Source organism: Thalassophryne amazonica, chromosome 1 (assembly GCF_902500255.1).
Source record: "Thalassophryne amazonica chromosome 1, fThaAma1.1, whole genome shotgun sequence".
NCBI classification, from domain to species: Eukaryota; Metazoa; Chordata; class Actinopteri; order Batrachoidiformes; family Batrachoididae; genus Thalassophryne; species Thalassophryne amazonica.
The window spans coordinates 90,414,828-90,486,916 of NC_047103.1; the positions used below are offsets into that span (position 1 = coordinate 90,414,828).

Here is a 72,089-nt window from a genome sequence, read left to right on the forward strand (position 1 = left end):
AAGAGATTTTTTCATGGAAAGCCACGCGGAGGCTTCGTGCTTCACGACGGATTCGCTGATGGAGCGAGACAAAGAACACCTCTGTTTTGGAGTGTCAGAGGACAAGTTGGGACATGCCCAGCTCTCCACAATTTCTCTTATACTCACTGGACTGGTAAGCCACTGAAAGCCGAGATAGGCATGTCCCAACTTCATCAGCGAATCCGTCGTGATGCGCGAAGCCTCCGCGCGGCTTTCCATGACAAAATCTCTTGTTAAAAGTGAAATCTGCTGGAAAATGGCTGATGTCCAGCTCATGTGATAACCAGAGAAATTGCACATGATGGTCCCGGATCCACACAGCCATCCGTTTAGAAATGAAATGGTCGTTTCAGCCTGTCGATCGCGGCTCGGAGCACGGCGCGCCGTGCGCCATTGTGGGCCATTCTTAAAGTGGTAGTAACACTCCTTAATCTCTGTGAAGCCCTAAAATTTTCACAGAAAGCCATGTGAATTTTCCGAATGGTTTCCAGCTGCCTGTCTCTAACAGTTTCTGAAAAAATTCTGATGGAACAAAGCCCAAATCATTCCGCCATTTCCTCGCAATGAAAAAAATGACGAGAGGGGTGGACCAGTGCTCACTCAAAGGCTGCCCACAGGCGAATGATGCAACCGACAGGCGTGAAAAAACTCACGCATGCACACGAAGGTTCAAGCTTGGCTGACTTAAAAACATATGGATCGAATCCATACATTTTTTGCATAAAATAAAAAGGTCGGATACTTTTCTCACAGACCTCGTATTTTGCGCCACACATTTTCAATGGGCGACAGGTCTGGACTGCAGACAGGCCAGTCTAGTACCCGCACTCTTACTATGAAGCCACGCTGTTGTAACACGTGCAGAATTTGGCTTGGCATTGTCTTGCTGTAATAAGCAGGGACGTCCCTGAAAAAGAAGTTGCTTGGATGGCAGCATGTGTTGCTCCAAAACCTGGATGTACCTTTCGGCATTGATGGTGCCATCACAGATGTGTAAGTTGCCCATGCCATGGGCACTAACACACCCCCATGCCATCACAGATACTGGCTTTTGAACTTTGCGTTGGTAACAATCTGGATGGTCTGTTCCCTCTTTTGTCCGGAGGACATGATGTCCATGATTTCCAAAAGCAATTTGAAATGTGGACTCATCAGACCACAGCACACTTTTCCACTTTGCGTCTGTCCATTTCAAATGAGCTCGGTCCCAGAGAAGGCAGTGGCGTTTATGGATGTTTTTGATGTATGGCTTTTGCTTTGCATGGTAGATTTTTAACTTGCACTTGTAGAGGTAGCAACAAATTATGTTAACTGACAATGGCTTTCTGAAGTGTTCCTGAGCCCACGCGGTAAGATCCTTTACACATTGGTGTCAGTTTTTAATGCAGTGCCACCTGAGGGATTGAAGGTCACAGGCATTCAATGTTGGTTTTCGGCCTTGCCGAAAGTTCTGCAGAGTCTCTGAATCTTATGATTATATACTCAACAAAAATATAAATGCAACACTTTTGGTTTTGCTCCCATTTTGTATGAGATGAACTCAAAGATCTAAAACTTTTTCCACATACACAATATCACCATTTCCCTCAAATATTGTTCACAAACCAGTCTAAATCTGTGATAGTGAGCACTTCTCCTTTGCTGAGATAATCCATCCCACCTCACAGGTGTGCCATATCAAGATGCTGATTAGACACCATGATTAGTGCACAGGTGTGCCTTAGACTGTCCACAATAAAAGGCCACTCTGAAAGGTGCAGTTTTGTTTTACTGGGGGGGGGGGGGATACCAGTCAGTATCTGGTGTGACCACCATTTGCCTCATGCAGTGCAACACATCTCCTTCGCATAAAGTTAATCAGGTTGTCAATTGTGGCCTGTGGCATGTTGGTCCACTCCTCTTCAATGGCTGTGCGAAGTTACGACGATGAACTGGAGTCAGGTCGAGACCCCGATAAGGACGGCGAGCATGCAGATGAGCTTCCCTGAGATGGTTTCTGACAGTTTGTGCAGAAATTCTTTGGTTATGCAAACCGATTGTTTCAGCAGCTGTCCGAGTGGCTGGTCTCAGATGATCTTGGAGGTGAACATGCTGGATGTGGAGGTCCTGGGCTGGTGTGGTTACACGTGGTCTGCGGTTGTGAGGCTGGTTGGATGTACTGCCAAATTCTCTGAAACGCCTTTGGAGACGGCTTATGGTAGAGAAATGAACAGACTGGTTTGTGAACAATATTTGAGGGAAATGGTGATATTGTGTATGTGGAAAAAGATTTCGATCTTTAAGTTCATTTCATACAAAATGGGAGCAAAACCAAAAGTGTTGCGTTTATATTTTTGTTGAGTATATTATGGACTGTAGCTGATGGAATCCCTAAATTCCTTGCAATTGAACATTGAGAAACATTGTTGTTAAACTGTTGGACTATTTTTTCATGCACTTGTTCACAAAGTGGTGATCCTCACCCCCATCTTTGCTTGTGAATGGCTGAGCCTTTTGGGGATGCTCCTTTTATACACAATCATGACACTCACCTGTTTCCAATTAACCTGTTCACCTGTGGAATGTTTCATACAGATGTTCTTTGAGCATTCATCAACTTTCCCAGTCTTTTGTCGCCCCTGTCCCAGCTTTTTTGAAATGTGTTGCAGGCATCCATTTCAAAATGAGCAAATATTTGCACAAAAACAAAAAAGTTTATCAGTTTGAACATTAAATATATGGTATTTCTGATGTATTCAATTGAATATAGGTTGAAGAGGATTTGCAAATCATTGTATTCTGTTTTTATTTACAACCCCAATTCCAATAAAGTTGGGACGTTGTGTAAAATGTAAATAAATAATAATAGGCATTCTCTTGCTGAAGCAAGACAATGCCAATCCACATTCTGCACATGTTACTACAGCGTGGCTTTGTAGTAAAAGAGTGCGGGTACGAGACTGGCCTGTGTGCAGTCCAGACCTATCACCCATTGAAAATGTGTGGCACATTATGAAGAGTAAAATACGACAACCGAGACCCCGGACTGTTGAACAACTGAAGTCATACAGACATACCTACAAAGCTTCAACAATTAATGTCCTCAGTTCCCAAATGCTTATTGAGTGTTGTTAGAAGGAAAGGTGATGTAACATAGTGGTAAACATACCACTGTCCCAGCTTTTTTGAAATGTGTTGCAAGCGTCCATTTCAAAATCAGCAAATATTTGCACAAAAACAATAAAGTTTATCAGGTTGAACATTAAATATCTTGTCTTTGTGGTCTATTCAATTGAATATAGGTTGATTCTGTTTTTATTTACATTCTACACAATGTTCCAACTTCATTGGAATTGGAATTGTACATTTCACACAACGTCCCAACTTCAATGGAATTGGGGTTGTAGTTGCATCAATTAAAGATTACTGAGATTATTCCCATTCAGATGGACTAATGTAATGTTTATTTTGACCAAATAGCATGGGATCCAGCAGTGTGATATAAAGGACAGATATGGGAGTGACTACACAATAAATATTTTGGAATAAGGCTGTAACATAACAATGTGGAAAAAGTGAAGCACTGAATACTTTCTGGATGCACTGTACAGTCAGAGCTATGGCTACTCATATTACATCTATTCTATTCTCATCGGACAGGCCACTGTCCACTGGACGGGCCACTGGACAGATACCACATGATCTTTTGTTGAAGTTAGAACTGTTACAGTAACTAAATACAGTTCAGTGCAAACGTATTTGGCCACTTTGTATTTCAGGCAGTTTAATTTGTTTATGCCATTTTAAACACAAAACATACAAAAAAAAAAAAAAAAAAAAAAAAAAAAAATTTGCCCTTAAACTCAAAGTCAGTGTAAATCTCTACAACTTGATATAAATTAATTAAAAATATAAAAGCCAAGATGATGAGTGCATAAATAATGGAACACTTAGTATAATACCTGTAAATAATCTGTTATATTGCCAGTTTCACACAAGTCAGGAGATGAATACATGAACATTTACAAGTCACTGAAAATGTCTTGGACTTTATTTACATCAATTACGAAGAAATACAAACAGTATGGCACTCTATGGTAAATCTGTGTGGAGTGAACAGTTCTCAAAAACTGAGTGACGGTGCAAGAAGGAGAACAGTAACAAAAGCCAGCAAGACACCCAGAAGTTACAGGCTTCTGTGGCTGTGATCAGAGAATTTGTGCACAGTGTATGTTTTGCATTTTGTATCACCAGTTATACAGCTTCATGATGAAGTACAGAGGAGTACTGAAAGTTCAACTACAGTTTGCCAAAAGGTACATCTGAGATACAAGTCTAGATTTGATATTTTGGTGAAAGAAAATCCTCTTGGTGCGCAATCTAGCATGCCAGTAAGTAAACTCACTGGAGACTGCACGTGAACTGTTGCAAGTTAGTACACAAAGAAAACTGAAAGGGTCAAAACTTCTAGCACACGCATTCATTTTGTGAACTAGTCATAAACATTGCACAACTTATCCGAACACACTGTGTCACTGCATGTCAATGCATCTCACTGCCACAGCACAGCACATCTGAACGATTATGACAAGCTCTTACATCTATAATATAAACATAATTTTACAAATACATTATCAAACTCATAAGAAGGAATGTAAATGCAACAGTTTTACCAATCCATTACAATATATGTATTATAAATAATTACCTTTCAGACGATTCCAAATGCGTTCTTCACCGCACGATGTGCACAAGAGAAGCTGCAGCTGGTAACCAGGGAAAGATTACGCTAGGTGTTTGAATATATATACATATACATACAGTGCATCCGGAAAGGATTCACAGCGCTTCATTTTTCAACATTTTGTGTCATGATTCAAAGGAGCTGGCACAGCAGGAGGCACAAGGCAGACTCACGGACAGATGATGGAATTAGAAGGCTTTATCGCTGGTTCAGGCAGTAGGTACGGTACATAGAATGGCAGTCAGTGAGGAAAAAGTACAGACAGGAGATCAGCAAAAACATCATTAAAAAACAGGCGGGATTCAAGAGCACAGCAAACACAGTGACATAGGCGGAGACAAAAACGAGGTCCAGAAAACAGGCAACGTCGAGCACGGAGAGGAAACAAGAAACTATGATGAGAGAGCTGGAACAGAGATAACAAACATCAACGAGCTCGCACTGAGGAGTATAAAACACAAATAATCCAACCAACAGCTGGAGTGATAAACGTGGCAAATAAAACCTGTGACAAAAGCAATCAAGAACAAAAATCAAAGACTGGATCAAAGACTAAGCTAAACAAGAATGGCACTAAACATGTGGCTGATGTGTGAGGAACAGAAACAACAAGCTGTGACAAAAGCAAAATAAAGAGATGATCAAAAACGCAGACAAAAAGAAATCAATGGAAGAAAGTGACAGAAAAGCATAATCCAGACCCAAGCAGGCAAATCCTGACATTCTGTTTCACCTTATTCCAAAATGGATGAAATTATTTTTTCCTAAAAATTCTACAACATAATACCCACAATGACAATGTGATTTTTTTTTTTTTTTTTTTAAGATTTTTTTCACAGCCTTTGCCATGAAGCTCAAAATTGAGCTCAGGTGCATCCTGTTTCCACTGATCATCCTTGAGATGTTTCTACAGCTTAATTGGAGTCCACCTGAGGTAAATTCAGTTGATTGGACATGATTTGGAAAGACACACACCTGTCTACATATAAGGTCCCAGAGTTGACAGTGAATGTCAGAACACAAACCAAGCATGATCTCAAAAGAATTGTCTGTTAGACCTCCAAGACAGGATTGTCTCGAGGCAAAAATCTGGGGAAGAGTACAGAACCATATCTGCTGCTTTGAAGGTCCAAAGAGCATAGGTCTCCATGTGTTGTGTGCTGCTTGGATCCTGCCAGTTCTGCCGCCTCTCTCTCTCTCTGTTTCCAGGTGGCATGACACTGAGCTGATCACCGCACCAGCAGATCATCAACCCCAGCAGTATATAACCATCAGTTCAACTCCTCCAGTCTTGTCAGAAACTCAGCTTTGCTTCAGGGTATCTGACCCCGCTGTAGTTTTCTCAGAGTTTTTGTAGCATCTCTATGCATTCTAGTCGGTGGGTTGCGCTTCCACGCCAACCCACCTTCTGTTAGTTGTTTTGGACACTTTTGTCAAGCTGTTTGGGGTGTATTCTGCCAAAGACTTGCCTGTGTTCTCTTCCTTCCAGCAATTCAACCTCATCAGCTCAGTGGACGGCCACCTGGCTCCGGTTCATCACTCCATACTTCCACTCTGGTTCTGGTTCAGACAGACTGCGGCTTCCTGTTTCCACTGGAGTACAGGCTGGGTCTCTGCTCCCCAGGCCCCCTTACTAATTTCTAAATTTCTGTTGCACATTTCTGCAGTTTCCCTGTGCAAGATTTTGTACAATAAATCCTTATTATTCATTTAGTTCTGTTTTTCTGCTTCCCACATTTTGGGTCCAAACAAGTCCAAACTGTAACACCATCATCCATGAATGGAAGAAGTTCAGATCCACCAGGACCCTAAGTAGAGCTGGCCGCCCGTCCAAACTGAGCGATCGGGGGAGAAGGGGCTGTAAACCCATGCACCTGCTACGATGGAGACCACAAAGGGCTGTGATTTGTCACTATTCCTGTTTCTCTCCTTCCTCTCCCATCATATTTTAAAGGTTTTTGCAGTTCGCACACCGATTACATTTCAATCATGCATCAAATAAGTTTGGCAGCAAAGCCCACAAACATGGAGGTGACATGTTTAGCCGCATGTTCTCCCTGAATTGCTGGCTGTCTGAGTGGTGTCCAAAAAATGAGGTGGGCTTCATAGATAATTGGCAAAGCTTCTGGGGAAAACCTGGTCTTGTTAGGAGAGACGGCATCCATCCCACTTTGGATGGAGCAGCTCTCATTTCTAGAAATCTGGCCAATTTTCTTAAATCCTCCAAACCGTGACTATCCAGGGTTGGGACCAGGAAGCAGAGTTGTAGTCTTACACACCTCTCTGCAGCTTCTCTCCCCCTGCCATCCCCTCACTACCCCATCCCCGTAGAGACGGTGCCTGCTCCCAGACTACCAATAACCAGCAAAAATCTATTTAAGCATAAAAATTCAAAAAGAAAAAATAATATAGCACCTTCAACTGCACCACAGACTAAAACAGTTAAATGTGGTCTATTAAACATTAGGTCTCTCTCTTCTAAGTCCCTGTTGGTAAATGATATAATAATTGATCAACATATTGATTTATTCTGCCTTACAGAAACCTGGTTACAGCAGGATGAATATGTTAGTTTAAATGAGTCAACACCCCCGAGTCACACTAACTGTCAGAACGCTCGTAGCACGGGCCGGGGCGGAGGATTAGCAGCAATCTTCCATTCCAGCTTATTAATTAATCAAAAACCCAGACAGAGCTTTAATTCATTTGAAAGCTTGACTCTTAGTCTTGTCCATCCAAATTGGAAGTCCCAAAAACCAGTTTTATTTGTTATTATCTATCGTCCACCTGGTCGTTACTGTGAGTTTCTCTGTGAATTTTCAGACCTTTTGTCTGACTTAGTGCTTAGCTCAGATAAGATAATTATAGTGGGCGATTTTAACATCCACACAGATGCTGAGAATGAAAGCGCTGTAACTAGGTTTAAGGATATGATTCCTTCTTTATGTTCTCTAATGCCATATACCAACACAGTGCAGAGTAGCTACCTAAACTCTGTAAGTGAGATAGAGTATCTCGTCAATAGTTTTACATCCTCATTGAAGACAACTTTGGATGCTGTAGCTCCTCTGAAAAAGAGAGCTTTAAATCAGAAGTGCCTGACTCCGTGGTATAACTCACAAACTCGTAGCTTAAAGCAGATAACCCGTAAGTTGGAGAAGAAATGGCGTCTCACTAATTTAGAAGATCTTCACTTAGCCTGGAAAAAGAGTCTGTTGCTCTATAAAAAAGCCCTCCGTAAAGCTAGGACATCTTTCTACTCATCACTAATTGAAGAAAATAAGAACAACCCCAGGTTTCTTTTCAGCACTGTAGCCAGGCTGACAAAGAGTCAGAGCTCTATTGAGCTGAGTATTCCATTAACTTTAACTAGTAATGACTTCATGACTTTCTTTGCTAACAAAATTTTAACTATTAGAGAACAAATTACTCATAACCATCCCAAAGACGTATCGTTATCTTTGGCTGCTTTCAGTGATGTCGGTATTTGGTTAGACTCATTCTCTCCGATTGTTCTGTCTGAGTTATTTTCATTAGTTACTTCATCCAAACCATCAACATGTTTATTAGACCCCATTCCTACCAGGCTGCTCAAGGAAGCCCTACCATTATTTAATGCTTCGATCTTAAATATGATCAATCTATCTTTGTTAGTTGGCTATGTACCACAGGCTTTTAAGGTGGCAGTAATTAAACCATTACTTAAAAAGCCATCACTTGACCCAGCTATCTTAGCTAATTATAGGCCAATCTCCAACCTTCCTTTTCTCTCAAAAATTCTTGAAAGGGTAGTTGTAAAACAGCTAACTGATCATCTGCAGAGGAATGGTCTATTTGAAGAGTTTCAGTCAGGTTTTACAATTCATCATAGTACAGAAACAGCATTAGTGAAGGTTACAAATGATCTTCTTATGGCCTCGGACAGTGGACTCATCTCTGTGCTTGTTCTGTTAGACCTCAGTGCTGCTTTTGATACTGTTGACCATAAAATTTTATTACAGAGATTAGAGCATGCCATAGGTATTAAAGGCACTGCGCTGCGGTGGTTTGAATCATATTTGTCTAATAGATTACAATTTGTTCATGTACATGGGGAATCTTCTTCACAGACTAGGGTTAATTATGGAGTTCCACAAGGTTCTGTGCTAGGACCAATTTTATTCACTTTATACATGCTTCCCTTAGGTAGTATTATTAGACGGTATTGCTTAAATTTTCATTGTTACGTAGATGATACCCAGCTTTATCTATCCATGAAGCCAGAGGACACACACCAATTAGCTAAACTGCAGGATTGTCTTACAGACATAAAGACATGGATGACCTCTAATTTCCTGCTTTTAAACTCAGATAAAACTGAAGTTATTGTACTTGGCCCCACAAATCTTAGAAACATGGTGTCTAACCAGATCCTTACTCTGGATGGCATTGCCCTGGCCTCTAGTAATACTGTGAGAAATCTTGGAGTCATTTTTGATCAGGATATGTCATTCAAAGCGCATATTAAACAAATATGTAGGACTGCTTTTTTGCATTTACGCAATATCTCTAAAATTAGAAAGGTCTTGTCTCAGAGTGATGCTGAAAAACTAATTCATGCATTTATTTCCTCTAGGCTGGACTATTGTAATTCATTATTATCAGGTTGTCCTAAAAGTTCCCTAAAAAGCCTTCAGTTAATTCAAAATGCTGCAGCTAGAGTACTGACGGGGACTAGAAGGAGAGAGCATATCTCACCCATATTGGCCTCTCTTCATTGACTTCCTGTTAATTCTAGAATAGAATTTAAAATTCTTCTTCTTACTTATAAGGTTTTGAATAATCAGGTCCCATCTTATCTTAGGGACCTCGTAGTACCATATCACCCCATTAGAGCGCTTCGCTCTCAGACTGCAGGCTTACTTGTAGTTCCTAGGGTTTGTAAGAGTAGAATGGGAGGCAGAGCCTTCAGCTTTCAGGCTCCTCTCCTGTGGAACCAGCTCCCAATTCAGATCAGGGAGACAGACACCCTCTCTACTTTTAAGATTAGGCTTAAAACTTTCCTTTTGCTAAAGCTTATAGTTAGGGCTGGATCGGGTGACCCTGAACCATCCCTTAGTTATGCTGCTATAGACGTAGACTGCTGGGGGGTTCCCATGATGCACTGTTTCTTTCTCTTTTTGCTCTGTATGCACCACTCTGCATTTAATCATTAGTGATCGATCTCTGCTCCCCTCCACAGCATGTCTTTTTCCTGGTTCTCTCCCTCAGCCCCAACCAGTCCCAGCAGAAGACTGCCCCTCCCTGAGCCTGGTTCTGCTGGAGGTTTCTTCCTGTTAAAAGGGAGTTTTTCCTTCCCACTGTAGCCAAGTGCTTGCTCACAGGGGGTCGTTTTGACCGTTGGGGTTTTACATAATTATTGTATGGCCTTGCCTTACAATATAAAGCGCCTTGGGGCAACTGTTTGTTGTGATTTGGCGCTATATAAAAAAAAAATTGATTGATTGAAAAAGACGCTCAAAACACATAACTGGTACTCATGGTGCTTGTGCATGCTAAAAACAAATGATTCACAGCAGAAAACACAAAGGAAGCACTTCATAAGAGGAAAGCAATGACAGATTGCTGGAAAAGTGTTTCCCTCTGCTGTGCATCAATGATGTTTAGCACACACGAGCACAATGACGACCAGTTATGTGCACCCCTGTTTATGACTGTATAAAGAAGTGGAGCTCATTGAGGGAAAATTGGTTCAGAAAAAGGCCACTGTTCCTTCTCTAAATTGCATTAAGATGCCCACCAACACAGTGTTGGTGGGCATTCGCACAACAGTGCAAATGTGGTCAAACTGCACATGAAGTGCGCATGAAGCAGGAATCGTATGCAAAACGTGTAAAATCGTAGCTGCCTCCAACGCCCTACACATGTTTTTACAACTATTTGCGCACACCGTGGCTGAAAGACAGAGTGTGCGCTGTGAGAGCTCATCGAACCCTCTCAGAGCAGGTGTCAGCCAAATTCCAGCTGACATACACAAACATCTAACACCGCTCGTTTGGCACTTAGAAAATGTGTGGACATTTGCACTATTAGCATGAAAACAGTCACTGGACAATCAGTGTTGAGCTGGATTTGACATTTGTCTAAGTGCCCCATGAGTGTGAAGTTGCAAAAAGCCACACACATGTGGTGCATGTGTCTTGCATGTGTGTCGCTCCCCTCTCCCCCCCAACACATCTGCCGTGTCGGGGGGGGGGGGGCACACCTGCATAAAATGCTTATATGTATGTACAGCCTGTTCTGATGACACAAAGCACGGGGAGGGGCCTATCAGCCTGTCACTGACAAGTGGATGGCAGCTCGGTGCACATATTAAACACAGAATCCACCGCCAGGACAGTTATATAAATAATTACGACAATAGCTACATATGCAATTACATAACAAATAATGAAAATGAATGACCACATAACACAGAGAGTGACACGTTGGTCTGGGCGCTGAACAAATAGGGGGCATGTCCGCTCAGAGCCACGGCTGTAAAGATCTCTGCTCCTGGATGTCTCCAGCTTGAGAACATGTTCCGTGTTTGGAAGGACAAGAACTTACAACATTCCTTCATCAGGTGCGTGTCTTTGCCTGCTGTCCTCACGTGGAAATATATAAAACATCTTTCGCTTTCGCGCCAGGCTGCAGCAGAGCCCTGCACCACACAGCGCACCTCCTCCATGTCCTTGTTGATTTCAGGCATTTTTCTGCACTGATTACAGGCCAGCGATGGTAGCGCAGTGGTAACGTTTCTGTCTGGTAATCAGAGCTTACAGGTTGGAATCCCGTGAGTGACTGTTTTTTTTTTATATTTAACCAGGGTTATTTAACCGCAGGGTTCTCTATCGCGTCCCCTTTTATGTATTATTTATATCAACCCAGTTGTTGTTGTTCATTCGGCTGTTCCCGGTTTTGTTCGGGGTCGCCACAGCGGATACAGCCAGATCCACATTGGTAACTGGCACAAGTTTTATGCTGGATGCCCCTCCTGATGCAACTCCAGTTTTACTTGGAGAAACACACAGCTGCTGGTGTCCCAAAGAGGACTCCCATCCAAGTACTAACCAGATCCTGCTCTGCTTAACTTCTGAGATCTGACGGGATCAGGCTTACACAGAGCAGACCGGCTGCTACATTTATATCAACCCAGTGATATTCACTAATTATACAGCTGGTTTTTATTTTATTGTTCTCCACATCAGCAGCGTGATGTGGTGCAGCTGCTTGCACTGTGTTCCTGCTCAAAAGACACTGTCGCATGCACGAACCATCACACTGGGATCGTGCACGCCTGCCTGTCAATGCGATGTTTTCGTGGTTCGCTTGTATGAACTGTTTTGCCATAAGTCGCCCTGAGTTGTACATATTCCTACTATGTGTGAAGGGGCCCTTAAGAAGGTCATGTGCACGTCAATGTCATCACATGGCCACGGAGTTACAGAGTTGCAGAAGTATAACTCAGGCTTCATAAGGTACCACCCTGCAGCAAACTTAGAAAAGAGTAAATCAACCAAATGCACATAACACCCGGTGCTTGATTAAGGCAGGCATTTATTTTTTCAGACAAATTCAAGGTCAGGTGCTTATTCAAGGAAATACATAAGCCTAATTGGTGCTGGGGATTCCCTGTAGATCAGTTGGTGCCTCCTGCCTGTAACTAATCAGTAACATCTATATATAAAACATATTTTCTCCATTTTTTACATGTAGCAGACTTTGTGGCAGTGGTGGTGGCCAAGTGGCTAGTGCACTTGGTTTCAGCGCAGAAGGTTCCCAGTTCAAACCCCACCTTTGTCACATTTCTCCATGTAATGCGGCGTTGCATCAAGAAGAGCATACGATGTAAAACATGTGCCAAATCAACATGCTGACCCGCCATGGATCTGCTGTGGTGACCCTCAGTTGGTAAAAAAAAGAAGGGAGCAGCTGAAGGGACTTACATTATTTTATACATATAGCGGATTTTGTCCTTTTCTACATATAGTGGATTTCAATTATAATGGACAAAATTCACTGGTCCACCTGAATTCATTATAAGTGAGTTTTAGTGTACACCATTATTAAATCAAAGAGGTAGGTTGACAAAGTACACTGCACAGTCCAGACCAACTGATTCACAATACATTGCATATCATGTTGTTAAGAGCTTATTGAATAGCTTTTTTTTTTTTTTTTTTGCAAAATTTTATTCAATTATTTTATTATACCAATGACATCCTCTGGACCACTAGGATAAGCTGCAGCACCTCATGACCTTGAACTGGAACAAGCGGGTTTAGAAAATAGAGGGACGACATCCTCTTTTCTGCATTCTTCAGTCTGATTTTCAGCTCATCCAGGGTCTTTCATTTTCTCTTTGGAACATCCTCTGGCTCTACCACTCTCGAGATTCTTTTGATGTCCAGCAATTTTCAGAGAATCACCTTCTGTGGAAATAAATTTTGCTTTTGTGCATAGCAACGGTTTCTGCACATACTGCAGACAAATGACAAAGTCCAAAAGCCAGAGTTTGCTTGGTGTGACTCAGACAAACGCACAGATGGAATCTGACTTCACGCTGTACTCCAGACACTATTATCTAGAACAACTGAATATTGCACGGTATAGCAGCTGTACTCTCTTTTGTCTACATTGTGTTTCTGTTGTGAGTCCTCCCGGGATGCGAACCCGTGATCTCCAGCATTGGAGGCAGATGCTCTGATCAATCTGCAAAAAAAAAAAAACATGCTCTAGCTTGAGTCTCCAGAGTACCCTTTAGCTGTTGGTGGAGTGAGGCCTATTGACTATTTTTGAATACCTAAATAGATCCTTGTCATTCAATTGGTGGTTTGTATGTCACGTGATATGGATCATTCATACCATTGCCATTGCCGAAACGGAGGTGTTCCTTTGTCTCGCTTCATCAGCGAATCGGTCGTGACACGCGAAGCCTCTGCGCGGCTTTCCATGACAAAATCTCTTGTTAAAAGTGAAATCTGCCGGAAAATGACTGATGTCCAGGTCTTGTGATAACCAGAGAAAGAGCACACGACGGTCTCGTATCCACAGAGCCATCAGCTTAGAAATGATCCAGTGGTTTGTGCCGCATCGTCGCAGCTCGCAGCGCGGCGCACCGACCGTCCTTTAAAGGGGTCCTTAAACCTGTAGTTAAAGTCCTTATTCTCTGTGAAGCCCGTAAAATTTTCACTGAAAGCCAGATAAATTTTTCGAATGGTTTCCAGGTGCCAGTCTCTAACAGCTTCTCAAAAAATTCTGATGGAAAAAAAGTCCTTTTCATTCCGCCATTTCCAGACAATGAAAATCCGACGAGGGGGCGGGACCACTCCTTCCACAAGGCGTGCTCACAGGCGAATGACGTCACCGACAGGCGTGGAAAAACTCACGCATGTGCAAGAGGGTTCAAGCATGTCTGACGTAAAAACATATGAATGAAATCCATATAGTTTTTGAAAAAAATAAAAAGGTACGATACTTTATGGACAGACCTCGTATGTACCATCTAACTCTATCAGAGGAATGATGGTGGAGCTGTTTCACCAGCCCATGACACCATAAATATACATGTGAACTCACATGTATATGAACGTACAGCCTCAGATGCGTTTCACAGAGCAGGGCAGACAACGGCCAGGGAAGTTCATCTGGCCCAAGCTGCGCTGTTTGCTGACAACACCAGCTCGCAAATGCTCCATCCACCACTCCATAAAATATAATCCACGTCAGGTGGCGCACTGCACATTGGCGATTCAGCCAGTCAGCATGGAGCACAGCTGTCCTGTGTGCTCCGTTTGCTGACAACACCAGCTCGCGTATGTTCCGTCCACCATGGCATAACACATAAACCAAATCAAACTCTGTTCTGTGGCACACCACGCACTGGCCATTCGGTCAGTCAGCAAGGAGCACAGCTGTCCTGTGCACTCCGTTTGCTGACAACACCACTTCGGAAATCCTCTGTCCACCACGGCATAAAACATAATCCATGTAATGTAATGTCCCGTGATGCGCTGTGCGCTGGTGATTCAGCCAGTCCGCGAGGAGCACAGCTGTCCCGTGCACTCCGCTTGATGATGACATCACCATTGCCATACTATGTCTGTGGGCACGGTGTTGACAATCTGTCATGTGAGGTAGACGCATGTCCATCCTGCCACCGCTATGTCCTGTTCAGGTCAGTGTGTGCAAGGGTGCGAGTGGATGAGGGAATCAGTGTATGAGTGGGTGAGTGAATGAGTGACAGCACTCGGGTGCATCCGTTCACCAGTTTGGGTGCTTTATTTATGTTTCTGGTGCAGTCTGAAGCCCACGTCACACATAGCAAGAATGTGCCGGAGCCATGCCCGACACGGCAAATATTGCCATAATCCGACACTTCATCCAAACCTGTCAGATTGCATCCAGAACGAATGTAGACGACACGGACTGCTGTCAGATGGCCATAAAAGGCACTGCAGACTGCCCGATCTCCAAATGTCTGGATGGCAAACATGGGACCAGAGAGCTGTGTTCTGTACGCGCATGTGCACGCGAGTGTGCAGTGCATGTTCGCGCACACACGTGGGGCTGCAATTATCACTCAGCTGTGTGTGTGTGTGTGTGTGTATGTGTGTGTGTGTGTGTGTGTGTGTGTGTATATGCATAATGCTGCATGGGCCACTCAGTGTGCGCACGGGGCGCACTGGATAGCTTCACTCAAACTTTGCTGGCAGTTGGGCCATGCAGTCCCTCAGACAGAATGTCTTTCCAGGGAACATTCTTTTTTCTTGTTTGTCCACTTCAGGAGCACAACACAACTCTGGACGCAGTGATGGTTGAATTATCACATGGAATTAATTTGTTTGTTTTTTTTGGATTATAACCGCAGGCAGCTGTCCTGTCTTCATGTCCACGTGCGTGCCGTGAAACACTCCTGGGCCGTTGGAGGTGAGATTCATGTTTATTAATGGTGTAACGGCCTGGCACAAGTTCCATGTCATATCTCCTACGTATATACACGGCCAGGCGTGACCCCGCCCTCTAGCTTTCCTATATGTAACTCTATGATCGCGCATAGCAAGAACAGCAGCAGATGATGTGTTTGCGCATGCATATTATAGCAATAACTGTAAATTCGTATTTTAAAACGTTCACATTACAGTGTTCTGTCAGGTTCTTTTTGACAGCCTGTAGTTATGTAGCCAGGCCTGTAGCCTGTAGTTATGGCATTTTATGTGTAACATTAAATGTGTTGAAAAGATGTAAACCACAGTTCACCAATCACTGAAATATGAATTTGAAGGAATATCACCACAGTAATTCTCTCCCGGTGCTCCGGCTTCTTCCCACTTCCAAAGACATGCAGATTAGGTGAACTGGAAACTTTAAAATGTCTGTAGGTGTGCGTGTGGGTGTGAATGTGTTTGTTTGGCTATATGTGGCCCTGTGGGAGACTGGCGTCCTGTCCAGGGTACACCCCGGCTCTTGCCCTGTGACTGTTGGAATAGGCTCCAGGCCCCCATAACCCTTAATAAGTGGGTACAGAAAACGGATGGATGGATGGATCACCACAATAATTTGTATCACCTCTGTTTAAAGCTTCAACCAAATAAATCACCCATTTAATGAAACTAATTTGTGACACACTAACAATGTAGCCACATTTTATCTGCTTTAAAAGTCAATCAAAATCAACACTGAAATTACGGTCAGTGCTCAATGGGAATAAAATAAGTTCGGCATTCTGCCACAAGAAGCCGACAAGTAGGACAAATCCAAACAATGTTACAGGAAGAGAGTTTTGTTACTGCAGATTTCCACTTTAGAAAACTGTTTGAAAGATTGTCCAGATGTGACCACTGTCAACTTTTTGCTGAATGGCACCATGGGAAGACTGGACTTTCCAGCGTCATACTGTTAGAGCGTAAAAAATTGTCTAATGACTTGTCCATATTTATCCATTTTAACATTTTTCTAAGTTCTAGCATGAAATAATTGAAAATTGTCAGATGCATTTGAACTGTGAATATGGATTTAACATGACGTGCAAGAAAAGGACACTGTCAGTCTTTAAAATCTTTTCTGCTTGGTTTCCTCTGGCTTCAATCTATTTCCATGTAATGACACTCATTCCAGGTAATCATTTGGAAACAGTTCTGAGGTTCTGTTTTCATCATCAGAACCAAGGCTCTCATTTTTTTTTCTATTATTTTTCCAATCAGAGCTGCAGTATTTCATCCCCCTCAGGGTGAGAGGCTGTTTTCTTTGAGTGTTATTGCTGAGGCAGTATAGACTGTGACCTCCACGTGTTTCTCTGCAGCGGGAAACATTTCCTGTTACTCCGCCACACACAATTAATTTCAGATGTCACTTGTAGGGGGATGTTGAACTCCTGACATACGGAGAGGCATTTTGTACTCTATTCCAGTAAGTGTCGGAGATTTGTATGTACACAACAAAATGTGATCGGATCGACTGGAAAGGGCTTTACAGTAATAAAAATGTTCAAACTCAGGCTGGTGTTTGGAGTAAAGTGAAAGAGGAATAAATGACCTATCAAACTGATTCCACACCATCCCTTAAATAAATGCATCCATAAATCTTTGAAAGTACAGAGTACGTTTGAACAACAAGGCCAATTAAATAGTGTTTGTTTTCCAGTGATGACATTTAGGCTTGAGATCAAAAAATTAATTTGAGAATCAGTTTAGAATGTAAAAATGAATGTCACCGCCTATTTGTTGACCTGTATTGAACATTCAGATTCACACAGTTTCTCAGTGGGATTTTCAGCAGTGTACAAATTGCAAATTAGAGCATATCATCATTTCGGAAGAAACCACATCCATAATCAACTTCAATCAATCAACTTTTTTCTTATATAGCGCCAAATCACAACAAACAGTTGCCCCAAGGCGCTCCATATTGTAAGGCAAGGCCATACAATAATTATGAAAAACCCCAACGGTCAAAACGACCCTCTATGAGCAAACACTTGGCCACAGTGGGAAGGAAAAACTCCCTTTTAACAGGAAGAAACCTCCAGCAGAACCAGGCTCAGGGAGGGGCAGTCTTCTGCTGAGACTGGTTGGGGCTGAGGGAAAGAACCAGGAAAAAGACATGCTGAGAAGGGGGGCAGAGATCAATCACTAATGATTAAATGCAGAGTGATGCATACGGAGCAAAAAGAGAAAGAAACAGTGCATTATGGGAACCCCCCACAGTCTACGTCTAAAGCAACATAACCAAGGGATGGTCCAGGGTCACCCGATCCAGCCCTAACTATAAGCCTTAGCGAAAAGGAAAGTTTTAAGCCTAATCTTAAAAGTAGAGAGGGTATCTGTCTCCCTGATCTGAATTGGGAGCTGGTTCCACAGGAGAGGAGCCTGAAAGCTGAAGGCTCTGCCTCCCATTCTACTCTTACAACCCTAGGAACTACAAGTAAGCCCGCAGTCTGAGAGCGAAGCGCTCTAATGGGGTAATATGGTACTACGAGGTCCCTAAGATAAGATGGGACCTGATTATTCAAAACCTTATAAGTAAGAAGAAGAATTTTAAATTCTATTCTAGAATTAACAGGAAGCCAATGAAGAGAGGCCAACACGGGTGAGATATGCTCTCTCCTGCTAGTCCCCGTCAGTACTCTAGCTGCAGCATTCTGAACCAACTGAAGGCTTTTTAAGGAACTTTTAGGACAACCTGATAATATGAATTACAATAGTCCAGCCTAGAGGAAATAAATGCATGAATTAGTTTTTCAGCATCACTCTGAGACAAGACCTTTCTGATTTTAGAGATATTGCGTAAATGCAAAAGGCAGTCCTACATATTTGTTTAATATGCGCTTTGAATGACATATCCTGATCAAAAATGACTCCAAGATTTCTCACAGTATTACTAGAGATCAGGGAAATGTCATCCAGAGTAACGATCTGGTTAGACACCATGCTTCTAAGATTTGTGGGGCCAAGTACAATAACTTCAGTTTTATCTGAGTTTAAAAGCAGGAAATTAGAGGTCATCCATGTCTTTATGTCGTAAGACAATCCTGCAGTTTAGCTAATTGGTGTGTATCCTCTGGCTTCATGGATAGATAAAGCTGGGTATCATCTGCGTAACAATGAAAATTTAAGCATACCGTCTAATAATACTGCCTAAGGGAAGCATGTATAAAGTGAATAAAATTGGTCCTAGCACAGAACCTTGTGGAACTCCATAATTAACTTTAGTCTGTGAAGAAGATTCCCCATTTACATGAACAAACTGTAATCTATTAGACAAATATGATTCAAACCACCGCAGCGCAGTGCCTTTAATACCTATGACATGCTCTAATCTCTGTAATAAATTTTATGGTCAACAGTATCAAAAGCAGCACTGAGGTCCAACAGAACAAGCACAGAGATAAGTCCACTGTCCGAAGCCATAAGAAGATCATTTGTAACCTTCACTAATGCTGTTTCTGTACTATGATGAATTCTAAAACCTGACTGAAACTCTTCAAATAGACCATTCCTCTGCAGGTGATCAGTTAGCTGTTTTACAACTACCCTCTCAAGAATCTTTGAGAGAAAAGGAAGGTTGGAGATTGGCCTATAATTAGCTAAGATAGCTGGGTCAAGTGATGGCTTTTTAAGTAATGGTTTAATTACTGCCACCTTAAAGGCCTGTGGTACATAACCAACTAACAAAGATAGATTGATCATATTTAAGATTGAAGCATTAAATAATGGTAGGACTTCCTTGAGCAGCCTGGCAGGAATGGGGTCTAATAAACATGTTGATGGTTTGGATGAAGTAACTAATGAAAATAACTCAGACAGAACAATCGGAGAGAAAGAGTCTAACCAAATACCGGCATCACTGAAAGCAGCCAAAGATAACGATACATCTTTGGAATGGTTATGAGTAATTTTTTCTCTAATAGTCAAAATTTTGTTAGCAAAGAAAGTCATGAAGTCATTACTAGTTAAAGTTAATGGAATACTCAGCTCAATAGAGCTCTGACTCTTTGTCAGCCTGGCTACAGTGCTGAAAAGAAACCTGGGGTTGTTCTTATTTTCTTCAATTAGTGATGAGTAGAAAGATGTCCTAGCTATGTTAATGATAACTAGATGACGTGTTGTGTTACACACAGCCCACTGACTACATTGCTTAGATCCCATAATTATATCTGTCACTGAACTGCACCTGTTGCTACATCTTAAATATTAAAATATGGTAGAGCTTATTCCCTTTGACAGCCCCCAATGTATATGTAATGTATAAACCATGTATAAACCATCGCTCCAATGAAGTTGGAATGTTGTGTAAAATGTAAATAAAACAGAATAAAATGATTTGCAAATCCTCTTCAACTTACATTCAATTGAATACAACACAAAGACAAAATATTTAATATTCAAACTGATAACTTTATTGTTTTTATGCAAATATTTGCTCATTTTGAAATGGATGCGGGCAACACGTTTCAAAAAAGCTGGGACAGTGGTATGTTTACCACTGTGTTACATCACCTTTCCTTCTAACAACACTCAATAAGTGTTTGGGAACTGAGGACACTAATTGTTGAAGTTTTGTAGGTGGAATTCTTTCCCATTCTTGCTTGATGTATGACTTCAGTTGTTCAACAGTCCAGGGTCTCCGTTGTCGTATATTGTGCTTCATAATGGGCCACACATTTTCAATGCGCGACAGGTCTGGACTGCAGGCAGGCCAGTCTAGTACCCGCACTCTTTTACTATGAAGCCACGCTGTTGTAACATGTGCAGAATGTGGCTTGGCATTGTCTTGCTGAAATAAGCATGGACGTCCCTGAAAAAGACGTTGACTTTTGGCCTTTGCGCTGGTAACAATCTGGATGGGCTTTTTCCTCTTTGTCCGGAGGACATGGCATCCATGATTTCTAAAAACAATTTGAAATGTGGACTCATCAGACCACAGCACACTTTTCCACTTTGCGTTTGTCCATTTCAAATGAGCTCGTTTCTGGATGTTGTTGATGTATGGTTTTCGCTTTGCATGGTAGAGTTTTAACTTGCACTTGTAGATGTAGCAAAGAACTGTGTTAACTGACAATGGTTTTCTGAAGTGTTCCTGAGCCCACGCGGTAAGATCCTTTACACAATGTCGGTTTTTAATGCAGTGCTGCCTGAGGGATCGAAGGTCACGGGCATTCAATGTTGGTTTTTCGGCCTTGCCGATTACGTGTAGAAAGTTCTCCAGATTCTCTGAATCTTATGATTATATTATGGACTATAGATGATGGAATCCCTAAATTCCTTGCAACTGAATGTTGAGAAACATTGTTCTTAAACTGTTTGACAATTTTTTCACGCACTTGTTCACAAAGTGGTGATCTTCGCCCCATCTTTACTTGTGAATGGCTGAGCCTTTTGGGGATGCTCCTTTTATACCCAATCATAACACTCACCTGTTTCTAATTGACCTGTTCACCCGTGGAATGTTCCAAACAGGTGCTCATTGAGCATTCATCAACTTTCCCAGTCTTTTGTACCACTGTCCCAGCTTTTTTAAATGTGTTGCAGGCATCCATTTCAAAATGAGCAAATATTTGCACAAAAACAATAAAGTTTATCAGTTTGAACATTAAATATCTTGTCTTTGTGGTGTATTCAACTGAATATAGGTTGAAGAGGATGAGCAAATTATTGTATTCTGTCTTTATTTACATTTCACTCAACGTCCCAACTTCAATGGAAGTTGGGGTTGTAGTATTTCAAAGTAATTCACACTCTGACCTTTCATAGATTTCATCAGTGGTGGGCACAGCTAACCAAAAAGTTAGCTTTGATAACTGGTAATCAGCTAACTGAAAAGTTATCTTTTTTAACACTAAACTGATAAACTGTCTAAAAACTTATCGGAAGCTACAGATAACCGATAACCTTCAATTTTGCCTCAAATATGCTCTCAGCTACTAAGAAGCTGATTTTGAGTTGGTCCAATGGTGAAGGATTAAACAAAGAACATGAGTTAGTTAAATTTTTCATTTTCAACATTTTTTCATTGATGAATCATCAGTTTAGCTGTTGAATTTTAACTTGAAGAATTTCATGGGTTTACATTGGTCTTCCAGCAGTTGGGGCATGGATATGCCACTACACAGGAGTATTTCATCCTCCTGAAGGTGAGAGGTCATGTGTTTTGGGGTGGTTGTGGGGGAATTCATGTGTGTCACATACTTACATGCATACCCACAAGCGCAGTCTCACACTTTTTTCCATGATACTGTCACAAAATGGGTCACACTTTTGTGACACGGTCAAGCTTAGTTCATTGTTTTTAACCCTAACCCCAACCCCCATGCCCTCCCACCCATACCCACATCACCCCAAATTTCGTGCTACCATCCTAAATTCATTTCATGATACCGTCACAAAAATGTGGCACATTTTGTGACGGTATCACAAACTAATAGATTAAATCACTTTTCATCACTTTTCATCATACCATCACAAACTGGCATGAGATCAGGTTGAACCTACGCGCATCCCCATTCATCAGAGTTTTGTTCAACATTATAACAACGTATTTCAAAAGTGAGTATAATAGCTTTAATTTCCAAATACGAGGTCTGTGAGAAAACTATCAGACCTTTTTATTTTTTTCAAAAACTATATGGATTTGAATCATGTGCGCTTGCATCAGACAAGCTTGAACCTTCGTGCGCATGCGTGAGTTTTTTCACGCCTGTCGGTTGCATCATTCGCCTGTGGGCAGGCTTTGAGTGAGCACTGGTCCACCCCCTCGTCAGATTTTTATTGTTTAGGAATGGCGGAGCGACTGCCGCTTTGTTCCATGAAAGATTTTTCAGAAACTCTGCCAGACAGCCAGATGGAAACCATTTGGAAGATTCAGATGGCTTTCGGTGAAGATTCTATCGGTATCACACGGATTAAGGACCATTAAAACTGGATTAAAAATGGCCCACAGCGGTGGAGGCGGGTTTCCCTGTTGGAAACCATTCATAAGATTCAGACGGCTTTCGGTGGCTTTTCAGTCGAGTGAGTATCCAAGAAATTGTTTAACAGCTGGGCATGTTCCAACTTGTCCTGTGAGACTTCCAACACGGAGGTGTTGTTTGTCCCGCACCAAGAGCGGCTGCGTCCCGACGCGCGAATAGTCCGTACGTCTTTCATTACAAAATCTCCTTTAACAGTGGAATGTGCCGATAAAGTGCTGATCCCGACCTCTTCTGAAACTTCTCTGCTAGTCAACGATTGTCCTGCACCAACAGAGCTTAAATTTGGAAGTGATCTGCTCGTTCCAGCCTGTCGATGGCCGCTCGAGGCGCGGTGCGCCCTCCGCCGCTGTGGGCCGTTTTTAATCCAGTTTTAATGGTCCTTAATCTGTGTGATACCGATAGAATCTTCACCGAAAGCCATCTGAATCTTCCAAATGGTTTCCATCTGGCTGTCTGGCAGAGTTTCTGAAAACATTTTCATGCAACAAAGCGGCAGTTGCTCCGCCATTCCTAAACAATAAAAATCCGACGAGGGGGGTGGACCAGTGCTCACTCAAAGCCTGCCCACAGGCAAATGACACAACCGACAGGCGTGAAAAAACTCATGCATGCGCACAAAGGTTCAAGCTTGTCTGATGCAAGCGCACCTGATTCAAATCCATATAGTTTTTGAAAAAGTAAAAAGGTCGGATACTTTCTCACAGACCTCGTATGCAAATGCAATTGGAACTGTCAGGATTCATAGTGGCGTGGCACAAACAGGTGGCGGACACAAATGCAGACTCGCAGGCAGAGGAATGGTAGGAATCAAAAAAGGCTTTATCTTGAGAACAGGCAGCAGTATGGTACACAGGATGACATTCAGTGATGCAGAGATCACAGACAATCGTTAGACAGAAGCGAGGTCCAAAAACAAGCAAGGTTCAGAAACACGGTGAAACAGAGTTCAGACGCTGAGGCTAAGGCAAGGTCCAAAAACCAAAACAGGGTCATACACGGGTCAGCACAAGAACAAAGACTAAACAATGGCTATGATAGGGGTTGGAACGTGGGCTGTGGCACAAGGCATAAACCACAATGAACTGGCAGTGAACATAAAACACATGAGGCTTAAATACACAGTAGGAATCAGGGCCTGATGAGGGGCAGTTGCGGGCCATGGTCGGAGGACAAGATGAAGACGAGGGAAGACAGGAGACAACCCAATGGTGATCAAAAATAAGATACCTAAAACATGGATAAGCAAGAACAAAGGTCAAATGTAAACACCCACCGGAAAAGAACAAAGAATTAACCAGGAAAACAAAGGTAAGAACTAAAAAGCAATCTACAAGAAAAAAAGCTTGGACTGAAACTAGAACGGAACTCAACACATGATAAAGTATAACAAACTGAAAATCTGGGAAAGTGGACACTGACAGGAGACAAACCATAATACAGATGCAAACAAGGGCTAAACCATGACATCACCCCCCCAAGCGGCCGACAGAAGGCCAACAGACCCCCACCCCCCAAAAAACACAGTGCTGCATGTGCATGTATATATATATATATATATATATATACATATATTGGGGGGGGGGGCCTTTAAAAACACCATACAATTTAATTTTTTTTTAAAATGTTTTTTTGTTCATTTTACAGCATGTCCACTGTGGAGGACAACGGGACAATGGCCAGTGGTGTGAATCTGTTATTAAGACAAAATGAAAATCATGAAATGACACGCACATCACAAAATGTATTGGCGTGCAGGGTCAAAAAATAGCATCAAAAGCAAAAAAGAAAGAGACCCGCACACCCAGTCAGCTCCCAAGCCAAACCTTTAATGCAGCACCAAAAAATGTGACGTTTCGGGCCCTTCCTCAGACATAATTATCATGTGAAGATGCACCTGTATATAAACACACAATGATTAGCAACATGTGTTGCCAATCATTCTTACCCTCTGCACACAAACAGGGTACATGCTGAATAAATGTTACACTTCAATCCATTAAAATATCTATTGCATATGAAAAAAGACACATATCACTACGGTTGAAATCCAATAAATTACATGACAAAAACGCCGATATACTACTTAAAAAATCTATTACCTGTAAAAGGGCCCTAATCCATTGCCAAATGGGCCAGAACTACCTATAGGCAAAATTTATAACACACTACAACAGTTACGAATGACATAATTAAATAATTTAATAAATTCATATATGTTGGTTAAAAAAAAAAAAAAACTCAATCAAATCCATAATAGGCATGATAATAAAGAATAAACCTAAGCCACTAATCAATGCCTCTGCACAGTACCACAGCATCAAACAAACAAAACTCACAAGTTGAATGCCTTATACAATGTGAGCATCAGGTGTACACCATCCTAGACTGCTGTGGACAACTAATAATAATAATAATAAAAAAAAACAATTACAAGCCAAAAGAAAAAGCAAACAGGTGCATCCAAATGGTGCGAACAACACAATACTAGAATTGAATCAATATAAACAGACAACAGGGAAAAATCACAAAAACAACTGCATAAATACATGATGACAAAGCTACAAAAAAGAATCACAAAAAGGTCTGATGTCAAAGTCCTCATTAAGTCCTTTAGGATTGAGAGTGTCCAGTGTGTAGATCCAATAAGTTTCTCTTCTGAGTAGATTTTGATTAATGTCACCACCACGGTTCGTTAATTTTACTTGTTCTATCCCAATAAATCTCTGTGCTTACATTATGTTGAGCCTGTGTGAAATGAGTGGCCACTGAACTTTTCTTATCTTTATTCCGAATATTAGATCTGTGTTCCGATATTCTAATTTTAAGAGGTCTTGTTGTCTTGCCAATATAGGCTAGGCCACAAGGGCATTTTAACATGTAAATAACATTGGCAGTGTTGCATGAAATACCGCCACGAATTTTAAAGACTTTGCCAGTACTGGGATGTAGGACTGCCTTTTTGCATTTACGCAATATCTCTAAAATCAGAAAGGTCTTGTCTCAGAGTGATGCTGAAAAACTAATTCATGCATTTGTTTCCTCTAGGCTGGACTATTGTAATTCATTATTATCAGGTTGTCCTAAAAGTTCCCTAAAAAGCCTTCAGTTGGTTCAGAATGCTGCAGCTAGAGTACTGACGGGGACTAGCAGGAGAGAGCATATCTCACCCGTGTTGGCCTCCCTTCATTGGCTTCCTGTTAATGCTAGAATAGAATTTAAAATCTTCTTCTTACTTATAAGGTTTTGAATAATCAGGTCCCATCTTATCTTAGGGACCTCGTAGTACCATATTACCCCATTAGAGCGCTTCGCTCTCAGACTGCGGGCTTACTTGTAGTTCCTAGGGTTTGTAAGAGTAGAATGGGAGGCAGAGCCTTCAGCTTTCAGGCTCCTCTCCTGTGGAACCAGCTCCCAATTCAGATCAGGGAGACAGATACCCTCTCTACTTTTAAGATTAGGCTTAAAACTTTCCTTTTCGCTAAGGCTTATAGTTAGGGCTGGATCGGGTGACCCTGGACCATCCCTTGGTTATGTTGCTTTAGACGTAGACTGTGTTTCATAATTATTGTATGGCCTTGCCTTGCAATGTGGAGCGCCTTGGGGCAACTGTTTGTTGTGATTTGGCGCTATACAAGAAAAAAGTTGATTGATTGATTGATACTGGGATGTGAAAATGATTGAGTTGTATATGTAAAATTACATTGGGCACAATGGCCACAACTATAGTTCCCATGTGGTGATACTTGTGAAGAATCTGGTTGACAGCATGACGATAAATTTGCACGGACGAGCATGGAGCCCAAATTAGGAGCCCTCTTAAAAACGATGCGAGGTGGCAAAGAAAAATCTTTGATGTCTTTTAATTTAGGATCAGTTTTAATGATGTGCCAATGCTTCTTAATAATCTTCTCAAATGCTCCACCTAATGGTGAATATTGAACAATGCAGTTCAATCTGGAAGGCTCTGTTTTAATATGTTTGTTCTTACTATAAAGACAGTCATTTTGCGACATGGTCTCAAATTTTTTTTCTAGCTTCTATGATCCACGCTGGATTATATTGTCTCTGTTCAAAACGTTTTTGCAAATCTTCAGCTTGTAAATTATAATCAGAATTTGAACTACAGATCCGACGTATCCGTTTAAACTGTGAATAAGGCAAACTCTTCTTCAAATGAATCGGATGATATGATGTACCATGCAAAAACGAATTGCAATCAGTGGGCTTTCTATACAGACTAGTCTCAAGTCTATTGTCTTTTTTATGTATTAAAATATCCAGGAAGTTGATTTGATCTTTATGCCATTCAATGGTAAATTTCAAATTGTAATCATTATCATTGATAAATTTATGAAAAGCCCTGAGTGATGATTCAGTATTGCTCCAAACAAAAAATATGTCATCAATATACCTCTTCCAATGTGCAATATGTTGTAAATAAGAATTACCGGTTCCAGAAAGAATAACTTTTTCAAAGAAGCCACAAAACAAAAAAGCAAAGCTAGGGGCCATCCTGGACCCCATGCTCGTCCCGGAAATCTGTAAATAGTAGTCAGAGTCAAACATAAAAAAATTTGATGTCAACACAATTTCCATCAAATCTACAATGCTTTTAGTACTCTGTGTATATTCAGTCCGTTGATTTAAGAAAAATTCTACAGCTCTGAGACCACTCTCAATCGGAACATTTGTATATAAGGACTCTATATCCATAGTGACCAAGAAACACTGATCTGGGACTGTAATAGATTGTAACATTTTCAAAATTCCATGGAATCTTTAAATAAGAGGGAAGTGATGTAACTAATGGCTGTAAAAAATAATCAACAAAGGCTGAGATATTTTCTGTTAAGCAGCCAATGACTGAAACAATGGGTCTGCCTGGAGGTATGTCTGTATACTCTTTGTGGATCTTGGGAAGAATATACAGGACTGGAGTGACTGGACTGTCCACCTTCATAAACCAATGCTCAGATGTCGAAATTTCATTGTCTGCCAAAAGATCAAGTTTTTTATGAATCCTCTGTTTAAACTCTGTAGTGGGATTATGGTCCAATTTTCTATAAAAGGATACATTGTTTAATTGTCTTTGTATTTCTTTAATATACTTTGTCCGGTCCAAATGACAATGGCTTCCCCTTTGTCAGCACTTTAATGATGATCGAATATCCTTCTTAAGAGACTCCAATTCAGTCCTTTGCTCCCTGCTAAGATTGTCCGCTACTTATATTGTCTTTTTGTAGAGAGAAGTCGAGACACATCAAATTCCACGAGTCTGCAGTATGTATCTATGGAGGCATTTCTCCTCTGTGGTGGAATGAATGTACTTTTACCTCTGAATGGTGTTTTTGGCCCAGAAATGGATGGTTGATTGATATTATTCACTTCCTGTTGTTCTTGTATCAGTCTCACCTCACCAATCTCAGAGCCTTGAGTGACAGAAGCGGACGAATTGACAAAGTTCATAGCACCATAAAACTCCTTCAAGCGTAAATTACGAAAAAACTTCTGAAAGTCCACTATGGCATCAAAGTCATTACAATACATAGTAGGCACAAAGGAGAGGCCTTTACTGAGCGCTGATACACAGGTTTCAGATAATGTTTTACTCGACACATTTATGACATTGTGTACCTGCGTGATGTCTGTCTCCTGGGATATGGGTCCCTTATGACACATTCTCTTCCCCCTCCTGCATATCCTCTTCCTCGTGTTTGTTGACTTCGATGGTCTTCTCCTCGACGTCTGTCTAAAAAAGGATCAACTCTTAATGAGCTGGAGCTGGATTCAGAGTCAAAGTCAGTGGTGGTGTCATCATGACCAAGTATTGCTATATTGCTTCCATGATTAGCCCGTGTAGCTGTAGCCCCACGTCTGCTCCATGAATTGAAGTTTCTCCATGGATAAACCTTACCCACTTCTGTAGTCTGAGTGGTAGTCTCTCTCAAACTTCTTTTTCTTGGACGCTGTAATCTCTTCCTGTAGCGCTTTTTGAAGTCGTTCACATTCGGTAAAAAGTTGCTGAGCCGAATAGTCTGTGAGTTCGCTAGTTATTTGCAATTTAACTTCTGTGATCTTGCTACGTACTCACATAAGACTTAGTGAAACTTCCTGTATTGTAAGCACTATCAATCAAAGGAGCACTTGTTTAACACTTTGCTCCATCGATCACAAAAAGTGGCATTGTCTCTACCAATAATAGGTCCTTTATTAATTCTAAACCGCGTGGAATTCTTTCACACACTTTTCGGCGTTTTTTGTCATGTAATTTATTGGATTTCAACCATAGTGATATGTGTCTTTTTTTTTCATATGCACTAGATATTTTAATGATTGAAGTGTACATTTATTCAGCATGTACTCTGTTTGATTGTGTGCAGAGGGTAAGAATGATTGGCAACACATGTTGATAATCATTGTGTGTTTATATACAGGTGCATCCTGACATGATAATTATGTTTGAGGAAGGGCGAGGCCTGAAACGTCACATTTTTGGTGCTGTATTAAAGGTTTGCTTGGGAGCTGACTGGCTGTGCAGGTCTCTTTCCTTTTTGCTATTAAGACAAAATGAAACACAAATAAATGACATGAATAAAACGGTTAATTTTTTATCACATCATTTGAATTGCCACAATAATTTCACTGTTGTGGATTTGATATGACTCCCTATTGACCAAAACTGTCAACATATTTTTGGAAACTTTGATATATTTAACAGCAATTACACATGACAATAATTTAGCATGGTAATAACCTTTAATACATTAGCCTGAAACTAAAAACCTACAAGTTAGTTAATTGGTCCACAGAGCACGACGGCTTTGCTGTTCCTTCTCTGCCTCCAACTCTATCTCATCAGATTCTACTCCAGGGGTGGCCAAGTTCGGTCCTCGAGAGCCACATTCCTGACACTCTTAGTTGTCTCCCTGCTCCAACACACCTGAATCCAATGAAAGGCTCATTAAAAGTCTGCTAACGAGTCTTTCATTGGATTCAGGTGTGTTGGAGCAGGGAGACAACTAAGAGTGTCAGGAATGTGGCTCTCGAGGACCGAACTTGGCCACCCCTGTTCTACTCCATCTTCTTTCTCTCCTTCTTCATCATCATTTTGGCCCTATCACAGAATGATTTTCATTCTCCTCATCATTTTCCTCATCTGAAAGCTCCAAATCTGAATTTCCCTCAGTTATCCAGTACAGAATCCTCTCTGCGTCACTCTTGCTCCTACAACAAATGTGCAGTCATTAAATACATTAAATAGTCCTGGTGTCCACTACAGTTGGCATTCATAAAATGATTGTTAAATCAACACAGAAATAATGAAACAGTTTTTTAGATGCAATAATATTATCATTTACATGTTAATGAACAAGAATATATATAATTTTCATGATAAAAGAGAAAGAAAAAAGAATATTTGAGTTACCTCTCAGCTTTCCATAAAATGTGGTTGTTGGTATGGCGGCCATCTTGATAGAGAAAAAAAGTAAAGTTCCAAGCATCTACAATGAGGAAAATAAGTATTTGAACACCCTGCGATTTTGCAAGTTCTCCCACTTAGAAATCATGGAGGGGTCTGAAATTTTCATCTTAGGTGCATGTCCACAGTGAGAGACATAATCTAAAAAAAAAAAAAATCTGGAAATGACAATGTATGATTTTTTTTAATAATTGATTTGTTTGTTACAGCTGCAAATAAGTATTTGAACACCTGTGAAAATCACTGTTAATATTTGGTACAGTAGCCTTTGTTTGCAATTACAGAGGTCAAACATTTCCTGTAGTTTTTCACCACGTTTTCCACACACTGTAGCAGGGATTTCATTCCATTCCTCCATACAGATCTTCTCTAGATCTTTCAGGTTTGGAGTTTCAGCTCCCTCCAAAGATTTTCTATTGAGTTCAGGTCTGGAGAGTGGACAGGCCACTCCAGGACCTTGAAATGCTTCTTGCGGAGCCCCTCCTTAGTTGCCCTGGCTGTGTGTTTGGGGTCATTGTCATGCTGGAAGACCCAGCCATGACCCATCTTCAATGCTCTTACTGAGGGAAGGAGGTTGTTTGCCAAATCTCGCAATACATGACCCCATCCATCCTCCCTTCAATACGGTGCAGTCATCCTGTCCCCTTTGCAGAAGAGCACCCCCAGAGTATGATGTTTCCACCCCCATGCTTCACGGTTGGGATGGTTTTCTTGGAGTTGTTCTCATCCTCTAACATGGTAAGTGGAGTTGATTCCAGAAAGCTCTATTCTGGTCTCATCTGACCACATGACCTTCTCCCCATGCCTCCTCTGGATCATCCAGATGGTCACTGGTGAACTTCAAGCGGGCCTGGACATGTGCTTGGCTTGAGCAGGGGACCTTGCGGCCCTGCAGGATTTTAAACCATGACAGCATCATGTGTTACTAATGTTCAGGTCATTGACCAGGTCCTCCTGTGTAGTTCTGAGCTTCTCAGAATCATCCTTACCCCCACAAAGTGAGATCTTGCATGGAATCCCAGACCGAGGGAGATTGACAGTCATCTTGTGTTTCTTCCACTTTCTAATAAATAATCATAACAGTTGTTGTCTTCTACCAAGCTGCTTGCCTGTTGTCCTGTAGTCCAGCCCAGACTTGTGCAGGTCTACAGTTTTGTCCCTGGTGTCCTTAGACAGCTCTTTGGTCTTGGCTATGGTGGACAGGTTGGAGTGTGATTGATTGAGTGTGTGAACAGGTGTCTTTTATACAGGTAACAAGTTCAAACAGGTGCAGTTAATACAGGTAAAGAGTGCAGAATAAGAGGGCTTCTTAAAGAAAAATTAACAGGTCTGTGAGAGCCAGAATTCTTGCTGGTTGGTAGGTGTTCAAATACTTATTTGCTGCAGTAACATACAAATAAATTATTAAAAAATCATACACTGTGATTTCCGGATTTTTTTTTTTTTTTTTTAAGATTATGTCTCTCACAGTGGACATGCACCTAAGATGAAAATTTCAGAACGCTCCATTCTAAGTGGGAGAACTTGCAAAACCGCAGGGTGTTCAAATACTTATTTTCCTCACTGTAAGCCCATCACATGACACATCATTGGAAAGCCCAGGATGTCCTCTACAGAATACTATAGATAGCTTTAAAGTTTTATAGATAGCTTTAAAGGGGTACTGTTATGTTTCGGACGCGGTCGTAGCACCGACCCAGCGTTTGGAGGACCCAGCATAAAATAAGCAGAGCACGGTTCAAAGGATAACAGAATTTAATAAACATAACAGTGAGTGATGCTAAACAACTAAACAGTCCGCGGTCTGGTGAGGTGGAAACACGGCGCGCTCTTAACAGCGCAAACGGTCCGGAGCCACAGCAGTTCGGACCCAGGGACCCCGCCGACACCCCCAGGTGGCCGCGACAAACCAAGTCTGTGAAGAAAGAAAACATGAGGTGAGTCCAACTCCACACAGAGACACAACTCAAAGGTGCACGCAATCAGCAAACACTTCCTGGCTTAAATCTATACATCAGCTTCTTACCCTGCAGGCATGGAACAACACAGTTCAAATCTCCACTGCAGCAGAAGCTGATTAGACAATTAGCATAACGTGACAGCTCAATAACACAAGGTGTGAGGGACACCTAATCCACTGTCATTACTTCATAAAGTCACCAAAACCAAATTACCTCAGGAAGTGTGCTGAAGAGCGTGAGACCTCACCCAATCCTCCTTCACAGACTGTGGCGTCAAACCTGGAGCGGTCTCTGCGTCCGTGATGGTGAGATTGTTCTCCTTACGTCGATCTCACACGTCTGCTCACAAGGTCGAGTCTCTGGCAATCACACACTGTGCATTCAAGGTTTAAATGCAGCAATCTCTGATTAAGACAAAATACACCACAGCTGTGAGTCCTGATGACCTGCACTTGAAAACAAGCCTCAGGTGTTCAGGGTGAGGTCCTGATGCTCAGCCACTCAGTCCTGAATGCATACCACCTGGTGGGAGAAACAGAAAACAAAAACCAAGCCAGCCAAACACCCCAGCCCACAACAGTACCCCACCCTCACGGGAAGCCTCCCGGCGACCACACGGACCTGGGCCAGAAAAAACAAAGCCCCCCTCCAGGGACCATGGCTGGACTGTTGGCTGGGAACAAAAAACACCTCCTACAGCTTCAGTTTTGGCTCCTTGTGCTGACGATCCAGCTGGGAAAGGCCCGTCTCCAGGAGCTGTGCGTTACCGTGCTCTGATGACAGCTCCATCATCAGCTGCTCCACCTGCAACGTTAATCTCTTTATGCAGTCATTGATCATCTCAATGTTGAGCCTCTCCAGCTCTTCCCTCAGCTGGATAACGCACGCTCCCAACCGCCTCTTCTCTGTCAACAGGGAACTCCGTGCCGAGACCATCACTCTCATCCTGGAGTCCATCCTTTCCCACCCTGAGCCTGTCTGCAGCAGAATGCTCCGCAGCTGACACTGCAGTGCAGAGACATCCTTTGTTGACTTGAATGGTCTTGCCCTCTGTTTCGTTTAGCAAACCTGTTAGAGTCTCCACCTTTGCGTTCATTCCTGTTGACTCTTGCTTTAGCTGTTCACTTTGCATAAGTTTGGCCAGGAGTTCTTAAACCTGTGCACTCAGCCTTCTTCCGACTATGTGTTAAAGTCTGCTTAGTCATAAACAAAAAAAAAAGACAAACACAAACAACCATACCAACACCCCCTCCCCAGAGGACCGTCCCATCAAACCCCGGGAAGAGGAGAAAAGAAAAAACACAACCCAAACTTAAGCTTGCAAACAAAAAAAAAACGCTAACACCCCCCCCCCCGGACGACATGTAGGGACCAACACCCCCCAGAGGACATCCCGCCAGCTCCAGGAGTAATAACCACAGCCGAGGTCCCTTGGGACCCAAAGTCACCCACGGGGACTCCCAGCGCCTCCCAGAGGACCGTTCCATCAACCCCAGGAGACGCCCCCCCTCATGACTAACAGACCCAGCCCCGGCCGTCCACAGCTAGATGGACCCACAGTCCTTTCCCCCCCAGAGGACACCACAGTCACACCCTGAGGGCGGAAACCGGGGGAAAAAAAAAAAAAAAACTCCAAATACTTAAGGAAGATAGAGGTGAACAAATGTCCATTATAGAGGACATAAATGAATGGGCCGGGTGTCAGGAGGATATATAATAAGCCTTGTAGATAGTTATTGGTAATTTCATTGTTTCATGGTTTGGACATATTTTTTCATTTAAAACTTATCTTGTTTTTTCCCCTTTTTGTAAGTTTCTTTTCTGCACTTTTGTGTACATATTTATTTTTTGTTTATTTTAATACTGTTTTTCTTCATGCCTTTTTGATGGTTTTTGGAAATATTATGATTGTGTTGCTAATTATGTGCCATTTTGAATTTTTTTTTCATTTAAAACTTATCGTTTACTTAGTTTTGTAAAGTTTTTTTTTGCAATTTTTGTGTATATCATCACTTCTGAGAAGTTTATTTTTTTTCCTGCCCTTTTTTTTTGTAAAGTTTCTTGTAGTTTTTTTTTTTTTTTTCAGGCACTGCTGTGGAGCCCTAGAAGTATCACTGCAAAATGTTTTGCATGCGGCGAGAATGTGCGCACATTTTACTACAATGTGTGCATGTTTTGTTAAATTGTGCACTCATTTTACTATATTGTGTTCTTGTTTTACTATAGTGTGCGCTCATTTTAAGTATTGTAAAATGAGCGAACAATTTAGTAAAACAAGGGCATGATTTATTAAAATGAGGGAGCAATTTAGTATAATGAGAGCACAAGTGAACACCATTCTAAAACATTATGTGCATGATCTACTTAATCACGCCCACAATTTGTAAAATGTGCACTCAGTATATATCGTCTTGACACATAAACATGAGCACCGCATGTGTTCCTGCTACAAAGAGGTCCAATGCCACCACCTGCCTATGGTTATCATCACTTAATGTGAATTGTAAACTTACAGAGTTAAGTTGGAAAGCTATTCAAAGATCTGTGACAGACTGGCATCCTGTCCTGGGTGTACCCTGCCTCACGCTCTATGACTGCTGGGATAGGCTCCAGCACCCCGCGACCCTTAATTGAACTAAGTGGTTGAATATGAGTGTGTGTGTGTGAGATATTCAAAGAGTTGATTAACCTGTGACAAATCAACATGCAGATCCACCGTGGATTTGCTGTGGCGACCCCTGAGTGCAAACAAGGGAGGAGCCAAAGGGACTTAATAAGTTTAAAGTGAACCGCTGTTTCAAATCAAATGACACCTCTTTCCAAATGTAATGCAGACAACAAACTACATTTGAATTACACTGAACTGACACACAGGTGGCTGCGAGACCAGAGTTAGGGACTGTCAACAAATTATCGTGTTGAACGGAAATGCTTTGATGAAAACTCAATAATGTCATAAGTATGGTTTGTAGGGCCACCAAACTAACATCACACATCACTGAGCACCCTCTGGTTGTACTACAGTACTTAGATTGGAAAAATGTATGATTATATAATTTTGAAGATTTTCTTTGTTGTAATAAATTGAATAAAATCTCAATAGCTTTTTATTTAAAGCTGGAGTTTATTGATGTGAGTTGGTGGCACTACAAGCTATAATAAAAAGTTATTGAGAATTTTATTAAAATTTATTTCAATAAAAAAATCTTCAAAATTATATAATTGTACATTTTTTTTTCCAATCTAAGTGTTGTAGTCCAACCAGAAGGAGCTCACTGATGTGTAACGTCAGTTTGGTGACACTACAAACCATAAATGTTGAGTTTTTATCAAAGCCTTTCCTTTCTCCGTGGTAAGTAGTTGAAAGTCCCTGAGCTCCAGGCTCACACCCAGCTGGTGTCATGTTCACCGTCATGCCTGTAGAACAGAGGATGCCTCATTTTTGGGGGAAAACAGCGCTGGTCGTTTGTAGCTTGTTATCTGTATTACAACATTCAGAAAGAGGTGTCATTTGATTTAAAACAGCAATTCGCTTTGAAGTTATTGATTCCGGAGTCCAAATCTCCGTACAATAGCTTGTGACAGCGAACAGTGAGAAAATGTCAGAAATGACTTAATGTGAGCACAAAATACATATTTTGAGAACTCAATTTAGGCCTATAATGTGCTCATGTTTTATTAATTCGAGGGCTCAAATATAGGAAAACTTTAGCCAGGGTATGGCAACCATATTAAAAAATGCTGGCATAAGTCTAATAAGTTAAGGGTAGTTTTTTTATAAGTTAAAAGCATGCTGAAGAATGTTGATATACGTCCTAATACGCTGAGCTCCTTGAAAAATTTTGGGTATGCTGAAAATTTTCGACGAATCCCAGCGTATGACTCATACGTCCCGCACATGTGGGACATAAATTGTAGGTAAGTTTTGTGATTGTTGGCACACCTTTCTTGTACTGTTGTGGACATCACCAATGTTTCCAATCCAGTTAATGCTGCCGCCAACAAGTGCAAAGCCAGTACAAGTCTTTGAGAGGCCAAGAAAGATCCAAAGAAGCAGAAAACTGGTATTGACCCAGATTGGAAGAAATAATTTCCCTGGATGATAGCCATTGATAGAAACTGGTACAAACCCGACCTTTTGTTATTCAATTTTGTCCTTATTTTATCGATAGAATCACTGTTAAATTAAAATTGTCTTTATCCAAATTATTATTTCAAGCTCTTGGTTGTATAACAAACAACTTGCATGTGGCCCAAACCTACATATGGGAGTTAACAGAATTTTAAATTTCAGGTTTAAAAATACTTTGTTAGAATACTGCAATAGTAATATAACACTTGATGATAACAAGTATTGTTTGGTTTTTGTCTGTTTAGGACTCCTGTGCAGGTTCTGCAGAGAACATCACCCTCCCACACACATGGAGGAATCAAGGTGTTGTTGATGTCCTTGCGTCACCATCATTAAAGCCAGTCTCCATAGGCATGCAAAATCCATCATGCATCATAAAGCCTTGGCCATGGCTGCCACTGCCCAAGTAGCAGATAAAACTGGTGGAATAGATCAGTCATTCAGCACCAGGTCAATCTGGAAAGGATGGCCTTCCTGGTAGCCTTTCAAAACATACCCAAGTACACTAGCTGCTTGGTATAATGCAAGGCCTTGCACTTTCCTATGTCAGTGATTTGAAGAAGGCAATAACTTTATCAAGCTACTGTAGAATACTTAAAAAAAAAACTTGTACAGTATGGACTATGGGACTGCTGAATACTTTGGAGTTTAATTGAGCCTTACTGTATTTCTGTGTAGTTAGTACAAGCGATGGAGTTTTGCTCAGTGAGACTTTGAATTGAATTGCATACAGTGTTAGTATAATATTTTAGTCAACAATTCATTTGGCTTCTTTCTTTTTTGTACCAGCGAGGGAAAACGGCAAGTACTATCAGAGGGAATAATGTGGGAGATGGTCAAGGTGCTGTCGGACGTGCCACGCCACAATATCCTTTCCACCATGCATTGCAGCCCTACTTCAGTCTACTGATAGATGAAACTACAGATGTAGCTGTAGCCAAGCAACTAATAATATTTGGATGCTACATCACAAACACCAAAGAGGTTTGATTAATTGTAAAATTGTCAGTATTGCAGGCCTTGAAATCTGAGGGAAGTGATCACTCCTACTCTTCTACCACTAAAACTAAAAGCTAAAAGTACTTTTAGGGGAAGTGACATCACTCTTCTTGCAAATTGCAAAATTTTAGCATATATGCAGAAAATCAGCAGGTAAGCCCTTGAAATGGACCTACAATCATGCTCCCCTTGAAATTTTTAAGGAGAGCAATTCACAGCTCACCAGCTATTTTCAGATGTCAAGGTCTCTGGTATTGTTGAGTGAATATTTCAGGTTCATGTTTTCTAAATGTGGTGGGACTCTTTAGATGGTAGGTAATGTTATTTTATCATTATGGGATTTGTAACGAAACATATTAGGATTACACCTGACATGTATAAAATCATTTTTAATTTAGATTGAGACATCCTACTTGGGGATTTATGACATTCCTAATGGCGTAGCAGATATCATCGTTTCAGCCATGAGGACTTTCCTGAATGCCTTGGATATGGACATATCCAAGATGGCTGGATTCGGCTCTGACGGAGCATCTGTCATGGTTGGCCAGACAAATGGGTGAGTAATTAACTTATCTAATCATGTAAATTGGCAGTGCAGAAATCCTCTATACCAACAAAGCTGAGACTGATGGAAGAGAATTTAAAATATGAACTCTGTTATAATTTTATTGACAGTGAGATTGTTTTGAAAAACAGTTGTATGTAAAAGTTTGGGCACCCCTGATGATTTCCATGATTTTACTTTATAAATCATTGGTTGTTTGGATCAGCAATTGTCACTTTACATCAAACACAGTGATATGGAGAAGTGAAATGACGTTTATAGGATTTTACAGAAGTGTGCAATAATTCTTTGTGCAGGAAAGGTACCCCCCTCTACTCCAAGAGCCCATCATTGTGGCACAATGGTTCATTAATGAGCCATTCACTAGCCCAACATAGTTAATGCAGCATGCCGTCTCCATCTGCATAGACAAACAGGCTGTGTGGGTTTAGGGTTACCTGATGTATGTGGGTGTATGTGTGACATTTTGACTATAAAAGCGACACATCTTCAACTCAAGAAGACAAACATCACAATGGCAGCAAGACAGTCAAGCAAGAAATACATTCCTCTGGAACCTTAGCTCTTTTGCAAGCACTCCCAGATGTGGACTGAGGGAGTAGTGATGAAGATTTCCTTCGTTGGTGAATCAGAGTTCATCCCCTCTGATTCCTCCTCTGATGAGGACATGCCAGCACCAATGGATTCACAGCCGAAACAGCCTCTTCACACGAGACTTGCACATAAGCGGATTAAAAGACTAATAATTGTTACAGAGGAGGACGATGAAGAGAAGCCTTCACCTGTGAAAGGAAAGTCTTCCCCAATTCAGAAAAGGCAAACATCATGCTGAAGACAAACCACGGTGCCAAAAATGCAGGCACACTGGAGAAAAGTCTTCTTCATCCCAGAAGCGCAAGCACACTGACAGAAGTCCAGAAAAGGAAGAGAAGGCCCAGAGAAGCAAGGACGCAAGCGAAACTCCAAGGATTTACATTTTGCTTTTATATTTGTAGCATTGTCTGTGTTCACGTCTTTCTGTTTCTGGTTGGAAACCATCAGAAGATTCAGACGGCTTTCGGTGGCTTTTTCAAGTCGAGTGAGTATCCGAGAAATTGTTGTAACAGCTGGCATGCCACAACATGTCCTGTGAGACTTCCAACACGGAGGTGTTTGTTGTGCACCATGAGCGGCTCCGTCCCGACGCGCGATTCTTCCGCACGTCTTTCATTACAAAATCTCCTGTAACAGTGGAATGTGCTGCAGAAGTGCTGATGTTCCACATTTTCTGCGATATCTCTGGTAGTCACACAACGTGCCGGATCAACACAGCCTTCACTTTGGAAATGATCTGGTCGTTTCAGCCTGTCCATGGCCCTTCGGAGCGCGGCGTGCCGTCTGCCAGTGTGGGCAGTCTTTAATCCAGTTGTAATGGTCCTTAATCTGTGTGACGCCGATAGAATCGTCACCGAAAGCCATCTGAATTTTCCGAATGGTTTTCCACCTGGCTGTCTCACACAGTTTCTGAAAAAATTTTCATGGAGCAAAGTGGCAGTCGCTCAGCCATTTCCCTGACAATGAAAATCCGACGAGGGAGCTGCACCAGTGCTCACTCAAAGCCTGCCCACAGGCGAATGACGCAACCGACAGGCTGTGAAAAAACTCACGCATGCGTACGAAGGTCAAGCTTGGCTGATGCAAGCGCACATGATTCAAATCCATATAGTTTTTGAAAAAAATAAAAGGTCCGTTACTTTTCGGACAGACCTCGTATATGCTCCTAAATGCAAAACAATTTTTCCCTTTTGGGCAATAGAGGTTTCATCTTATCTCATGTTATCTTTAGGCAGGACCTTGTGAGACAGCGAGAGATGGAACTGTTTGGGTTCAGTGACAAATTGAGGACTTCAGCACCGTTCAGCCAACGCAGACAACCCAGACATCAGTCAGCAATGCAGGACCGATGGAGATTGCAAGACGCAATTGACGAGTCGCTTGCAAAGCTTCCTTTGTCTATTTGACATCAGCATGCTGAAGGACCATCACAGACTGCACAGAACACAAAGCCCGCAAAACAAACCCTGACAGGAGCAGAAGTGTCTACGAGCTGATGGCATTCATCGCTGTTTTATTCTCAGAGGAGCGATTGGCAGAATCGGTGCCATGCGGGACTGCTGGTCAAAATGCTTCAGCATTCCAGAAATCATGTCCACAATGTCCCGAGACCGATAAGAGTTGATGCGCTATTTACGCTTTGATATCAGACACCCGTTTGGAACGCATGCAGACGGACAAATATGCTGCCATTCCAGACATTTTGGGGTGCTTTGTTCAGAAATGTGTGCTGTCGTACGACCCAGAGCAACACATAACAGTTGATGAACAGTTATTTCCAACAAAGGTCCAGTGTCCTTTTCTGCAATACATTGCATCTAAACCGGACAAGTTTGGAATAAAGTTTTGGATTGCAGCAGACTTGGACACTAAGTACATGTGCAATGCCATTCCTTACTTAGGAAAAGACCCCAGCCGTGCCATAGGAGAGCGGACTTGCAGACAATGGTGTGACAAGGCTTATGGAACCCTTTTTGGACAGAGACAGAACTGTCACTATGGACAATTTTTCATATCATTGTCTCTGGCGAACAGGCTTCTACAAAGCAACACAACTCTGCTGGCACAATAAACAAAATTCGACGGAATGTTCCAGAGCAGGTAAAAAACACAGAGAAGGTGAGGACGTTTTCAACACAGGTGTTCACTTCTGGCAGTGCCCTGCTAACAGTTTATGCAGCTAAAAAGGAGAAAAATGTGTCTTCTCAGCACGGTGCATAAGAAAGTGGAGCTTGAAGAAGATTTGCAACGAAAACCAACTGTAATCATAGACTACAACCATTTGAAATGTGGTGTTGATGTGCTGGATCAAAAACTGCGTGCTTACACAGTGCGCACAGGAACACGGAGATGGCCTATAGCTGTCTTCTACAACATCCTGGACATTGCTGCTGCTAATGCACATGTACTGTACAAGGCATGTACAGGATCAAAGGAGTCGAGGCGAAAGTTTCAGCATAAGCTTGCAACTGAACTGAGAAATAGACACATGCAGGAACGCACACTGGAAAGAGAGAGAGAGGAGGCACTACGTGAAATGAGAAGAGTTTCTGAAGGGAAAACAACAACATGCCAAGTGTGTCAGAGTTGCAACAGAAATCGCAGTACAGAGAAATGTGCCATTTGCCACAAGTACACCTGTCAGAAAAGTAGGAAAGGATCTCCATTTGTGTGTAAAAATTGCTAAAAAAAAAACAAAAAACTAAACAAACAAAAAACAGAACACTGTAGATAGGAACTCACAATTTGTTGACTGTGCTCACAAATTGTTTATCAATGAAATTTCTCTTGAATATTTTTATGTGTGAAATAAATGTTGTTTTTTCACTCAAGTCCTTTGTTTGGTCTGTCCTTCAATTTAGGCCAGGGATGCCCAACCCTGGTCCTCAAGACCTGTTTTCCTACATGTTTCCCTCTTTCAACACAGTCTGAATGGGGCAAGGGAGCAGGTACTGATCTAATTTGCATCTCAAAGGAACCAGTCAATAGGGTGATCACCACAACACTAATTTGAGAGGGGGAAGAGGGCCTTGCAGCAGCGGCAGAAAGTTCCAGGGATTCTAGTGTTAAATAAAATTAAGCAGGTGTACAAATTTGGGCACCCCAACAGAAAAAAATACATCAATATTTAGTAGATCCTCCTTTTCTGCAGAAATAACAGCCTCTAAACACTTCCTATAGCTTCCAATGAGAGTCTGGATACTGGTTGAAGATATTTTGGACCATTCTTCTTTACAAAACATCTCAGGTTTGTTGGTTTCTTAGCATGGACAGCCCACTTAAAGTCATACCACAGTTTTTCAATAATATTCAGGTCTGGGGACTGAAATGGCCATTCCAGAACATTGTACTTGTTCCACTGCATGAATGCTTTAGTAGATTTTGAGCAGTGTTTAGGGTTGTTGTCTTGTTGAAAGATCCATCCCCAGTGCAACTTCAACTTTGTCACTGATTCAACTTTAACAAGATTCCCAGTACCTGCACTGGCCACACAGCCACACAGCATGATGGAACCACCTCCAAATTTTAATGTAGGTATCAAGCGTTTTTCTTGGAATGCTATGTTCTTTTTCTGCCATGCATACTGCCCCTTGTTACGTCCAAATAACTCAATTTTAGTTTCATCAGTCCACAGCACCTTATTCCAAAATGAAGCTGGCTTGTCCAAATGCACTTTAGCATACCTCAAGTGACTCTGTTTGTGGCGTGTATGCAGAAAAGGCTTCCTCTGCATTACAGCATCATACAGAATCTCCTTGTGCAAAGTGCACTATATAGTTGAACGATGCACAGAGACATGTTATAGGTCTTTGGAGCAGGTCTGTGGGTTGACAATGACTGTTCTCACCATCCTTCACTTCAGCGTATCTGAGATTTTTCTTGACCTGCCACTTCAGGCCTTAACTAGTACTGTGCCTGTGGTCTTCTATTTCCTCACTATGTTCCTCACAGTGGAAACTGACAGCTGAAATCTCTGAGATAGCTTTTTATATCCTTCCCCTAAACCATGATGTTGAACAATCTTTGTTTTCATGCCATTTGAGAGGCTCCCATGTTGCCACTCAGTGGAAGAGATGCAAAGAGGGGAAACATTTGCAAATGGCCACCTTAAATACACTTTCTCATGATTGGATTCACCTGTGTAAGGAGGTCAAGAGTCAATGAGCTTATCAAACCAATTTTGTGTTCCAATAATTAGCACTAAATGTATTCAGTCAATAAAATGTCAAGGATGTCCAAATTATGCACCTGCCTAATTGTGTTGAAATAATTATTGCACACTTTCTGTAAATACTAGAAACTGCATTTCACTTCTCAAATATCAGTGTGTTCATCTGCTGTATGATATATTTAACTGAAATTTCTGATCCAGACAACCAATGATTTATAAAGGAAAATCATGAAAATTATCAGGGGTGCCCAAACCTTTGCATACAACTGGACTAACTAAGCATTTGCTGTATCATTTTTATTTATACATAAAAATGATAGAGCAAAAGCATACACCTGTAACAGGTGTACGCTTATTTGGCTTAATGTCTTAGACATCGCCACTTGATTCATTACAGATATTAATTTCCTAAATATCACAAAGTCTGGAGTCGTAGTTGTGAAAACATATTCAGTGTAGTTTTAATAATGTTGCTTACTTGGGTTGTCAGATTGCTGGCCTGCTGAAGGACACTAGCACCACGTTGCTGAATGTCCATTGCGTTGCCCATCGCCTGGCTCTGGCTACTGGTCAGGAAGCTTCTGGGATGTGGAGGGATTGTCTTGGATGAGACATCTCTTCAACATTGCGCTGAGGTCGGGACAGTACCTAAGGAGTGGCAAACTGGGGTGGTGGTCCCCATATTTAAAAAGGGGGACCAGAGAGTGTGTCCCAACTGCAGGGGCATCACACTACTCAGCCTCCCTAGTAAAGTCTACTCCAGGGTGCTGGAAAGGAGGGATTGGCCAATAGTCAAACCTCTGATTAAAGAGGAATAATGCGGGTTCTGTCCTGGTCGTGGAACAACTGACCAGCTCTTTGATCTCACAAGGGATCCTGGAGGGGACTGGGAGTATGCCCACCCAGTCTACATGTGTTTTGAGGACTTGGAGAAGGCGTATGATCGGGTACCCCGGGAGATACTGTGGGAGGTGCTGCGGGAGTATGGAGTGAGGGGGTCCCTTCTCAGGGCCATCCAATCTCTGTACTCGCAAAGCGAGAGCTGTGTTCGGGTGCTCTGCAGTAAGTAGGACTTGTTGTCGGTGGAGTTGGCCTCCGCCAGGGCTCCGCCTTGTCAACCAATCCTGTTTGTGATATTCATGGACAGGATATCAAGGCGTAATTGGGCGGAGGAGGGTTTCCATCAGGGTTTCATCACTGCTTTTTGCAGATGATGTGGTCCTGTTGGCTTCATCGGCCAGTGACTTCCAACACTCACTGGATCGGTTCACAGTCAAGTGTGAAGTGGTTGGGATGAGGATCAGCACCACTAAATCTGAGGCCATGGTTCTCAACAGGAAATTGATAGATTGCCTACTCCAGGAAGGGAATGCGGCCTTGCCCCAAGTGAAGGAGTTCAAGTACATCGGGGTCTTGTTCACGAGTGAGGGAAAATGGAGCATGAGATTGGCCGGAGAATCAGGTGCAGCGGGGTGATATTGCATTCGCTCTACAGTACTGTTGTGATGAAAAGGGAGCTGACCCAAAAGGCAAAGCTCTTGATCTACTGGTCAGTCTTCGTTCCTACTCTCACCTATGGTCATGAGTGTTGGGTCATGGCCGAAAGAACTAGATCATGGGTACAAGCGGCCGAAATGGGCTTCCTCAGGAGGGTGGCTGGTGTTTCCTTAGAGATAGGGTGAGAGGTTCGGTCATCTGTGGGGAGCTCGGAGTAGAGGTCGCTGCTCCTTTGCATTGAAAGGAACCAGCTGAGGTGGTTCGGGCATCTGTAAGGATGCCTCCTGGGCAGCTTCCAAGGGAGGTATTCCAGGCAAGTCCATCTGGGAGGAGACCCCAGGGAAGATCCAGGACTAGGTGTAGAGAATATATCTCCACACTGGCCTGGGAACGCCTCGGGATCCCCCAGTCAGTGGTGGTCAATGTGGCACAGGAAAGGAAGTCTGGGGTCCCCCTGCTGCAGCTGTTGCCCCCTTGACCCGAACCCAAAAAGCGGTTGAAGATGAGTGATGAGTGTGAGTATTAGGCTGTTCAAAAAAGAGAAAAAATAGTGGTGCCTGCATTTTCTTTACAACTCAAACACTTACTGTATAAACTGAAAAAGTCTTGAATATTATCTTTCCTGTGATGGCTGAATTAATATTTAGTTGTATAATCACTGTTTCTGAGAACAGCTTCAGATCTGTGTTGCATGAATTCAATGAAATTCTGACACCTGTGAACAGGCATTCCAGCCCAGCCCCATACAGGACTCTATTCAGGGGACTCCAAGAAGGCCAATACTCCAAAATGCTATTCGGTGCACAAACAGCCGGAATCCAGGCTCTGCGTGGAGATCTAACTGATTTTGCTCCAACTCCTGCACAAGCTCCGGCTCCTTCCCCCACAGCGAGGTGACGTTCTACAGCCCCAGAGATCGCCCCTGCCACCCAGGTCTGGTCTCTCGAGGCCCTCGACTTTCGCTGCCACCCAAAGGACAGCGCACCCGACACCAGCGGTTCCCCTTGTGGGTGGTGAGGCCACAGGTTGGAGATGGAAGGTCCATATTGCTTTTGAAGCTGTGCCCGACTGGGCTCCATGGCAAGCCAAGCCACCAGGCACTCGCTGACGGGCCTTACATCAGGCCTGGCTCCAGATGAGGGCCCCAGGCTTCCTGCGGACCCGGTCACGTTTCCTCTACCTCGTTCTATCATGGTATCTTCTGAACCATTCTTAGTCTGACACAAACCTCTCCATCATGCTAAGGAGATGGTTCCCGGAGAGGAACAGCCTAATATTTATTTTTCATCATTTTCTGTAAAGTAGTAACAAATTCAATACATTTTTCTTCATGTTTTGATTTGGAATAGAATGTGCAGTGTTCCCAGTGCATTTGTGTGTATGGAAATAAAAGCTATTTTCATGATTTTGAGCTTACTTGCTTTTTAAACACACTGCTATTATTTTGAATGCAACTGTATACAATATACAGTGAGGAAAATAAGTATTTGAACACCCTGCAGTTTTGCAAGTTCTCCCACTTAGAAATCATGGAGGGGTCTGAGATTTTTCATCTTAGGTGCATGTCCACTGTGAGAGACATAATCTAAAAAATAATCTGGAAATCACAATGTATGATTTTTTTAATAATTTATTTGTATGTTACTGCTGCAAATAAGTATTTGAACACCTGTGAAAATCAACGTTAATATTTGGTACAGTAGCCTTTGTTGAACACCTACCAACCTGCAAGAATTCTGGCTCACACAGACCTGTTAATTTTTCTTTAAGAAGCCCTCTTATTCTGCACTCTTTACCTGTATTAATTGCACCTGTTTGAACTTGTTACCTGTATAAAAGACACCTGTTCACACACTTAGTCAATCACACTCCAACCTGTCCACCATAGCCAAGACCAAAGAGCTGTCTAAGGACATCAGGGACAAAACTGTCGACCTGCACAGGGCTGGGATGGACTACAGGACAACAGGCAAGCAGCTTGGTAGAAGACAACAACTGTTATGATTATTTATTAGAAAGTGGAAGAAAGACAAGATGACTGTCAATCTCCCTCGGTCTAGGATTCCATGAAAGATCTTACTTTGTGGGGTAAGGATGATTCTGAAAAAAGCTCAGAACTACACAGGAGGACCTGGTCAATGACCTCAAGAGAGCTGACACCACAGTCACAAAGATGACATTAGTAACACATGATGCTCTCATGGTTGAAAAATCCTGCAGGGCAGCAAGGTCCCCCTGCTCAAGCCAGCACATGTCCAGGCCCGTTTGAAGTTCACCAGTGACCATATGGATCATCCAGAGGAGGCATGGGAGAAGGTCATGTGGTCAGATGAGACCAGAATAGAGTTTTGGAACCAACTCCACTTACCATGTTTAGAGGATGAGAACAACCCCAAGAAAACCATCCCAACCGTGAATGGTGATGGTGCCATCACAGATGTGTAAGTTGTCCATGCCAGGCACTAACCCACCCCCATACCATCACAGATGATGGCTTTTGGTAACAATCTGGATGGGCTTTTTCCTCTTTTGTCCGGAGGACACGACGTCCATGATTTCCAAAAACAATTTGAAATTTGGACTCATCAGACCACAGCACACTTTTCCACTTTGCGTCTGTCCATTTCAAATGATCTCGGGCCCAGAGAAGGTGGCAGCGTTTCTCGATGTTGTTGATGTATGGCTTTTGCTTTGCATGGTGGAGTTTTAACTTGCACTTGTAGATGTAGCGACAAACTATGCTAACTGACAATGGTTTTCTAAAGTGTTCCTGAGCCCACGCAGTAAGATCCTTTACACAATGATGTCGGTTTTTAATGCAGTGCTGCCTGAGGGATCGAAGGTCACGGGCATTCAGTGTTGGTTTTCAGCCTTGCCACTTACGTGTAGAAAGTTCTCCAGGTTCTCTGAATCTTGAGATTATATTATGGACTGTAAATGATGGAATCCCTAAATTCCTTGCAAATGAATGTTGAGAAACATCGTTCTTAAACTCTTGGATTATTTTTTCATGCAGTTGTTCACAAAGTGGTGATCCTCGCCCCATCTTTGCTTATGCACAGCTGAGCCTTTTGGGGATGCTCCTTTTATACCCAATCATGACACTCACCTGTTTCCAATTAGGTGTTCTTTGAGCATTCATCAACTTTCCCAGGCTTTTGTTGCCCCATCCCAACTTTTTTGAAACATGTTGCAGGCATCCATTTAAAAATTAGCCAATATTTGCACAAAAACAATAAAGTTTATCAGTTTGAACATTAAATATCTTGTCTTTGAGGTGTATTCAATTGAATATAGGTTGAAGAGGATTTGCAAATCATTGTATTCTTTTTAATTTATATTTTACACAATGTCCCAACTTTTTTGGAATTGGGGTTGTATGTACAGACATGATCACATGGGGACCGGCCAGCCATGTCTGAGTGCACACAGCATGGCAAGGCACCTCTCAGCTGAGCTGACGGCTCAGTGCACACAAAGGGCCTCATGTATCAACATTGCGTACGGCGATATTTGAGCGTATATTGGGTGTACGCCAAAACGGCTGCGCTACTTGGCATTTATCAATGTGGTCGTTGGCGTATGCTGCGCTGAAAATATACACCAGGTTGAGAGGTGAACCAGCACTGGAATCCACATAAAAATGAAGATGATCAACATGATAAACAGTGCCATTATACAAATCAATGCATATGTTACATAAATAACACTTTCCTGATTATACTACATAATAATCAATACAAATCCCGCTTTTGCGGGATTGTTGGTCTCGAGCATGATCCGTGGCTACAGCGCTGACTGCAAAGAAAGCGCTGCTCGCCTTTTTCTCCAGACTTCGAGCCTGGAGCCAGAGCAGCGCTGAGCTTAACTTTATGTGGTGTGATCATTTTAGACTATGAAATTGATAATAACAACTGTAGTTTCGTCATTCCCTTAATTCGCCCGTGCTGCAACCAGGTTTGGTCGTCTCCATTCGGTTGTCACAATAAAATACATACAGAAATACATTTAAAAAATAAGAAATCTGACAGATTAGGCATGTTCTTATTAATTGAGCGAGCAAATATCCACGTCAAGAATTATTGACATGTGAAAAGAGAATACAGTGGTCCCTCGCTATAACGCCGTTCACCTGTCGTGGCCTCGGAGTCTCGCGGAGTATTTAGTCCAATTTTGCATGCCTTTTTTTTTTTTTTACAGTGTTCTGTGTATCTGTTTATAAGAATCTTGTCGCCCAGAAGAAAAAAGCACGCCAACAACTACTCATAACTGTGTTTGTCACTCAGAAACAGACACCTGCAGCCAGGTGTGAGTGGGAAAAGGCGCAGCGCCAGGACGCAGAGGCCCGATCTGTGAAATACTGGTGAGTCACTATTAATAATTTCTTATGTGTCCGACCTCGTTCGTTGATCGTTAAAATTAATTCGTTAGTTCTAAATGCCATCATAATTATTTATAGGAAACGTTCTATTTTTATTTCTCAAACAAATGTTTGGGCCTGAAAACAGTTTGGTATTGTTTTCCTACTAAGGTTTGAACTTTGAGAGTGTTTACACACGAGAGAGAAGTGAGAAAACGTTCATGCCTGATTGAGAAAGTGTATAAACTGTGTAGTGAGGGGTTTTACAGCTTTGAACGTCTATAATAATTGTAAAAAATAACGCTGACTACGTCGCGGTTTCGCATATTACGGGCTATTTTTTAGAACGTAATTCCAGCGATTAATGAGGGACCACTGTAACACTTTATTGATTATATACTACAAAACAATTGATACGACAGCCGCTTTTGACGCTCTATTGGCACGCGTCGTGATTGGTGGAGTTCTTTTTCATTGCCGTCTTCACGGCTTCCATGTCGTAAAATGAGGGTGTGTCTGAAGCAGAGTCTGAATATTTATGGGCGTGTTTATTATAATTACGATCGTTTCCACCCACCGCATTTATCAAGATCACGTCAGGCATACGCCAAAAATGGGCAGGTGCGCACTGCTTGATACATGTCATGGCGACTTTGGTGTATTTCAAGTTTACGCCATAAATTTACGCCACAAGTGCGCAACATTGATACATGAGGCCCAATGTGTTACATTAAAAACACAGAGACCATAGCCAGGACAGGTATATATAAATAATTACTACAATAAGTACATACACAATTTCAGAACAAATAACTAAAATAAATAATCCCACAGCAAAGAAAAGGAGAGTAGCACTTTGTTCTGTGGGCTGAATGAACCGATGGGCATGTCACGGAGCCACTGTTGTTGACATCTCTGACTTGGATGTCATAGCTGGAAAACACGTACCATGTTTTGAAGGACATGACCTTACAACTGTGCCCTGTGAGGCGCATGTGTGTGCCTGCTGTCCTCATGTGGAAATACATAAACAGTGGCCACACAGCGTGCACCTTGACAGGCTGTGCCAGGTGAAACGGACCGTCAGATCATTTGTACACTCAGCTGGTGATCTGAATGTCACATCACCCACGTGTCCACATGACACGGTGTCTGTCCTTCGGCGTGCCACTGACTGGACACATGGGGCTGGCTGAACATGTATAAAGCGCCAAATCACAACAAAAGCTGTCCCAAGGTGCCTTACACAGAACAGTTCAATATAAAATTTAAAATAAATAAGTAAAAATAAAAAAATTCAAATACATGATTAAAAACACAAGTAAAAAAAACATACAAAATAAAAGCTACTCATAAGAAAGAGAGTAAAAATAGGTTTTAAGTCTTGACTTAAAATTGTCTACTGATTCCAACTGCCTCAATATTGCAGGAAGACTGTTCCACAGAGCAGGTGTGTGATAAGAAAAAGCTCTTTGACCCGCTGACTTCTTCTTCACCCTGGGAACACAGAGTAGTGTTTTTTTGTTGTTGTTATTGACTTATAAGAGTGCACTGCTTCAGTCATGTAATTTCATGACTGTACGTCTATGACCATAGGTCATATACAGAGGAATAGAAGGTTCATACTTGTATTGCCCGCTCGATAAGAGGAATTAAATATTATAAATTGTGGTGTTGTTTTATGCTGTGTGGTTTTTATTTTTTGTCCCCACAGCAGTGACGTCCGCAGACAAAGGGGGACCGGTTGCGCTGCAACCTGCAGCTGTTCAGATATCTATGCTCGCAAGTCACAGCTGGGGAACACCTGTTGTGACTGGTAGAATATGAAATCACATAACTACACCAAGAAGCGCAGATGTCATCTTGCTGTCCTCATGTGGGAATAAATTGAAACTTAACGTATCAGCTGACTGCCGAGTCAGCACACCGCAACACTGGTGAATATTGTGCCATGCTGAGAATCACTGCGAGGCACTTGTCACTACGGAATTTCCCCACATTGTAAAAATTAAAACACATATCACATTTGCAATGCAGTCACCAGCGGAACACTGTGCGCTGGACATGCCAGATGTCATGAACGGCTGATGCCTTCATGACAGGAGAGCCAGCTCTTCATGGGACAAGAGGCCAGCTGATGTCTTCATGAGAAGAGTGCATCAGGTAATTCATGTAAAACATAAAAGAGAGAACAGTAATCCATGTCATTTCATTACTTCCTGGTGTACATCTAGGCGGAGGCTAAATCTGCTCTTTATAACAGGAATTAAGTATTATAAATTGTGGTGCTTTATTAATTTCTTGCTCCACTGCTGTGTGTGTGACTTTCCACGTGATTGCAATGTGTTCGTTCAAACACGAGTGTGCCCGAAACCGTTGCCACGGTATCATGCACGCCTGTCTGACTGTATGTCCATCCCGGCAGCAGTGGAATGTTTCGCAGTTCCCCATTTCATTTTTGGTTTGTGGATTTTCTTTCCGCTTTCTGCATCTTTCATGTTATGTGTGAAGGGGTCCTGAGGTATGAGATATGGCCCAAGACAACAGCAATCACCCTATATGTTTAAAGCAGACCCCACTTGCTGCTGTTGTAAGCAGGATGAGCCCAGTAATCGATGTAAATGGACTTAGTGGAGAATGGAGAGGAAGACGACAGATCAGAATCAGAATCAGAATCGCCTTTATTGTCATTGTAATTTTCATTACAATGAGATTTGAGTGCAACTCCAAAAAGGTGCTTTCCGTGGTGCGAGTAATTTTAGCCAAATAAAAGATAGTGAAATTTAACGGTAAATTATTCAGAGTATATGTACAACTAATATAAGTAATGTAAAATGAGAATTATATACAAATGTGGAATCATATTGCACAGGAATCTTGCACATGGTTACAGATATTGCACAAGAAACTTGAAGGTGCGGATTAGAGTGATTTGTTTTTGTTCAGAGCAGTGATCGCTCTGGGGAGAAAGCTGTCCCTGAGTCTGTTTGTCCTAGTTTTGATTGACCTATACCGTTGGCCAGTCAAACAGGTGGTTGCTGGGGTGGGATGTGTCTTTGCTGAAGCTGGCAGCTCTGCTGAGGTAGTGAGAGCTGGCAATGTCTTCCAGGCTGGGCAGAGAGCAACCAGTGATCCCCTGGGCCGTTTTGATCACCCTCTGTGCACCCCCGTACCATGCTGTGATGCAGTACATCAGGATGCTCTCGATGGTGGCTCTGTAGAACAACACCAGCACCTTCTCTTCCAGATTGTTTCTCCTGAGCACCCTCAGGAAGTGCATTCGCTGCTGGGCTTTCTTCACCACCACTGTGGTGTTGGCAGTCCAGGAGAGGCTGTCAGAGAGCTGCACTCCCAGGAACCTGATGGAGCTGACCCTTTCCACACAGTCCCCTTGGATGTAGAGCGGGGCTGGGTCAGCCCTGTTCTTCCTGAAGTCCAGGATTATTTCTTTTGTTTTTGTGGTGTTCAGCGGCAGGTTGTTAGCTGAACACCACACTGTCAGTCGATTTACCCTCGTCTCTGTAGTCAGTCTCATCCCCCCCTGAGAGGAGCCCAATCACGGTGGTATCATCCGCAAACTTTATGATGGTGTTTGTGGGATGGGTCAGAGAGCAGTCGTGCATGTAAAGGGTGAACAGGAGGGGCCTCAGTACACAGCCTTGAGGGAACCGGTGCTGAGTGTGATGGTGGAGGAAAGGTTGGGGGCCAAGTTTCACGGACTCTGGGCGGTTTTGCGAGGAAGTCCTTGATCCCTGGCAGATGGGCGTGGAGATGCCCAGATGTGTCACTTTCTGGACCAGGATCTCCGTGATGATGTGGTTGAAGGCTGAGCTGGAGTCCAGGAAGAGCATCCTCACATAACTCCCCTGGTGCTCCAGGTGGCTCTGTGGAGTGGTTTGCCCTGTAGGCAAACTGGTGGGGGTCCAGAGTAGGAGGCAGACAGGCTCTGATATGTGCTGAGAGACCAGTCTTTCAAAGTGCTTCATGACCACATGTGTAAGTGCAACAGGTCTGTAGTTATTTATGCTCTCCACTGCTGACTTCTTTGGGACTAGAATGATGGTGGAGGATTTGAGGCAGGGTGGAATGGTGGCCTGCGACAGGGACAGGTGAAGATGCAGGTGAAAACTCCAGCCAGTTGGTCAGCACTTGTATAATCAGTCATTTTAAAAAGTTTCTTTGCACTTATGAGATAAAGTTGCTCACATGTACCTCTGTCAGGATCCTCTCCATGCTAGTGGGCACTTCTAGTTGCATTTTTGTCTAATCAGTGGTGACAAGAAATGGTTTGAATTTTAGTTCACCCTATAGTTGTTTAGCCTGTGACGATGCTTGCATTCTTAGGTGCCATGTACATATAGCTCTTTTTCTGAGCACTAACATCTTTTTTCAAATGCTCTTAATGAGCATGGCGCAAACTCAGTGTTTTTTTTTTTTCAGAGAGCAGAGAATCCCTTTTCAGAAAACTGCCTGTGTTGTCCCTGCAGCAACCTTTTCAGGCAATCAATCCAACAGAACAAAACTTGTTACTCTGTGAGGGTCAAGCTGTCAAGGATGAAGCTTTTGCAGTCTCTGTCAACAGTGAGCTGATTTGTCACAAAAATCACAGCAGAGACATAAAAAAAAAATCTATAATTGAAGATTGGACAGACACTTGGTTGTTGCTGAGGGTGAGTGCTTATTATTGCTGTACAATTATGTTAGTCTTTAGCTGTTTATTGTTATCACAAGGAGTGTTTTTCCAGTTAAGAAACCGCTGTGAGATGAGGTGCAGGGATAAAACATTTCTGAGTGCCTCTCAGTGCGTTGTCTAACATGAAAAAATAAAAATAAAGAATGCAAACTCAATACCAAAGTGATTATGATTGTTTTTGTCCTGAGTGAGAAGTTGAACCAAAAGCAATCCGAAATAGAGCTCAGGTTGAAATAAACCTCAGAGTTTTCCTTTCAGGAAAAGGTGAATGTCCATTTAGAGTTTGCTCAACCAAACTACAATTTCTGTAATTGCAGTATGAACTAGGAGCCCAAAGAGTAAGCATGTTTTTGTGTGTACATGTTTATGAAAGCGGTTCAGCTCCCTTTGTTTTTGAGTCTGTGAAAGTGGGGACACACTACACGGGAAAGGTGGGAAATGTTTATGGGTTCAATCGAGGACAATGTGGATTTGAAGGCAGCAGCCACAAAGAGCTCTGTGTTTGAGCATCAGATGTGCTGGCAGGCACACATTGTGTGGATTGGATTGTATTCTAACAGTGAGCACTGTTGTCAGGACTCATTGCTCACTCACTCTCTCACCATGTGGCATGACCGGTGCAAATGTCCTGAGTGAATCGTGGGAATTGAATGCAGCTTTCATCAGTAAAAATATGGTCAGACAATCGGCGTCATTGAGTTTGTGTCATCAGCTCATATTTATCTCAACAGCTAAAACTGCACTACAATTATTACCTTTAGACCATAACGTGTAAAATGTGCAGCAAGCAGATGGAGTAAATATAGTTCTGAACTAACTCTGGAGGTATCCATACTTAGAATCAACCCAAATTCGTAAAGCATTTGAAAATACCTCTCAACCCTGCTTCTATCAAACATCAAACAGTCTGCCTCAGACATCTCTGATGTATGCCACTGGCTCCATAACATTGAGATTAGAATGCAGGAATGCACGAAAAAGGAACAAATACAAGCTGATCCTCAGGAGTAGTATCCTATTTTGCAGGCAAATTTCTATTCATCTCTCCCTTTGCCTCCACATTGATTTTCCTTAAGATCAGGCAGAATAGCAGAAAAGGCAGAGATGAAACCGAGTGCTGTTCTCCCCCCATCTCCCACCTCCATAGGGCTACAATTAAACTGTCCCTGGTTCCTCTTGTGTAATAAAACCCGGATAAACGGCTTCTATCAGCTTCCTGTGTCGTAGGTAGGGTAATAAAGCCATTATAGCACATATGAGGGACATGGTCTTATCAGAGCCTGTGGAATGTGACAAAACCCACCAGATCAGAGGATCCCAGCTCATTAAAACATCTTTAGTCTGCCCACTGACATGGAACACTAGTGACCAACTGATTGAGCTGGACACTGACTGAGAGACGGCTGACCACATGAATAATATTGACTTTGCTAAATCTCCAGGGACTGGAAAACAGAACTGTTATAAACTCCATAACTCAAAAGCTGGTTTGATTTGATTAACATTCTTTATGACACTGCTGCTGTCACAGGTTACATAAATAGAGGAAACACCAGAAATGTCTAACAATATGGAAACTAATCTGGCTCAAACTATATGTGGCTTTGGTGATAGAAATATGTGTATGCATAGCTGTCTTCTGACTCAACCTATATGTGTTCCAAAAAGGTCAAGACACACCATTCTGTAGGCCATGAAGAACCACCCTACATAAAATTACATACAGAAACCAGTGCATGGATAGAATATGTCTCTTCCATTGAGAAGGTGACTTAGGTCTTACGGAGATAACCAGGCTTATAGAGCATCTATAATAAGTACTGGGCAGTACTTAAAGAATTCTTAAGAAGAAGTCATGAAAAGGTAATGCAACATCATATTAAGACCTTGTCACAACAGACCTCCATTATTAATTGGCAGAAAACTTTGGCGGAGATCTCAATCAATCAATCAATCAATCAAGTTTTTTTTCTAAAGCGCTTACAACAACCAAAGTTGATGAAAGTGCTGCACACAGTTAAAACAACCATAAGATAAAACATATACATCTAAATATATTAAAGTTATGATTTCCAGGGAGTCACAGCTCTATGTGTCAAAGGCCAATTGAAACAAATGCGTTTTCAGCCTGGCTTTGAACAGGGGCAGGGATGAGATGAAGTGTAACTCCAGAGGAAGAGAGTTCCAGAGTCTAGGACCTGCCACGGCAAAGGCACGATCGCCCCACTGTCTACACCTCGACCTTGGAACCACCAGCAGGTGTTGGTCTGAAGAGCGCAGGCTCTGCTGGGCTGATGAGGGGTCAAAATTTCACTGAAGTAAGTCCGTGCGAGGCCATGGATTGAACTAAAGATGAACAACAAGAGTTTTAAATTGTATTCGAAACTGAACCGGGAGCCAATGGAGGGAGTAAAGAACTGGTGTGATATGGTCGTATTTGCGAGTGCTGGTGAGGAGGCGAGCAGCCGCATTCTGCACCAGTTGCAGATGGTAAAGAGAGGCTTGACTAAGTCCAGTGTATAGAGCATTACAATAGTCAGACAGACAGGTATTGAAATACCTGAACCTTGAACCATCTCTTATTCATTTTTTCAATACCTGTTATTTCAGGTATTGAAAAAAAGAGATGGTCCAACTGTGTCAAAAACCTGCTTAAGCACCCTAGATGGAATAATGTCCAAAGGACAATTAGTAGGTTTCAGTTTCTGTACTACATCGGAGAGTTGTGAGAGTGACACTGGATCAAATGTACTAACACAGCAGGAGAAACAGGGGCGTGATGGAGGTCTAGAGCATTTAGTGAATTGCTTATGCTCTGTCTAACCAAGGCCACCTTTTCAACAAAAATAATGGAGGAAATCATCACAAGTTGATTTTGCTGCATTCTTAAATGCATATCCGATGGATTTATAACTGACTGAATTGTATTAACAACACTTGGGGGCGATTACAGTTGGCAGAGATGACCCTTGCAAGATTTATATAAAGATTTATATTTTGTAAGAGAGAGAAAGCAATGATCTGACACCTGCAACAACACTAGCAAGACAGACCAGGGAAAAATACAGCAAAAGAGAACAAAAACATGAATGAATAGATGGAAACAGCACAAAAAGGGCTGATCGATTCCAAGAAAAACTTGAAAAGGAATACATAGACAAAGAAGGATCTATACAGTGGCTTACAAATGGAGAACTTGGTTTCGATGGAGAAAGAATTATAGTTGGAGCGCAAGATCAGGGGAATACTAACAAATGGCTTCAAAAAAATGTCAGGAATTTCACAGAATGATCAATGCCAATTCTGTCATGCAGCTGTTGAGAGTGTAAACCACTTAGTATCAGCATGTCAGATCCTCATGACAGACGGACATTACACAGCCGACACAACAAGCTCTGTAATATCTACACTGGAAAGTATGCAAGGAATTGAAGGTGGAAGTAGAGGGAAACGCTTGGGAGCATGAGCCAGCACCAGTCTCATCCACTGGAAAAGTGACTATCTTTTACGACAAAGAGATCCCAGCAGGAAGACATATTGAAGGAGGTGCAGTAAAACCTGATATTGTCATCTGGAACAAGCAAAAGAAGACAGCAAAAAATATTGATGTGACCGTCCCCAATGACTATGGCCTGAATAGAGCTGAAGGGAGCAAATCACAAAATACAAGACCTTGAAAATGATCTACAAATAACGTGGTCATTGAAAGAATTGATATTATACCAGTTGTGGTGGGAGCAACATGGCTTATGAAGAAGAAACTGAAGAAATACCTTGAGGCAATCCCTGGTCACCCAAGTGCCCATGAGGTGCCAATATCCGCAGTTAAAGGAACAATTACCATCTTGAAGAGAGCCCTCGGATACAATGCCAGTAATGATTAGGATGCAACTGTAGACCCCAGGGCTGGGGACCATTGCACTCTGTAAAAAATAAATCTAAGAGAAATATAAAAAGACCACCTATTAATCCTTGTTTTAACATAACCGTCCATCCTCTCTCTCATTGTACCTCTGATATGTTGATGTCTTTAACAATAATACGAGGTCTGTTAGAAAAGTATCCGACCTTATTATTTTTTTCAAAAACCATATGGATTTGAATCACGTGTGATTGCGTCAGCCAAGCTTGAATCCTCGTGCGCATGCGTGAGTTTTTTCATGCCTGTCGGTTGCTTCATTCGCACTGTGAGCAGGCTTTGAGTGAGGTGTGGTCTACCCCTCTCGTCTATTTTTATTGCGAATAAATGTCTGAACGATTTGGATCTTTGCTGCATCAGTTTTTTTCCAGAAACTGTAAGAGACCTCCAGGTGGACACCGTTCGAAAAATTAATATGGCTTCAGGGATGATTTTATTGGGATTAAACAGATTAAGAGTGTTACTGCCCCTTTAAGGACAGCCCACAACTGCTGAGAGTGCAGCGTGCTCCCAGCGCCGATGGACAGGCTGACACCCCGCACAAACAACCAGATCATTTCCAACGTGAAAGCTTTGTTGATCCGGGACCTCCGTCTGACTTTCACAAAAAGGCAGAAGATGTGGACATCAGCACTTTTTCCGGCACATTCCACCGTTACAGGAGTTTTTTTTCATGGAAAAAGAAGCCGAGGGACGCACCACGGAGCCGTTCATTACACGGGACAAAACCATCTCGGTGCTGGTCTCACAGGATGGCTTAAAGGTGGATTTCAGACGGATTCCGGTTGCTTTCCAGTCGTGTGAATATCCGATTGTGATTGTGCATGAGCTGGACATGCCAGAACATGTCCTGTGAGGCTTCATCACGGCGTTTCTTTTCACCATGCAGCTCCGCCGTGACGCGCGGAATTCCTCCGCCTTTGTTCCTCTTTCCATGACAAAAACTCCTGTAACAGTGAAATGCGCCGTTCATTTCTAAACACTGTCTTGATCCAGTATGTCCTCTGACTAGCACAGGACTTTTTCGGCACATTAAGACAGACGTGCGGAGGAGTTCGGGCCGTCGCAAATACAAATACATAAAAAACTAACATAAATTAGACAAACAGTATAAAACAGTAAACCCTTTGTCACAATAAACTTAAATGAAAGCTCATATAAAATACAGCAGACTATGTAAACAATGCTGATCAAATACAAAAAACAAAGATGCCCTACTCATAGCATATGTTGAAAAGAAGCGATATGTCTTCAGTCTGGATTTAAAGGATAAATGAAGCATTGAGATGGTTTGTACCCCTGTCACACATAGCCACAATCATGCAGAATGGAGTCAGAATGACGAATCGGTGCACATCCGAAATGTGTCAGGTTTCAGAGGCTCAGAGCTGAATGGATCTCACTACTGTAATAAACAAAGTATTGCTTGATCACATTTAATTCTGTCGGACATATAAAATGGACCTGTTTTGCAATGACAACATATGAAACATGAATCTCACCTCTAGGATCATTTCACAGGGCAGTGTGTTAGGAGGCAGGACCACAGCCTGCGGTGGAATGCTAGAAACAACGATGCCATAAATAAATCGCATGTGATAATCCACCCAGAAATCACGATGTGTAGTTGCATTGTGGGAATTTAAAAAAAGGAAATTAAGTTTGCTGGAAGGCTGCATCTGATGAATAGTGGGAAAGCTCACTGCAAACATTTAAGCAAAGGTGTCCTTTGACTCTCAGCAAAGGTTCTCTTGCATGTGGATGTGTGTGCATATGCATATGACACTTAGCTAAACTTTAGCTGACAGTAAAATTCAGCATCAAAAGCTGTCAAGTGACAGCACATGCGTACATACGTGCATGTGCGCACACTTAGCGGCTTATTATGAACACATACACACACACACACTGAGCGATCATTTCCTCATGTCAGCAGTTCTACGCACACACACACACACACGTGAGGTCAGTGAGCCTGGAAAAAAAAGGATGAGTGAAGGAGTGATTCAGTGGGAGTGTGGGTGACCGCACAGACGGACACATATGGCGTGAGTCCGGTCCGTTGGTTGTGCTCTTTGCACAGGACCTGTCCTGGACAGAGCACTGCCTCCCACTTCGTCTCATGTTTGCCATCCAGACATTTGGAGATTGGCCAGTCTTCAGCGCCTTTTATGGCCATCTGACAGCAGTCTGTGTCATCTACATACACTCTGGATGTAATCTCACAGGTGTGTACGAGGCAGTCTGTCTGCGTTCTGACACGGCTGACCACGCCTCTTTTCTCACTGACTGCATCTGGATTATAACCATTTTTGCAGTGTCAGCCTGCTTCCTGCACATTCTGGCCATGTGTGACGGGCTTTAAGTGTCAATGCCATCAAAGGTTTAAGGGATTGGACTGTTAGATAACTATGATGGATGCTGGTCCATTATCTTTGCCACCTGGCAGATTCATGGGCATTATGAGCACAGGACTGTAAATTTACCTGAATGCCTAGTTCAGTCATATCTGTCTTTGCATATTTGACAATTTTGTTGGTGCACCTTGTTATTTTACTTTTTTGTTACTGGTAGTATTGTCAAAACATATGGTCACCCCTGATTCTGGTGTGCTTGAGGTTTCTTCCTATAATTAAAAATCCCTGAGGAAGTTTATCTTTAAAAAACCTGCTCTTTGGGTGTGATTATATCTTAACCCTTGTGAAGGTCCTTGGGGCAACTTATTTTGTGATTTGGCACTATTATATTATATACTGAATTGAAGTGAATTGAAAAGACACAACAAAATCATAATGTCTTATCTTAACTGGCATCCTATTTCCATAAAAATGGTGCAGGGTAAGACAGTGGCAACAGTTTTGTTTACCTGAGGCACACACAGCAATCCTGCACTCTGAAAGTGCAAAGCATGGGCTGGCACATATGGTGTCTGTCTGTCTGTCTGTCTGTCTGTCTGTCTGTCTGTCTGTCTATCTATCTATCTATCTATCTATCTATCTATCTATCTATCTATCTATCTATCTATCTATCTATCTATCTATCTATCTATCTATCTATCTATCTATACACTCAACAAAATATAAATGCAACACTTTTGGTTTGCTCCCATTTTGTATGAGATGAACTCAATCCATCCCACCTTACAGGTGTGCCATATCAAGATGCTGATTAGACACCATGATTAGTGCACAGGGTGTGCCTTAGACTGTCCACAATAAAAGGCCACTCTGAAAAGGTGCAGTTTTATCACACAGCACAATGCCACAGATGTCGCAAGATTGAGGGAGGGTGCAATTGGCATGGATGACAGCAGGAATGTCAACCAGAGCTGTTGCTCGTGTATTGAATGTTCATTTCTCTACCATAAGCCGTCTCCAAAGGCGTTTCAGAGAATTTGGCAGTACATCCAACCAGCCTCACAACCACAGACCACGTGTAACCACACCAGCCCAGGACCTCCACATCCAGCATGTTCATCTCCAAGATCATCTGAGACCAGCCACTCGGACAGCTGCTGGAACAATCGGTTTGCATAACCAAAGGATTTCTGCACAAACTGTCAGAAACCGTCTCAGGGAAGCTCATCTGCATGCTCATCGTCCTCATCGGGGTCTCGACCTGACTCCAGTTCGTTGTCGTAACCCACTTGAGTGGGCAAATGCTCACATTCGCTGGCGTTTGGCACATTGGAGAGGTGTTCTCTTCACGGATGAATCCCATTCACACTGTCCAGGCAGATGGCAGACAGCGTGTGTGGCGTCGTGTGGGTGAGCAGTTTTCTGATGTCAATGTTGTGGATCGAGTGGCCCATGGTGGCGGTGGGGTTATGGTATGGGCAGGCGTCTGTTATGGACGAAGAACACAGGTGCATTTTATTGATGGCATTTTGAATGCACAGAGATACCGTGACGAGATCCTGAGGCCCATTGTTGTGCCATACATCCAAGACCATCACCTCATGTTGCAGCAGGATAATGCCCGGCCCCATGTTGCAAGGATCTGTACACAATTCTTGGAAGCTGAAATGTCCCAGTTCTTGCATGGCCGGCATACTCACCGGACATGTCACCCTTGAGCATGTTTGGATGCTCTGGACCGGCGTATACGACACCGGGTACCAGTTCCGGCCAATAGCCAGCAACTTCGCACAGCCATTGAAGAGGAGTGGACCAACATTCCACGGCCACAATTGACAACCTGATCAACTCTATGCGAAGGAGATGTGTTGCACTGCATGAGGCAATGGTGGTCACACCAGATACTGACTGGTATCCCCCCCCCCAATAAACAAAACTGCACCTTTCAGAGTGGCCTTTTATTGTGGGCAGTCTAAGGCACACCTGTGCACTAATCATGGTGTCTAATCAGCATCTTGATATGGCACACCTGTAAGGTGGGATGGATTATCTCAGCAAAGGAGAAGTGCTCACTATCACAGATTTAGACTGGTTGTGAACAATATTTGAGGGGAAATGGTGATATTGTGTATGTGGAAAAAGTTTTAGATCTGTTGTGTGGGCCACCAGAAGAGGAGGTACTGCTGGCCCACCACCAGAGGGCGCCCTGCCTGAAGTGCGGGCTTCAGGCACGAGAGGGCGCTGCCTCCACGGACACAGCGGGGGGTGACAGCTGTCACTCATTATCTCATGACAGCTGTCACCCATCTACACTTCATCATACCACTCCATAAAAACCGGACGTCATCTCCACCTCATTGCCGAGATATAATCTACCTGTGAAGGTAATATTCTCTGCTGTATCTGAACTTAACACTGACTTTATAGTCTGAACTTCTTTGCAGCCGTTTTCCTGTGGGTGTTGCCTTATCTGTGGGATTGGCGTTTTGGTGTGATCAGCGACGGCTTCGCTTCACACCCCAACCAGATAAGTGGTTAACAGGAGCTGCACAAGTGTGTGATTAGAGGTGGAGGTGACTTTCCACCTTCTGACTGTTTTTGTTACTGGGTGTGCACACACCCACATCTCACTGTTTGTGCTCCTCGCCAGCAGTACCAGATCTGACAGTCGGGGACGGTGATCACCTGGGAATTCGGGACTTGGCGGCTCCAGTATTCACCAGGTTCGGTGGCGGCAGAAATCATGTGGTTCCGGCTCTTCTCAGGACAGACGTCTTCTATCCTCGAGCCTGCCCACACGTCACCTTTGTGTATTGACTGCTATCAGATTGTGAGATTGTCTGTATATTCGTTGTGCACATTCACAACATTAAATTGTTACCTTTTGGCTCATCTATTGACCGTTCATTTGCGCCCCCTGTTGTGGGTCCGTGTCACTGCACTTTCCCCAACAAGATCTTTGAGTTCATCTCATACAAAATGGGAGCAAAACCAAAAGTGTTGCGTTTATATTTTTGTTGAGTGTGTATATATATATATATATATATATATATATATATATATATATATATAGATAGATAGATAGATAGATAGATAGATAGATAGATAGATAGATAGATAGATAGATAGATAGATAGCGCCAAATCACAACAAACTTTCCTCAAGGTGCTTCACATAAGTAAGGTCTAACCTTACCAACCCCCAGAGCAAGCACACAGGCAACAGTGGTAAGGAAAAAGTCCCTCTGATGATTTGAGGAAGAAATCTCAAGCAGACCAGACTCAAAGGGGTGAACCTCTGCTTGGGCCATGCTACTGAAACAATTTACAAAACAATTTACAAAACGAATACACAGGAAATTTTGCCGGTGCACAGGACGGGAGTGTTGCAGAAGTAGACACCACACCCATCTCTGGATGGAGCCACACCTCAGACAGAGAAAAAAAACAGAATCAAGCATCACAAACGATAACAGCTAGAACATACCATTCAATGAGGCCTTGTTGAATGGTATGTTCCAGCTTTCACCTCATGAAATATTCGTACCATTGAACTCATAAACATTCATTGTTTGTATGGTATAACTCAGCATAGCAATGAAAGGTAATCCCGAAGCGCTGCAATATGCACCCAAGGGGTTGCTATATAAAGGGAGAAAAGCAGGGGGCCTAACAGACCCCTGTGGGAATCCTAAATTTTATGTCACTAAGGTTAGAGGTAGTGTATGGATTAATTGTTTGTGAAATATCTGTCTCACATTTATGTTCTTTTTGTATTGTGTTGTAACGGAGAGACTGAATATGGAAGACAAATTTCAGATCTCTGATCTGACAATAAAGTATTATTTTATCTTTATTGTACAAAACACAGTGAGAACGACTGGTCAGGTATGATGTCAACCCTGCAAGGGCATTCCCAGTTATCTGAAAATGATTCCCCAGCCTATGGAGTAGAATATGATGATTCACGGTATCAAACGCAGCACTAAAATCTAACAGCACCACAACAGTAGTGGTGTTCAAATCCATTGCAAGCAGAAGATGATTCACCACTTTAGTGAAAGCTGTCTTTGTGGAATGATATTTTCTAAAAAATAGCCTACAGTGGCTCAAAAAGATTAGTCTCAGTAAGGTAGTCCATGAGCTGCCGTGAAACCACCTTTTCCAGAATGTTAGAGCAAAATGATAGATGTGATATCTGCCTATTGTTTTTCAATACACTAGGGTCAAGATTGGATATCTTAAATAATGGTTTAATCACTGCCGATTTGAAAGATTTAGAACAGATCCAGAGGCTAATGAGAAATTAATAATTTCCAGCATATTTGTTGGTATGGGATCAAATAAGCAGGTTGTGCTTTTTGTAGACATTACGAGTTTCGTCAGCACACCTAGTAAGATACCATCAAATTCTGTAGATCTAGGTAATACCTCAGTAATGGTGCCCACCTCATGAGTAGGGTGTCATGGCTGGGTGAAGGCATGCTGGGATATGTAACCTATTGTCATCTATTTACTTCTCAAAGTAATCCAAGAAATCTTGTGCTGTAAAAGGACAGCCACTTACAGGTGGTTGTCCTTGAATAAGTGTTGCCACCGTGTCGAACAAGAACTTTGAGTTATGCTTGTTTTTGTTGATCAAATCAGAGTAATGGCCCTGCTTTGTAGCCAGTAATGCATGCTTATAGTCTAAGATAGCATCACACCACATGAGGTGGAATACTTCTAATTTTGAACAACGTCATTTTCGTTCTAGACATCAAGCCTCATGCTTGAGCTCACGCAAGTAATCGTTGAACCAAGGTCACTGTGTTTTGGGGTGGTGCGATTTTAATATAGGTGGCACAATCATGTCGAGTGTAGTTTTGAGCACTGAGTTTAAACTATTGACAAGACCTCTAGTGACTGGGCATTTTCCAAATGTGAAGCAAAGACATCAGGCAGTCTAGGTTCGAATTCAGTCCTAGTTGAGTTGATGCATCGCCGCAGTGATAAATAAGGTTGTTGTTCCACTAAACATGACTGCGAAACTGTAAACCTCATAAGTGAGTGATCAGAGACCACCGATGCAAGAGGCATGATGTCAATATTTGTGACAACTATACCACGTGTAAGAACCATATACAGGGTATTTCCACTAATGTGCATCGAATCCTGAATGCATTGCTGAAATCCTAATGCATCCACAATTTCCATGAATGATTTGCAGAGGGGATCAGAAGGCTTATTTATATGAATGTTGACGTCAACAATACTCAGAATGTCATCTGCACTCGTCGACAAGTTAGAGATGAACTCACCAAATTCATCTAAGAATTCAGAGTATGGGCCAGGGGGTCTACAGTGACAAAGTAATACGCAGTGGTAACTTTAAAAAACATTATCGGACTAATTATCTTGTGATAAATTTTTGTCCAATAATTTTTAGACCGATAACGTGGTAAATAAAGCTGAACAGCTACTAATATTTATAAAACTTAAAATCAGTTGAGCACCTACCTGCTAAATGTTTCGTTGTGAATAGAGAAGAGCTGCGTTAAGAAGAAACCGCTCTATCCTCTGCAGACAAAGGATCCCCACAGGCAAAGCGCGAGTACTTATAATGGCACACAGGGTGTGAGTAAAATTTGTTCTTAATGTGTTGGTCTTGTGACAGAATGGTGATCTTCCAGGTCTACTCTGACTCTCACACAGTGTTTGCTGCTATAGGCTCTAGCAGCCCTACCCCTACGTACCACCTTCAACAGGATGGAGGATAGTTTTTGCTTCTGTGCTTCTGAAAATTTGCATGGCCTTTGACCAAGTAAGATTAAAGATTTGTGGGTAATGAAATAAAGCAAAGGCTTTTTAACAATTCTCAGAGCATCCTCTCTGTTGTCGTAGGGTAACAGGCTGAAAGAAGTAAGTCCTATATAGGCACATTGGTACAGATGCTTATCCCTGGATTCCACAGGCATGAATCATAAGAAAATAATAGAGAAGATAGAGGAGCTCAATGTTTATATCAAATGACAACAAACATTAATTAAAGCACTCAGGATTCAATATTATCCACCCAGAAGGGATAACATATTGGAATCATAGACTGTATATATATATTGGACAAACCCTGAGACTTCAGCTAAAACAGTGCAGCTCTGGAGGTCACCATCTTGGCAGCGCTAAGCTCTGCTTAACTGTCGGTCAACCATAAATAGGCAGAGGATGAGTGTGGGTAAGACCTCTATGACCTGGGAGGGACAAATGAAGGACCCCTTGAAACATCTAAACCAGTGGTTTGCCTTCACCACAAAATTCCCACGGGAGCCATTATTGCTACATAGGTGCCTGACTATTGTCTACTTGTCCCCTCTCCAGTGTTTTCATGTTTATTTTCATTTGCTGCTTCCTCAGACTCATTTTCCTCACTATTCGTTACAACACTGTGTGTCCATCTGGTTTTTGCCCTTTTTTAATTAGAAATCTATCCTTTTTGTGCATGCATCTCACGCTGGCTAGCGGAGTGAACTAACCTGGCTGCAAGCGTGCACTGCGGTCAAGTGTGATGTTTGTTGTAAACAATGCCATAAGCCAGGTTTGACAGTGCCCCCTTTAAGGAACACCCGTAATTAAGCCTTAATACTTCTCCCTTCACCTTAATTATCAAAATGGAAAAGAGAGAAGCATAATGCAGATGTGTGCTTTTTTGTAGTGCAGTGTTCACTCTATGTTTATGGAACACATTTGAAAAAAATGTATCAGCTGTGTTACTAGTATATTGTTTTAAGCGACCATGTGAGCCACCAATTAAAGCTTGACGAGCCGCATGTGGCTCGCGAGCCGCGCAATGAGTATCTCAGAGTTAGATGAAGCTCAACTGCCATAAAGATAAGGTCAGGAAGCTGGTACAGAACTATTGCCCTTTAAACATTCTGCCCCAGCTTTAAATCACTGAGTGAATTACTCCCTGTTTTTAATGTGCCCCGTTGTCATCACTGTGAAACCTTAAATATGACTGTAATGTCTTTATGAGTCAGTCAATCAATATAATGCATTACTTTTCCCTTGTATGCTTTCAGATGTTATGAGGTCAAGTCCCAGTGCTTATATTTCAGGAGGCTCATTTACTACCATATTCTTGTTGAGGAGCTCTGCTGTAGGGTTGGATTTCTTATCCCGCCTAGACTTGTGGCCTTTTGCATGAGGAAACAGCCCCATTGACCATGTGAAGGTCTGCTGTCTTGAGGAGGCTGATTCCAGTGAGCTTCATTACTGCTGTGTCTATCCCATAATATAAAGGATTCATTTAAAGCAGGGGTCACTAACCCTGTTTCTGGAGCTTCATCCAGCCCTGCATGTTTTCCATTAGTGATGGCTGGGGCTAAACATTTAGAGTGGGCGCACCTTTCGAGGGAAACAACATAAAACAGCAACAAAAGAACAAACTAAAGACAAATCAAAATCACAAACAACCTACTTCTGCCCAACACCATTCAGAGACAATATCTGAACAGAAATTTTGCCCTCCTTTCTTTCTGGACTGCAAATTTTTCGATGACCCTCTGATTAAAGTCCATCATTTCCGTCCTCAGTTTCTTTTCTGAAGCACCTCTCAGCTTCTGCAGTGGTCATGGGTGTGGAGATGAGGACATTTAGGAGAGTAACAGTCTCTGAAAAGACCTCCCCAAAATTATTTCCATGAACAACTGGAAAGGTCCACAGCACCCACAGCAGACCTTCAACTCCTCCTTGCGGTAGATGAAACTGAGCTGCAGATGACAAAATATTTGCAAAGTAACAAAAATAAAGAGGATTAATAATAAAGGCAGAAAGTGAATCATAAATCATGTTCTCCAATGCCATATACCAACACAGGGCAGAGTAGCTACCTAAACTCTGTGAGTGAGATAGATTATCTCGTCAATAGTTTTATATCCTCATTGAGGACAACTTTGGATGCTGTAGCTCCTCTGAAAAAGAGAGCCTTAAATCAGAAGTGCCTGACTCCGTGGTATAACTCACAAACTCGTAGCTTAAAGCAGATAACCCGTAAGTTGGAGAGGAAATGGCGTCTCTCTAATTTAGAAGATCTTCACTTAGCCTGGAAAAAGAGTCTGTTGCTCTATAAAAAAAGCCCTCCGTAAAGCTAGGACATCTTACTACTCATCACTAATTGAAGAAAATAAGAACAACCCAGGTTTCTTTTCAGCACTGTAGCCAGGCTGACAAAAAGTCAGAGCTCTATTGAGCCAAGTATTCCTTTAACTTAACTAGTAATGACTTTATGACTTTCTTTGCTAATAAAATTTTAACTATTAGAGAAAAATTACTCATAACCATCCCAAAGACATATCGTTATCTTTGGCTGCTTTCAGTGATGCTGGTATTTGGTTAGACTCTTTCTCTCTGATTGTTCTGTCTGAGTTATTTTCATTAGTTACTTCCTCCAAACCATCAACATGTCTATTAGACCCGATTCCTACCAGGCTGCTCAAGGAAGCCCTACCATTAATTAATGCTTCGATCTTAAATATGATCATCTATCTTTATTAGTTGGCTATGTACCACAGGCTTTTAAGGTGGCAGTAATTAAACCATTACTTAAAAGCCATCACTTGACCAGTTATCTTAGCTAATTATAGGCCAATCTCCAAGTTTCCTTTTCTCTCAAAAATTCTTGAAAGGGTAGTTGTAAAAAGCTAACTGATCATCTGCAGAGGAATGGTCTATTTGAAGAGTTTCAGTCAGGGTTTAGAATTCATCATAGTACAGAAACAGCATTAGTGAATGTTACAAATGATCTTCTTATGGCCTCTGACAGTGGACTCATCTCTGTGCTTGTTCTGTTAGACCTCAGTGCTGCTTTTGATACTGTTGACCATAAAATTTTCAAGCTGAAAACCTCCAAATTTAAGCTTCTGTTGACCCAGGACGTCGTGAAAGAACAGAGAACTTTCAGAAGAGGTCAGAATCAGCAGTTTATCCGGACATTCCACTGTTAAAGGAGATTTTTTTTAATGAAAGACGTGCGGATGGATTGGTGCGTCGGCTCGCCACAGGAAAAACACCTCCATTGGAAGCCTTAAAGACAAGTTGGAACATGCCCTGCTGTTAAACAATTTCTCAGATACTCACTCAACTGAAAGCCACCAAAAGCCGCCTGGATTTTACAAATGGTTATCAACACGGAGGTGTTTTTCCTGTGGTGGGCACGCTGCGCTGGCTGCGAGCCGATGCGCCAATCCGTCTCCACGTCTTTCATTAAAAAATTCTCCTTTAACAGTGGAATGTCCGGATAAACTGCTGATTCCGACCTCTTCTGAAAGTTCTCTGTTCTCTCACGACATCCTGGGTCAACAGAGGCTTAAATTTGGAGGTTTTCAGCTTGAAACAGGATGACGACGTCGCCTCGGAGCGCTGCGCGACGTCCCACTCCGTGGGAAGTCCTTACAGCGATAGAAACAATCCAAAATCTGTCATCAGCCGTTAAAATATTCACCGAAAACCAGCTTAATTTGTCGAATGGTGTCCACTCGGATGTGCCTCACAGTTTTGGAAAAAATTTTGATGAAGCACAGCACCAGTCTCTCAGCAACTTCTCAGACAAAGGAATTCTGACGAGGGGGCTGGACCACTCCTCCCACAAGGCATGCTCACAGGCGAATGACGTCACCGACAGGCGTGGAAAAACTCACGCATGCACACGAAGGTTCAAGCTTGGCTGATGTAAAACATATGAATCAAATCCATATAGTTTTTAAAAAAAATAAAACGCTCGGTTTCTTTTCTAATAGACCTCGTATAAGATTGACAATGCTAATTGTCCAGTCACATGAGGAAAAGAAACAATAAAAAACACAATTCACTGTCAATAAAAATGGGAGTGTCCGAAGGTGCAATTCTGTGCACCCCGTAGGCAAACTTGAGGCGGCCAATCAGAGAGAAGCATCAGGTCACATGGGGTTTAGACCTTACGTGTGAAGTGCCTTGACGCAACTCTGCTGTGATTTGGCACTATATAAATGAAAAAAATTGAAACTGTGCCCTGTGTTTGACTCACACAATCTAAAGCCTGGTTCACACGACAGGATTTTAAAATTATCTTTAGGTTTCCAAAACCTGAGAGACCACACACGTGAAGATAAAAAAATTATAGATCTAATAGTGTTGGTTGTACAGTGTGTGGTGTGCAGCCACACAGTAAGGACAACAACACCACACACAAACAAATTTCACACATGAACATTCCCAGGTCAGACAGGAAATCTCGTAAAATCTCTCGAGATTAAATGTGACTTTGGAGTAAACAAACAGAGATACTTTGTGGACTATTTACAACAGAGGGAAAAAAAATGATACAAAAAGAAAAAGAAAAGGTGTGGAGACAGCGCGACCACCAGACTTTCTGGTAAGTCAGAACAGCTGTTTTCATTTTATTTTCCGCTCCGTACGTCCGTCACATCACTTTCTGATTGGCTGCATGTCACATTCAGTAGGGTGCGTGCTCGTTTGTGGTCAGAGGACACCACACACACTGCGATATCGGGCCAAGACAATCCAACATGTTGGATATCCCCGTTTTGCGATCGGAGCGCCCCTGACATCCTTCCGAGCAGATCAGAGCGCTCTTAACACACCACACACGGCAGGAATATCTGATAAGATTATCTTTAGTGTCATCACGATTGTCGGGGCGTCCTTAAGATTGTCGGAAGGGGAAGATCGGGTCTGATATCGGCCTAATTATCTTGCCGTGTGAACCAGGCCTTAGACAGCACATTTCATCTACATTGTTTTAGCCTGCCCACCTGTAAAGGGGTACCAGTCTTGGCATTGGAAGTAACCTGCATCAGACTGGTGTTCCATCCAGAGGAACTTGTAGACTTTCCTCCATTTCATGCTATGCCAGCCTCTCAAAAAGAGTTGTCCACAGACCCCTGGTGGTCTATGAGCATATTGTAAAATAGCACAGTTTAAATTAATATTGTCTAAATTAAAAGTTTAAACAGTTTAAAAATGATTCCAAAGTCTAATACATAGTAATACAGTGTTGGAGTGTTAAGTAGATCTAGTGTTTTTAGATATTTGGGGAGTTATGTGGACCATGAGATGTCTGTAAGATTTTTTCTTGGTTCAGTGGTCCTTGATCTGAAAAAGTCTGAGAAACACTGCTCTAAGAAATCAATGCACCAACTTATATGGGACTTACCGTATTTTCTGGAGTAAAAGTCGCACCTGTCAAAAAAAAATACCCCTTGAAGAGGAAAAAAAATATGTATAAATTGCCCTGGAGGATAAGTTGCACCTTTTCCTGTCTTATGAGCTCTTTAATTTGGGATTTCTGTGCATTGTTGCAGTGTATTTTTTGTTACTGACATTTATTATTTTATTATTAGATTTTATTTTGTTTAGCACTTTGAGTCTTAAGAAAGTTCTATATAAATAGTCATTATAATTGCTATTATTAATAACAAATGCAAATTTTTGGTATATGTTCACACTGGGGTATAAGTTGCAGGGCCTAAAAAAATGTGACTTATACCCCTAAAAATATGGTACTTATTCTGTTGCAACCACAGCTGATTAGCTAACTCTGGTGTTTCCAAGCTCTTGGATAGCTGAGCACAACTGACTTAGTTAATTAGCATTAGGTGGAGCAGGAAAAGTTGGAATACATGCACGGCAGGTGTTTGCAGATAGTCTTGCTTGAGATTAAGGAGCTGAGAAGAAGAGGCCATTCAGGCAAAATTATTGATTCTGATAAACGATGCTCTCTACAAAAATGATGCCTGAAAATCTCAAGAGTTGTATTGTTGTTGGTCCAATATCGATGACGGTATTCATGGTACTGAATTTACTTTAGCTGCAATCTGGAAGAAATAGTAAAGTATTTGGTAGGGCTAAAATGTTAAACATAAATGAATATTGATAATAAAATAACTCAAATGTTTCATGGATCAAATAGCCTTTTGATCCCATGAGACTTATTTAAAAGTCAGACAATGCTAAGAGAATAACTTTAGCCGAAGTACAGTCAATCTAAAGAAAATGTCGGAAGCAAAATTGCTTATATTCAGTATAGTCATCTGTGGGAGCATTTTACAAAGTAAACTAAAAATATGGTCATGTTGGAGGAACAAGAACGAAAGCACGCAAGTGTTGCGGGACTGGAAGCACTGAAAAGTAGTGATGTATGGGTCAGGGCTTTTTTTTTACACCCACACCCATCCCACTCATCATGATAGCCAATCCACACCACCCAACCCGCAAACATATGTGCTGAATAATGACTCAAACCCAACCCCACCCGTGGAAAAAAGTTGATCTATTTTGCAAATTGTTATAAAAGTTAATGTTGTTAATGCTCTGTCAAATATATTTACAGTGGGGCCAAAAAGTATTTAGTCAGTCCCTGATTGTGCAAGTTCTCCTACTTAGAAAGATGAGAGAGGTCTGTAATTTTCAACATAGGTAAACTTCAACTGTGAGAGACAAAATGAGAAAAAAATCCAGGAAATCACATTGTAGGATTTTTAAAGAATTTGTCAAAGGTTGTATTGCAGAACAATCCCATGGACAAGGGAAGTGTGCAAGAAGCAGACAAGATTGATGAAGCCAGACAATTCCTTCATCAGTGCATGATGAAG

General features: G+C 42.1%; 1 long non-coding RNA gene across 1 annotated transcript; it reads left to right on the forward strand.

Annotated features, from left to right (window-relative positions):
* Positions 1–4,657: 4,657 nt before the first annotated feature.
* Positions 4,658–30,986, forward strand: LOC117519884. Its single transcript, XR_004563473.1, has 3 exons — positions 4,658–4,769; positions 19,177–19,186; positions 30,976–30,986. It is a non-coding gene; the product is annotated as an uncharacterized LOC117519884 (long non-coding RNA).
* Positions 30,987–72,089: the final 41,103 nt, after the last annotated feature.